The 72,089-nt window shown below is 38.8% G+C and overlaps 1 protein-coding gene and 1 long non-coding RNA gene across 2 annotated transcripts; both read left to right on the top strand.

Moving 5' to 3' along the window:
• Positions 1 to 30,981: 30,981 nt before the first annotated feature.
• On the top strand, positions 30,982 to 42,388 carry LOC132643979 (uncharacterized). Its single transcript, XM_060360509.1, has 9 exons — positions 30,982 to 31,069; positions 31,399 to 31,415; positions 31,523 to 31,587; positions 37,211 to 37,312; positions 37,899 to 38,013; positions 40,094 to 40,209; positions 40,816 to 41,004; positions 41,521 to 41,663; positions 41,824 to 42,388. The coding sequence occupies exons 1-9, from the start codon at positions 30,982 to 30,984 to the stop codon at positions 42,003 to 42,005; spliced, it is 1,017 nt and encodes a 338-aa protein (XP_060216492.1). The 3' UTR covers positions 42,006 to 42,388.
• Positions 42,389 to 50,753: 8,365 nt separating this feature from the next.
• On the top strand, positions 50,754 to 52,828 carry LOC132599666 (uncharacterized). Its single transcript, XR_009566931.1, has 2 exons — positions 50,754 to 52,273; positions 52,586 to 52,828. It is a non-coding gene; the product is annotated as an uncharacterized LOC132599666 (long non-coding RNA).
• Positions 52,829 to 72,089: the final 19,261 nt, after the last annotated feature.

The following is a 72,089-nucleotide window of genomic DNA, read 5'->3' as shown; positions in this document are numbered from 1 at the left end:
TGCTCGCCGATGCCTTCGTAAAGGCACATGCCGGTGCCATAAAGGTGCAGGCCCGCAAAGCCGATATATTTCGGATAACTCAAAGGGACGATGAGCTACTACGGGAGTTCGTCACCCGGTTCCAGAGGGAACGGATGGAACTACCCTCGGTGCCAGAAGAATGGGCCGCACAAGCCTTCACAAAAGGGCTCAACATGCTAAGTTCAGTTGCCTCGGCCAAGTTGAAGGAAAATTTGCTGGAATACGAGGCCGTGACATGGGCCGATGTCCACAATCGGTATGAATCGAAGATTCGGGTAGAGGATGATCAGTTCGAGCTCTCCCCGGTAAAGTTAAAAGTGCATAGAGGTTTCGAGAAGTCGAGGAAGGGTTATGAGATGAAGTCTGAACCATCAAAAGAAAGGTTTCGGCCATACTCCCACCCGGGGAGATCAAACTCCAGGTCGGACGGGTCAAAGGAGAGCCCAAACCACCTCTCCGGTCGAGGTAGCAAGCAGGTCGAGCGCCCGTCAAACAGCCGGGGACTCTCGTTCAGGAGCGACGCCGGAAGTTCTGTCAACCATAGGGGTCCGCCGAAGATTTCGGAGTATAACTTCAACGTCAATACCTCGGGCCTTGTATCGGCTATCGGCCGAGTACCGGATGTGCGTTGGCCGAAACCACTGAGGTCAGACCCGGGATAGCGGGATCCTAGCATGGTGTGTGAGTATCACGGAACCCATGGTCACAAAACTGAGGATTGTCGCCAGTTGAGAGAAGAGGTAGCCCGGTTATTAAAAAACGGCCACCTTCAAGATCTGTTGAGCGAGCGAGCCAAAAGTCACTACAAAGAGCGGGAAGCTCATCGAAGGGTCGAACCGGTCGAACACCAGCATACGATCAACATGATAGTTGGGGGTATTGACGTCCCTCGGGAACCGGTAATGAAATGGACCAAGGTCTCAATTGTTCATGAAAAACGCATCCGAGACCATTCGACCAGGGGCTCTACTTTCTTCGATGACGAAGACGCGGAAGGCATCGTTCAGCCGCACAACGATGCACTGGTAATTTCTGTACTTGTCTTTAAAACTAAGGTTAAACGAATTTTGGTTGACCCAGGTAGCTCGGCCAACATCATCCGATGGGGAGTGGTCGAACAGCTAGGGTTGCTCGATAGGATTGTGCCGGTAGTTCGGGTACTCAGCGAGTTCAATATGGCTAGCGAAACCACGAAGGGAGAGATCTCATTGCCCGTAAACGTGGATGACCCCATTCAGCATATAATGTTCTATGTGATCGAAGGGGACATGAAATATAATGCGTTATTGGGCAGACCTTGGATACATAGCATGAAGGCAGTTCTCTCAACACTGTATCAGTTGCTGAAATTCCCCACTCCGGAGGGGGTGAAAACCGTCCGGGGCGAGCAGCCCGCAGCAAAAGAAATGTTCGCAGTAGACGAGAAGCCGACTCTGGGAGAGAAGGGTACAACCGGAGGGCAGGTCCCCCAATAGCAATTAAAGTGCACTGAACCGGATCCAGTACATGGAGAGGATGACTTCGGTACGCCCAGATCCTTCGTCATGCCAGACGACTCGGACGCGACCAAGTCAACCATGGAGGAGCTGGAGCAGATCATTTTGTTCGAGTTCTTACCAGACAGGAAGGTATACCTGGGCACGGGGCTTACCCCGGAGCTCAGGCGTAAATTAATTGAATTTCTTCAAGCTAACGCCGATTGCTTTGCATGGTCGCATATAGACATGACAGGTATATCACCCGAAATAGCGTCCCACAAACTCAGCTTGGACGAAAAATTTCAACCGGTGAAGGAAAAATGAAGGCCCAAGTTAGAGCAAAAACACGCCTTCGTGAAAGACGAGGTAACAAAGCTTTTGAATATAGGCTCCATCTGGGAGGTGAAATACCCGGACTGGCTTGCTAACGTGGTGGTGGTGCCCAAAAAAGGTAATAAACTTCGAATGTGTGTCGATTATAAGGACTTAAACAAGGCATGCCCGAAGGATTAATTTCCATTGCCTCACATCGACAGAATGATCGATGCGACGGCCGGGCATGAAATGTTAAGTTTTCTCGATGCTTACTCCGGGTACAACCAAATCTGGATGCACCCGGAGGATCAAGAGAAAACATCCTTCATCACCCGTTATGGGACTTACTGTTATAACGTCATGCCTTTCGGACTAAAAAATGCCGGTGCAACTTACCAACGCCTAGTTAATGGGATGTTCGAAGAACAAATAGGGAAAACAATGGAGGTTTATGTTGACGATATGGTTGTTAAGTCCCTGGAAACAGAGGACCATTTAAAGCATTTGCAGGAAACCTTCGATGTACTCCGCAGATACAATATGAAACTGAACCCGGAGAAGTGTTCCTTCGGCGTAAGGTCCGGTAAATTTTTGGGGTTCATGGTGTCAAACCGGGGAATTGAAATCAACCCGGACAAGATCAAGGCCATCGAGGACATCGAGGTCGTGAACAACATAAAGGGGGTACAGAAGCTCACCGGGCGGATAGCGGCGCTGAGTCGCTTCATTTCGAGGTCCTCGGACAAGAGTCACCGTTTCTTCTCTTTGCTCAGAAAGAAGAACGACTTCGATTGGACACCGGAGTGCCAAGAAGCCCTAAGGGAGTTGAAGAAGTATCTGTCCAGCCCCCCGTTACTGCACACACCGAAGGCCGATGAGCCGCTTTTTCTCTACCTAGCAGTCTCCGAAATGGCGGTAAGCGGCGTTTTGGTCCGAGAAGAATCAGGTACGCAATTCCCTATCTATTATGTAAGTAGAACTTTGGAGGATGCGGAGACCCGTTATCCCCATTTGGAAAAGCTAGCATTAGCATTGGTAAACGCTTCCAGAAAGCTCAAACCTTATTTTCAATGCCACCCCATATATGTAATAACCACTTACCCTTTAAAAAACATCATGCATAAACCCGAGTTATCTGGTAGATTAACAAAATGGGCTGTAGAAATTAGCGGTTACGATATCGAGTACAAACCTCGAACAGCCATCAAATCCCAAATCTTGGCCGATTTTGTGGCAGACTTTACCCCGGCCATGGTCCCCGAGGTCGAGAAGGAACTTTTGCTGACCTCGGGAAAGATCATGGGCGTTTGGTCTCTACATACGGACGGGGCCTCGAATCTTAGAGGTTCCGGACTCGGGATTGTCCTTAGGACCCCGGCCGGGGAGGTTATCCGACAGTCCGTTAGAACTGCTAGACTGACTAACAATGAAGCCGAGTATGAGGCTATGATTGCAGGTTTGGAATTAGCTCGGAGCTTGGGAGCCGAAACAATCGAAGCAAAGTGCGACTCACTTTTGGTCGTAAACCAGGTGAACGGAGTATTCGAGGTAAAGGACGAACGGATGCAGCGATACCTCGAAAAAACCCAAGTGGTACTTCATCAATTCAAAGAATGGATTATGGAGCATGTACCGAGGGAACAGAACAGCGAAGCCGATGGATTAGCAAACTTGGGATCCTCGGTCGAGGGGGAGGAAATCGACCTCGGGGCAACGGTGCACTTATCGAACACGGCCATAGAAACCGAGCAAGCTGAAATATACACAATAGGCTTGACCTGGGATTGGCGCAACAAGTACATCGACTACTTGCGTGATGGTAAGCTCCCAAATGACCCGAAGGAGTCACGATCGCTACGGACCAAGGCTGCCCGCTTTTGCTTGGTGGACGGTCAACTGTATCGACGCTCTTTCCTCAGTCCTCTGGCTAAGTGTTTGGGTCCCGGTGAAACGGAATACGTGATAAGAGAGGTACACGAGGGAACCTGCGGCAACCACTCCGGTGCGGAAGCTCTGGTTCGAAAAATCATCAGGGCCGGTTATTACTGGAATCGGATGAACGAAGACGCTAAAATCTTTGTCCGAAAATATGACGGATGTCAGAAGCACGCTCCGATGATCCACCAGCCTGGGGAGTTACTGCATTCGGTGATCTCACCCTGGCCTTTCATGAAGTGGGGAATGGGCATTGTGGGTCCGTTACCTCAGGCACCAGGTAAGGCCCGTTTCATTCTGTTTATGACTGACTATATTTCTAAATGGGTTGAAGCACAGGCCTTCGAGAAGATAAGGAAGAAGGAAGTCATCGACTTCATATGGGATCACATCATCTGCCGCTTCGGCGTCCCCTCCAAGATTACTTGTGACAACGGTCCTCAGTTCGTGGGTGGCAAGGTCAACAATTTCCTCGAGGGGTTGAAGATCAAGAAAATCGTGTCAACCCCGTATCACCCGTGTGCAAACGGACAGGCAGAATCCACGAACAAAACGATAATCCAAAATCTGAGGAAAAGACTTGAAGCATCGAAGCATCACTGGAGGGAGATATTGCCGGAGGTGCTGTGGGCCTACAGAACCACATCCAAATCGAGCACGGGAGAAACCCCATTCTCATTGGTTTACGGAGCCGAAGCCCTTGTCCCCGTGGAAGTCAGCGAACCAACCCTCCGTTTCAGGTATACCACTGAGGGATCAAACGGGGAGGCCATGGCCGTGAAGCTCGACCTCGCAAATCAGCTACGCGAGAGCGCGTCGGTCGGCATGGCGGCCCAAAAGCAGAGGATGGAAAGATACTACAACCGAAGAGCCAACTTTCGGTATTTCCAAGTTGGGGATTTAGTGCTTCAAAAAGTTACCTTGCACACCAAGAACCCCAACGAGGGAAAGCTGGGGCCGAACTGGGAAGGCCCGTACAAGATAACCGGTATAACAGGCAAAGGATCGTACCAATTGGAGTCCATGGACGGGCAGCGTCTGCGTAATAACTGGAACGTGACCCATCTGAAGAGATACTACTGCTGAGGTATGGTCTCCCCACATTCTCTTATTAACTTTTCTATCTTGCAGGAAGTCAAAAGCGGGATAAAAGTTAGGGTCTCCGGCCTGAAAACACGTGTTGCACTCTTTTCCTTAGTCCGGTTTTATCCCAAAATGGGTTTTCCGACAAGGTTTTTAATGAGGCAACAAGTACAACGTGTTAATGAAGGGCAGGAATCCGGGTACCCGGTGTCACATCCTCCGATTGGGGACATAATAGCACTCACCCGACCTCGGACATCGAATAGGTGCTAGGGGAGTACTATGCCACACCGAAGATGACCACGATTAAAGCAGACGGAGAAGCTCAACATTTGCTACGGCAAAGTTAAGGCCCGGCCACCGGCCATAGCCTCAAATGTAAGGACCAAACGATCATAATGAATCGTGTCCCATTCAGCATTTTGCTACGGCAAAGTTAAGGCCCGGCCACCGGCCATAGCCTCCAATGTAAGGACCAAACGATCATAATGAATCGTGTCCCATTTAGCATTTTGCTACGGCAAAGTTAAGGCCCGGCTACCGGCCATAGCCTCCAATGTAAGGACCAAACGATCATAACGAATCGTGTCCCATTTTACATTTGCTACGGCTAAGGAAGAAAGAGTTAAAATTCTCATATGTACAAACATTTTGCAAGTACAAAGTTATCAAAGTTGGGATAACAGCTTCCTGTCAGATATACTTTGCCCAGTTGATAAAAACCGTATTTCGGTACTGCCTCGTTCGCATACCCTACGCCGGGTACCATGGTCGAAATTCGACAAAGGCAACGAGATCACAATGATACAAGCCAAAATCTGATAAGCCACCGGCCCCAAAATATCGGATAAGACCTACGGGCACGATGAATTAACGACTACGAGTTGACTTGTCCTAGAACGGATCAACAACTATAGCAAAAGCAGCGAGTAAACATTCAAACGAAGAAGCAAGAAAGATGCATTTTTCATTTATACAACGGATGTCTCTTACATCAAAAGAAAAACAAAGTCCTACAAAAGCAAAAAACAAAAACAAAAAGCAAGGCATAAGCCCCATACTATCTGGCATGACTGGAGGAGGATGAGTGCTTGGACACAGTTCGCTCGGAGTCGTCTGACTCGGACCCGAGAGAACGATTGGCTTCTTCCTCCATCCTCTTGGCCTCGAGTATCAGGGCCGGAAGATCCGAGAAACCGTGATCAGCTTGCTCAAGGGTGATCCGCCGAGACTTCCACTTCTTATACTCGGCAACAATAGCAGTATGAGCCTCGGCCGCCTCAACACTTCTCCAGGTCTCTTCCAAGTCGGCCTCAGCCTTGGCCAATTTCGCTTCCAGATCAGCCCGGTCTTCCTCAAGGACACTTATCCTACCAGTGGCTGCCTCCAGCTCGACCTTAAGGCCGTTGTTGGCGATAACCGCCTCTTCGAGCTCGGCCCTTAGGCCTTCGCATATCCGAGACCGCTCCTCGGCCTTTTCCTCGAACACCCTCCTACGCTCGTTGGACAAGGTGGCCTCGGACTCCAGCTGCCGGTTCCTCTCGGCCAAGCCCATTGCATCAGCCCTCACCGAGTCTAGCTCTCCCCGGAGACGGGAAACCGTGGTCTCGAGCTCATCTAGCCTCGAGGAAAACTGGGCTTTATCCCGGTTAAGGCCAATTTTTTCAGACTCAAGGCTCCGGTTATAGTCGGTCATAGCGACCAGTTCACTCTTCAAACGACGGTTCTCGTCCTTAGCCGCATCAAGCTCGGGACAGAGGTTGGCCAGCACGGCCGCCCGATTCAACTCTTCCTCCTTCTCCTGAAGAAGATGCTGGTACTTCTCTGTTTCTCGGCCCTGGGCATCCAGTTGGCCTCGAAGATCGTCTATCTCATGTTGGGCACGGATGAAAGCTTCATTAACCAGCACCACACTCTGCAGGTAGAACAAGTTAGAAGACTTAGGCGAAGTAAGGGTAAAATCCCCAGATAAATTATACAGAGATGGCTAAGAACCTTACCCGGTTGCCCGCGTGCATACCCTCGTTAAACTGCCAGGTGACCCCGGTCATTTTGCGCCTGTCCGAATCAGAGACGAGGGGTCGCAAATAGCTCGCTACACCCACCAGACGCGACAAGAAGCTGCAATCCTCGGGGACGGTGATTACTGCCGATCGGGTTCTCCTTGGTTCCACGCTCGGGGCCAGGAAAATATTCACCAAGTTGTCCCTGGAACCAGAGTCGTTAGTCCGGTTGGCCGACCTCGTGGCCCGAGGAATAAGGAGATAACCAAAGCCCGCAGCTTCACCGGTGGCGGGGGGAGTTCTGGAGAACATATCATCGAAATCATCTACCCGCAGAGCCGGGGAAGATGAACTTGGAGCAGCCTCAATATTTTCGGCAAAGGCCGGGGGCTCCGCAATTTTAGCAGGCTCATACTCGGGAGACGCGCGAGCACCTATGGGGGCCTCGCTCTCCGGTACTGGGGCGGGCCTTTTGTCGGCTTCAGCAGCAGTCGCTTCCCCGAACCTTTTCCTTTGTAGGGGAGTGTCTTCCGAAGAAGTTTCACCTGAAATGTCGACAAAGTCAATCGACCGAAGAGGAGCCGGTGAAAGTATTTCTTCCGCACCTGAATGTGGAGCAGGAACCAGCAGACCTTCGCTGATAGAAGGAAGGGGTGGAACGGAGACCGCCTCCTCCGGTATTGGAGCCACGGAGGGAACAGAGCCGACACTCCGGATAATGATGTCGGGCTCCGTCTCTTCCCTTGAGGACCGAGCGACGCTTCTTGATTTCTTCCTTTTCGGCGTCCGCCCCTTCTCGGAGGGCCGTTTTCTTTTTGCAGCATCGGCAAGAACACGGGAAGAACCCGCTGTGTCAAATTCGGATGCCGGTACTGAGGGAACGGTCCCCGACTCCGGTCTGGGGGCTACCGAGCCCTTGGGCAAACCTGAAAAAAATAAGATGTTAGAAAAGGTCGAAGGACGAAACGAATAAAGGAGGATGCAGCTGAATGGAGGTAGAGGGCTACCGTGGTTCTGGGCGACCCATCAGCCACGCGACCGGTGGGCCCATGTCCGGTCGTCATAAGGATGCTGGTCGAGGAGAACAGTGACCCAGTCGCTCAGATTTCGAATGACCGGAGGAACGTACCCGTTGGCTGACGGAAGTAGAGAAAAAACAGTGAGAAGGCCGAATAAAAATTTAACAAGGCAACGCTAAGGCAATTATTCGAGACTTAGGACTTACGCTTGTTGTTCCATTTCTCCGGGAAGGGCATGTGATCGGTCGGGATGATGTCCTCGGTCTTCACCCGGACATACCGCTCCAACCACCCCCGGTCCCTGTCCTCGTCCATTTTCGAGAAGAAGGGATTCCGGCTGCGTTTGGCCAATTTCATTACGCCACCCCGGAACAGCCTCGGGGAGTATAGGCGTATCAGGTGGGCCAAGGTGAGCTCCTTATCAGCGTTGTTGGCCAACAACCGGAGGCACGCTACGACCCTCCAAACATTTGGGCCGATCTGGGCCAATGTGACGTCGTAGGTCCGGCACATGTCGAGGATGATCGGATCCACCGGGGGATCGAGTTTGAGAGTGAAGGGGTATGTATAAACATACAAAAACCCTTCACAATGGTCGGTAACGGATTCACTTATCCCGGGGGCGAAAACCCGAACCGGACGGGTGTCCCACCAGCAATCGGCCCGGACTATGTCGAGCCTCTCCTCGGTGATAGATGAGGGATACCGCCTCACGTCAAAACCCCTGTTTGAAACAGAGGAAGGCTTCTCGACCTCAAGGTCCTTGTTAAAGTTGAATTTGGCCAGTATGATATCCGAGGCCGTGGGCTCGAATTTAACCGGGCTCGCAGGCTCGGCCCCCGGGGACGATACCGGTGGAGCGTCATGAGAAGTGGATTCAGACATTGAGATGACGAGAAAGAGGGAAGGCCCGAGAGAGGGATTTAATAAAGATGAAGAGACTAGTGACGACTATAAGAAGAGGAAACAGAATTGGCTCTTTCGCACAATTGTGTGCACCAAAGAACCAGCTACAGATCGAATGGGAAGATTGATTGGGTGAAATGGAGATGAAAAAGTGCAGAGAATGGTGTGAAGTTGAAGAGGAGCAAAATGCGTGAAAGTGGAGAAATGAGGGGGTGGAGGGCCTTATATAGGCGAAGAAAAGGAGCGGTTACCGAGGACCGCCAATCAAGGGGCGCCATGTGTCCCGTCATTAATTTAGAATGACTCGAAATGACGTGAAAAAAGCGGTTGGCAGAGGCGAACCATCCGGAGCGGGACACGTGGCCGACGAAAGCGGAGACATTGCGCAGCCGTTCCCGCCAAAATGAGAAGATAACGACGAGCTGCAGGAATCACCGGTTTTCGGGGATAATCCACTTCCCGTTACTCCGGTAGACCGCAGATCCGGGAAGTGTGGGGCTATCTGTACATGGTAAAAACCGGATGTAAGCCAAACTGGTGGGACCGAAACCCGAGGCAAGAATAAGAATGCACCGGGTACTATTAGCCCTTGACCGGGGTAGTGTTTGGGCCGGAGTGGGGCATCGACTGATCCGCCTTCGGCATTGTCGGAATGCCCAAGCCCGGGGACCCGAGTATCCAAGAACGACGACTCGAGCATTCGTGGCCGTTGGTCCGAGTAGCCGTTGTTTCGTGTGGCCGTTGCGTACGGACCCCGCGCCAGTGGCGTGCTGCCATAGTCAACTACCTACCATGAGTGTGTCAGACGGCGCCGTCAGTCCAATCCCACCAAATCCGTGCAGGGCTGTCCTTGTCATGATTATTTTATTAGTCCTCATTTGTGTGAGATCTAGGAGCATGGCACTATATATAGAGCATGTTCTCCTCCCTTGAAGGGGGTTGGCTCTTTCTACCTTCTAAGAACACTTGTAGTAGAAGAATTTATATATACAATCTCTCTCATTATTTGATTCGGCCAAGGCCACTCGTTATTGTTGTTAGTGAATTCAATCCATCAAATATCATATATTACACACGGACACTTGTGTTACTAGCCAACTATCATCTTTAGCCGTTTTATTAAGGTGCTCTCAAATATTTACTTTCTTTATCCAACACACATCAAGAACGAAGCACATATCCTATACCCATTTACAAATTTAATTGATTATCCGAAACCGGGGTAAACAGAACTCTTCTTTCATAAAGGCTATAGAATTCATCTCAGAATTAGTCTAACACTAAGCTGCCTATTAGTCTATAAAAACAATACCAAGGAACTAAAGAAGCATTCGGAGTAGCCAGCTTCACAAATTTGAGCACACCTTCGCATCTACCATTTACAAAGTATGCCTTGAATATGTTGAGTGGCTAATGATGCCAGGTGGTTCTACATCTAAGCATTGCATCCACATTTGCTCTATGTCTTCTAAGAAAAATAGCTACCTGCAAGGAAAAGTGAAGTCTAAAGGTTCCTTAAGTCGGGCTCTAAAAGGCAGTAAAAAGTACTGCCACTATTTATTTTAATACGTGAAGCGCCAATAAGGAAAAGATGAAAATATTTCTCTTGGTAACGATAATCAACGGATTACGCTTTAATTTCAAAGCCATATCCGTGTTTCATGATTTTGTCTACAGTCCCCTTGTAAAATTAATGGATCAGAGATGACCTTCTCTTTGAAGAGGGGAAAATTGTCCGCCGAAGTATATACATATAGTGATTTGAAGGGAATGAGGGGTTTAGAAAATCATCCAGTAAAGTATCCAATATATTTTATCTACAGTTTATGAAACATCTGCATTAACCAAATAAATTATACCTTCACAGATATGTCGGCAAATATTGTAAAAGAGAAGAAACTAAAAAGATAGTGCATTGCGAAGATAAAATATCAGATAAGTTAACATCAATGGGTAGAGTGCAATATGTAAAATCTGATAAATTATAGGTAGATCTATTTGTCTAAGAAAGGGAACTGAGGTTAATAATTTGAAGAAAAATGAGTTACACGAGTGCACATAATGCTTTCTGGAGACTACAAATCCAACTTGTAACTAAGACGGAGAATGGTAAGTGAATGATTTTAGAATGAAAACTGCAACATACAAGAAACAGGTGTAGTTTGCTAAAAGGAAAAATGAAAAGCATGATATAATAACCCTTGTAGTATAACATAATTAGAATAAGAAATGGTTTTATCAGATTTTACCTTATTAGTGGTGGATTAGATATAATTGTTGGCTTGTTGTCCTCAATGTATAGCAAAAATTTTGCATCTTGTGACCAAGTGAACCAGGTAGTTTCTTGCTGCAAGTATAATACTTGCAGAAACCTTAAATGATGAATTTCTAGATCAAGAATATCTTTTAAAAATGAATTTCATGTGCAAGGTTAAGTTAGCATCGGAGTGATTCCTAGCTTAGCTTTTTATTATGAACATAGTCAGCTTGAGCTTTAATTCCAGAAGGGATGTGGACTTTTGTAGGTGCAAAATTTCCCTTGAATTTGGATTTCATAAGCAAAGAAAATTAATAAGGAAGATAACGCACAAATTAAAGTGAAGGGGAACTGAACACAGTTTTCAGTTGAGACAAAAGTACATGATCATCATGTTGAGGTTCAGCTCGGCAATCATCTAAAAAGACAAGTGTTCATATACATGGTTTTAGTAGCAGATTCACACTACCTCTAAATTCATACCCAAATTGACAACCTTATATCCCAGCTTATTAAGACCCGTTGAGATCAGGGCATCAGCTGTCATCCACCAAAAGAATGTTCAACAAAACCAAAAATAAATACACTTAGAGCAGTACTCAAAACGTTTCCAACTACTCCATTTGAAATAAAATTTTGGTATTATTAATAAATTTGCCGAAACTTAAAGAGATTAATCGACTGTGCTAACTGATTGCAAGAATACGTCAAGATCCACAATTTTAATAGTAAGGCTATTGTGGTAATATGTAAAAAGTATTGCATAGTATGTACATACACGCATAGAGAAGACATATCAGAAATAAGAACCAATAATAATTACTCTTGCCTCAAAACTCGGGAAGAAAATTACCAAAAGCTTTTCACGATTTGACAAACTTAAAATAGTAGAGCTCGATGCAGAAATAGTTATTTAGTTTAGGCAGAAAAAATAATAATTTAGAGATCAAGAAAATAACCTTCTTCTGAGTCAACAATTAGCAAATATGAAACAACAAAATATGAGATCCAGTATCTCTACCTGAGAATCAGCGAAGATAGACACATAAAAGCTCAAACTCTATCACTTAGCCTTGCAGGGGCCAAAGTGCATTTGCAGTATCTGGAGAAATTAAATTCATCAAGTGGAGAATTGATGTTCTCATAAATAGCAACTCAATAGCAAACCAAAAATTTTCTACCAATCTTCACTCGATGCTGTCAATGTATTCTCAATATCAAAGTTGTGACATTGATATACTTATGATTCCTTCCTTCATGACTGCAAAATATATTGGTTAAGTTTTTCAAATATTGGACAGGACGTGACCGACCAATGAAATGTGATAGACCTACTATACGTGTCAAGCTCACGACTAAAAGAATACCTCAACCATAGGATACTCTCTTAATACAGGTTTTGATAGTGTTATGATAAACTACATGCAACTTTACTAAGTTATCATTGTGCAAGTACACTACTTTAAAATTACACAGAAGCGCAAGCACTTTTCAACAGCACAAAAGCAAAGTGAACCAGAACCATATGCAAAATCTATATCCCACTCGTCTGCGTAACAAGGATTTCAGTTACAAATTAATGAGATGTAGTAATTTTCGTGATTCCTTCCTTAACTATTTCAAATTCTCCTGGCTGGCAGATGTTCAAGACTGCATTGTTATTTCTATTTGAACATATTGAATATAGAATATCGAATTCGTACAATAGACAGAGCCCCGCCATAAAAGTTGTGTTGAAGAGTGATTGACTTTTAAATACTTCAATAGTAGAGTTGACGAAGGGTACCTCTGAAATACGACTATATCTTATGGGCATTTTGGTACTTTAGTTTCAATCCTTTTACTTCTCTTCTTGTAAATATGTGTTCTATTGATTAGGTAGAACTGGATTTGGCCGGTTCTTCTTCATCATAGGTCTCTATTTTTCTTTTCCCTTCTCAGTGTCGTTTCTTCTCTCTTCACTTATGGCGATGCTTCTGTTCTTGTCTTGTTTTTTCTTTATTTTGTTCTATTGATCTCTCCGTTTCACGTTTTCCTTCTTCTGCTCATCTACATTTCAATGTTTACCTTTCTCTAACCACCTTCTTCCGCATTTATTAGTTTCATTCTCATGTTCCGATTGGATGTTGCAGGTGAGCTTTAGTTTCATACTTTTCTATTGATTCTGGGAGGTTTTTTCTTTTGCTCTGATTGATTGGATATTTCTTTCAATTTTTCTTGTTGTTTGGTAGTTTACAGGGAAAAAATCATAAGGACTAAATGGTCTTTCACCAAGTTATTCTTTCTCATAAACTACGTTACTTTGAGCTTACACAAATTGCAAGTACTACTCAACATCATAAAACAAAAAGAACAAGGGACACATGCAAAAAATATAGTTCTTTAGACATTGAAAAGATAAAATTGTCTATTTGGAATATAAAAAGGAGAAATATCATACTGAGCTTATATTTCCTTTTTGATTCATATATATATATATATATATATATATATATATTAATAAATAAATCTGCATCAACTTGTTCCTAACCAAGCTCAAAAGAAAAATGTGTCACACTTTTAACTTCCCAAAATATCCAAAGTTCCAAACAATCTTTCTTCTAGCTTTTCCTAGGCGACGATCATGCAACCTCCAATACTAATAAAACTCAATGAGTTCACTCACTTATATTGTTTCTCATCTAAAATTTGCATTAATAAGTCAATCTCAAACCGTAAGATAAAAAAGAGTGTAATACGTACTCTTGTAGTTCAATATCTTGCTTCTATTGTTAGGCATTTGTTTAGCAAGTGTTACATTAAACTTATATATGAAAATCTAAAGTTTAATTGATTCCTAAAGTATACACATCTACACCGTATAACATGAAATATAAAGTAACAACCATTTTTTAATATAACTAAGCATATGCCATTAGAACAAAGGAGTGCCTAAATTACCTCTTACAGTGCAGGCAGTGTACTTTTTTTCCTATCTTGAACAACTTCCACTTTCAAAAATCTAGGAAATCAAATTTTTTATGACTATTATGTTCCAACTAAATGAATCACAAATATTTAGCATAAAAAACTAAAAATCAACAACAACAACAACAACGTGCATCTTTTGAAGCCAAAGACACAGAAGGATCTAAGCACTGTTAATTTCATCTAGCAAGAAATTAAATTATTATTTTAACAACAAAACCGGCTACATAAATAAATAAGTAAATTTCCATTTTTCATTAATGCCTTTCTATGAGCTGAGTTTACAAGAAACGAAAATAATTTCCATCAAACAACATCTAGAAGGATCAATTGAAACATGGAGGTTCAGATTTGCTTTCTAATGGGGCAAAAGTTAAGCTAAGCTGCAAATCATGTAGTAGCTGCTCGAATAGCGAAATCTACTAATTTAGGGAGTGTCCACCACGATAAATTAATACATGCATGGTTGAAAAAACACAGAAAACCCAAGGTGTTAGCTGATTAAAAGTAGTTGGTAAGCATCAAGTGTGAAAAACATTTTTAGGTGCTGAAGCTTATTTTATAAATAAGCAGTTATATATTTACGTAAAGTGTTGAAACTGATAATAAACAATCTATGTGTTTGGTGAAAAGATGTTGATAAACACTTTTTCTGTGAAAAAGATTGAAATGACCTTGAATCTATTTATTAAAAAGCAGAAATTTAAAAGTATTTTCGAATAAAAAAGGACGAATGATCAAAATAGAATAGAGAAATAATTAAAACTTATGTTTTAGGAAGAGTGTCTAAGAGATTATAAAAGATATTAGGGATAAATCGCAAAGGTTTGGTCAAACCAAAATTACTTATAAGCTGTACATTATATGTTAGAGATGCCCAACTTGTGACTTTTGGCTGCTCTTAGCTTAGGCCAAATACATAGACAACCCGTTTAAGTTGTCACGATTTTTTATTTGGACACTTAAACTGAGATTGTGACCTATTAGACACTCAAACAATAATTAAAATGTTCTTATTGAAATAAAGTTGTGACATGACATTTATTGTGTTACTCACGCACATATGAGAGCGTAAACTAAGTTGGATTTGTTGACTTAACTTTTTGTACTGTTAATTCAAAGGTCAAACAGAAACCCAACTTATACACAAACCAATCTGTTCATTCTCATGATAAATTTTCACCCTTTATACAATATTTATAGCTTAGAAGCACCTTTGGTTTGATCAAACCTTTTACGATTTTATTCATAATCTCTTAGACACTCTTCCTGAAACATAAATTTTAGTTATTTCTTTATTCTATTTCTACCATTTGTCTTTTTTTATTTAAAAATACTTTTAAATTTTTGTTTCTTAGTAAATAGATTCAAGGACATTTCAATCTTTTTCACAGAAAAAGTTCTTATCAACACATTTTGATCATTATGTCTAATAGGTCACAATCTCAGTTCAAATGTCTAAATGGAAAATCGTGACTTAAAGGGGCTGTCTATGTATTAGACCTTTAGCTTATAAGCACTTGACTTATAAGTCATTTTAATATTACTAAATGCGTAGATAAATCAAAAAGTGATTAGAAGACAGTTTGACCAGCTTATAAGCTTAGCCAAACACCCTCTATCATTTTTAGAGAAATCGAGAAGTGACATATTTAAACTGAGACATAGAAAATCTGATAGAGTGAAAGAAAACACGATAAGAATTCAACTGTTCCAAGGCAAAGTATTTTTTTTAAAATTATCATGTTTTGATTACTTTATCATTATCCAATAACAAATACAATATAGTCGCACAAGTGGTGTTTGAGGAGAGTGGGGTGTACGCGGACCTTATCCCTATCTTTTTAAGGTAGATGATAGACACTTGACTCAAGAAAATTATTTTTCAGAGCAGGTCTGAAAGAAATACGAGAAAAAAAAACTATGATGAAAATATTGAAGAAAGAAAAGTATTGATAGTAAAAATATTAAAGGTAATAAAAGTAAAAGAAACAACAATAGTAATAAAATTGAAGAATAAGATAATGCTAACATCACAATGATAATACTGGTAAGGGAACAAATAGGTGCTCCAAACTAGAACTTTGCTTTACCATTGGAAGAGAAAAAATGCTCGACAACCTACTAACCGTCTACCCTAACCCTTGACCTCCAAGCTCTCCTATCTAGGATTATGTCCTCGATGAGCTGAAGCTGTGCTATGTATTGTTTAATCACCTCTCTCCAATTCTTCCTTGGTCTATCTCTACTTCTCATTAAACCCATCATCGCCAACCTCTCGCACTTCCACCCTGGGACATCTATGCTCCTCTTCACATGCCTGAACCATCTCAGTCTTGGTTCCCGCATCTTATCCACCATGGAGGCTACTTCCACCTTTTCCCCTATATCTTCATTCCTAATCTTGTCTCCCCTAGTATTCCTACACATCCATCTAAGCATCATCATTTCTATTACCTTCATCTTTTGAACGTGAGAGTTTTTGGATTGGCCAACACTCCAGTCCGTAAAACATAGTTGGTCTAACAACCATCTATAGAACTCACCTTTAAGCTTCGGTGACACATTCTTATTACATAAGAAACCGTATGTGAGCTTCCATTTCATCCACCCCGCTCTAATACAATGTGAGACATCCTTGTTTATCTCCCCATTTCTTTGAATTTTAGACCTAAGATAATTGAAGCCTTCTCTCTTAGGACGAATTGTATGTGAATCCTCACTTTACCGTCCGCCTCTTATGATGCGACGTTGAACTTGAACTCCATGTACTCTGTTTTTTTAAGCTGCTTAACCTGAAGCCTATAGACTCTAGGGTCTGTCTCTAAACCTCCAGTCTGTCGTTAACTCCACCGCGTGTCTCGTTGATTGATATTATGTCGTCTGCAAATAACATACACCACGGTACTTCTTCTTGAATATGTCGTGTCAATTCAGCCATTAGTAAGGCAAATAAAAATGAGTTGAGAGTTGATTCTTGGTTTAACCCCATCTCAACTGGAAAGTGTTCTGAGTCTCCTCTCACTATCCTCACTCGAATCTTGAATTCATCGTACTGTACTTAATCACTCTAATGTATGCCACAAGTATACGTACAGACTCCATGCATCTCCATAACATTTCCTTGGGACCTTATTGTATGCATTTTCTAGATTGATGAACACCATATGTAAGTTTATTTTCCTCTTCCTATACGGCTTCAACATTCTCCTGAAGATGAATGACTTCCATTGTCGATCGTTCTAGCATGAATCCAAACTGGTTCTAAAAAAAAGACACATTCTTTTTCATCCTCATCTCGACCACTCTCTCTCCCAAACTTTTATAGTGTAGTTTAGTAGTTTGATACCCCCATAATTGTTAAAATTTTGAATATCGTCCCTGTTCTTGTAAACAAGATCATTATACTCCACCTCTATTATTTAGGCATTCTAGTCATCCTGAAAATGACATTAAACAACCCAGTTAGCCACACCAAATCCACTTTGCTTGTGCTTTTCCAGAATACCGCAGGAATCTCGTCTAGCTCGGTCTCTCTTCCCCCTATAATCTCATGAATTTCCTCTTAACCTTTTCATGCTATATATACATGAAATACCCAAAATCTCGATGGCTCTGGTAGTGCTCTAAATCACCTAACATAATATTGATGTCTCCCCCTTTATTTAAGAGAATGTGGAAGTACGCTGCCATCTTAGTTTAATATGTGCGTCTTCGACTAGTACATTATCATCCTCGTCTTTAATGCACCTTGCTTGGTCTAGGTTGTAGGCCCTCCTTTCTCTCACCTTGGCGAGCCTGTAAAACTTTTTTTCCTCACATTTGTCGTCTAGTTATTCATACAAGTGTCAAATTCTGCTGCTTTAGCCATCCTCGCTTCCTTTCGTAGTCTTATAACTCTCCATGTTCGTTTTCTTTTCCTCTTCGTTTTTACTCTCCACTAACTTCATGTAAGCAACCTTTTTGGCTTCCACTTTCCCCTGGACCTCCCATTCCACTATTAGTCCCCTTTATGTCCCCCAAAGTTACCCTTTCAAGACCTATAATACCTCTCTAGCTACTTTTCTAATTCTTAGTTGTACTAGTACACATACTAGTTGTGTCCCCGCTAGTCTCCCAAGCCTCCATAGACACCAACGTCTCCCCCAACTCATGAATTTTTTCCGTAGTCAAGCCCTCCCACTTAGTGCCCAAACATGGAATCGATCAATAATCGTCTCTATGTTTGGCCTTAATATTCAGGTGTCATATTGTTATATCCCATACTTTCATACATTAAGTTTCATTGTGAGTTAGTCGATGTAAGATCAGAGAGCTAGGCTAATCTTAAGTTTATAAGTGGTTAGGATCATGTTTCGTATGTGTTAGAAGGATTAAAGGATGAACGAGTAGAAGAAAATACGTTTCATCGAAATTGGTCGGATTGGTAGGTCTTATGGTCCAATGTACGAACCGCATGTGGGCTTTACGGACCGTAAATGTGTAGGGTTCAACCGTATCTCATTAGGCAGAATGTTGATAATTTTTTGAGGATATATGGTCAGAAATATAGACCGTAAAATTGAAATATGGTCTATGTCACCAACCATAGATTTGAGGCGGTGGAGGTTCTATTTAAATGTTTGGGATGATGCTTTCATTTCTCATCCTAATTTTTTAGACTTACCAAATCCCTAAGCTCCCAAAATACTCCCAAAGAGTTCCCCACCATCCAAGAAAAGATCAACAAGGTCTTGATATGGTGTTCCCTTCTGGATAGCTTGTGGTGCTAAGTTGAGCTTGTGTTTCTCCTAGTTGCTCAAGTTGGGAGTTTACTTTGAGTTGAAGTAAAGTAAAGCTAGAGCTTGTTCTTGATATTTGAGGTAAGAATCGTCCTCTTTCTTATGTGTATGAATTAGATTGAGCCTTGGATATGTCTAGATGTTACAAGTTGATAGTTGGAAGTTGTTGTTGATTTGTTAGGTGTTATGTTGCGTGTGAAGGGGATATTCTTTTCATGATTTAGATGCTGAAAGTATTAGCATGTTATACATGATTTAGTTTGATGATTTGAATATGCTTAGATGATGCAAGTAATAGGTGGAAGTAGAAGAGGTTGTAATTGAAGTGTTGGTGGTGTTGTATGGTATGTTGTGTTATTCTTACTATATGAAGGGGCTGGAGATGTTGTTATATGTATGTCTATGTTTTGATTGATGGTGTTATTAGAGATTGAACGGAGTTAGAAGAAGTTAGAGGCAATAGAGTCTTATATAAAGTGATTCGCCGTTCGTCGGCTAGTTATTGTGTTTCTCTTTATTAATAGTAATACAAATTTCTTATTATAGCTTTATTGGGAAAGAGACAAATTCCATCATCACGGGTAAAAGGTCGGCTTAGAGGTATGTCACTTTGAGCATGAATCACTTGAATACGTTATCATCGACAAGCTTAAGAAAGCAATTGTCCCATGTACTCTATTCTCGTATTGACGTTCGTTCAGTCTCATGTTAAGCAGCGTATAGAGGTGTTGAGATATCCCTGGTTGATATGTTATCATTAGGGTCAGTGATGCGTATTTGGCCCTTCAAATACACTTGTATCTTAGATGTGATAAATGAACCTTTACATAGGAAACTCCCCAATTGTGTTTGCATGAGTCTCATCGAGTGCTTAAGGAATAAACAGTAGCAAGTTATTTGTGACCTCTCTTATGTGCCATAGTACCTAAAGCGTTGAACCTGTCAATTGATTATCTAGCGTCTCTTGAGGTCGATTACATTAGTTGAACCTTTATATATGATGACTTGTGTATGTTGATTAGTTGTTTTCTCTACAAGTCAAGGGCTCCTTGAGAACACGTTGTAGAAGAGTCCTATTTGTATACTTGATAGCCATCCAATCCGCTCAACTGATTCTATTTACTATAATTAGATCTTTAATTGATTGTGTAACACTTGACTTGGTTTTTTAAAATAAAGGAATCCTCTAGTTGCATCAATTGTAAGTGAATGGTGGGTGCAAACGATCGACTCATGATACGAATAGGTAAGCAAGGCAGTAATAAGAAATCAGTTGTTTGATTTATAAACAGGTGATAGTTACAAGTGCATTCGCGTTTTGATGATTGTCAAACTGATTCAAAAACCAGATAGAGACCTGGTCTGCGATCTGCTCTCTGTGCATCTTGCACAGTCGGCAGAGACAGCTGTAAAGCCGAGCCACTTGCTGTTGACACCCAATTTTGTCCCGCCTCTCCTCCGAAATACCTATTTACGCTTCTAATATTTTTGGAAAATTAAAAAAATATTTATATTTTACTATAATTATTAGCCTCTTATCAATACCGGCGTTTCATTATTCTATTACAATTACTAGCTATTATTATTATTATTATTAGTTCAAATACGAGCCCAATTCACCCCCAATACTTTCGGATTAACCCAAAACAATTTTCACAGCCCACTACCCATTTTAATTCACCCCAACCCAATTTTCAGACCAGTCCACATTTTATTCCCAACCCACATCTTCAAACCACCAGCCCATTATTTTGACCCGACCCGGCCCACTACCATTAAAACCCTAAAACTCTTCTTAACAAAAAGAGAGAGAGAGCAGCCGCAACTCTCTCATCTCTCTTCCCTTCTCCTTTTCTCCCTCCATTCCCTCTCCCACGTTACCCGCTCCTCTCCACTCACCACTGTCCCCCATTTCCCCCTGTTCCCCACGCCTCTGCCATCCCCACGTTCCTCTGTCCACGCTCTTCACAAGAAATCCTAACTCGCCACTATAAATACCAGTCTTTGCATCCATTAAAGGGGAGGACTGAGGCCTTGGAATGGTAGAAACCCCCTAAGAATCAAAGCTTTCGAGTCGCAAGAAATCCCCTCATAGACGACATTAGTTCTTTTAGCCGTATTTGACACCATTTTTTGTTCTGCTTTGCCCTTGGCATCTGTTCGGATTCGAGGGTATACAAATTCGGTATTCGTAGTGTTTCAAAGTAGATTTGAAGTGTTCGAGTAGATATCGAATCCTTCGCCTCATTTCGCTGCACCCGAAGAAGGTAAACCCCTTTCCTTAGCCATTTCTGTTTGTTTAAATTGTTGTTTATACTATTTATGCTATTGTGTTTAATCCCGTATTAGTAGTAAGCCTGATTAGGACAATTATGGTTTGGTTAGTTTAAACCAGGATTGTATACGTTAAAATTAGTTGGGTTTTAGTCGTATTTGTATCATTTGCAAAGTTTAATCATGTTTAAGAGTATTTAATTCCTGCTTATTTGTTAGCTGGGGTCCTGTTTAGCCGAGATTCAGTATGTCGAGTAATATGTTCAATCGATGTTATGCCTATTTCAGCGAGTAATATGTTCAATCGATGTTATGCCTATTTCAGCTTCTGTTTAGCATGTTCTTAGTTTAAATCATGTTTAGCTTATTGCCTTAGCTTAATTATTAGATTAGTCTTGTTGTGTTTTCTAGTTTAATCTGAGTTTTTTGCTTCATAATTGTTGCTATGTGTGCAAATCAGTTCATTTTCTTGGTACTGTTTGGTTTAGCTTAAACCTATCCATGCCTAATTAGCTAGTCTGCGAGTCTGTTCAGGTTTCCTCCCTATTTGGCGTGATTGGTAGCTTGGTTGAACATATGTAGTCACTTATCCATGACTGTTCAGTTTGTTTGTGTTTAAATGTTGCTTAGCTTGATTAAATTGTAGTCAAATATAGTTTATTCAAGTCAGTACAAATCAGTAGAATGAATATGGGTTTAATGTGAAGGCATAACATAGCTTGCTCATCGATTTTGTTTGTTAGTAAAACTCAGAACCATCGTCAATTATGGGATATTTGTTGAATAGGCTTTGGCCAAGTCTGTGAAACTTGACTGACTTAAAAGGGATAGCCATATTTTTGTTGTATATTCATAGAAGCTTAGGTATTGGAGGCTGTGATATATGTGCATTAGCTATAAATTATGGATTTGAATATCGGGACTTAAATATAGTCTAAAAATGGATAAAACCTGGTCCAAAAAATGATATTTGCATTAGTGAGTATACTGTTAAAACCAGCTGGTATGCCTTGCGTACAGGGGTTTATTTTCTTAAATAACTCTGCTGTACTTGTTTAACTAAGGTTGCGCATGTTATGTATACCCGAAACTGTTTGGTATATTATTTCTCTTTTCCTGCACATGCTGTTGCTGTATTTTGGGAATTCAGCTTGGTGAGAAATATGGGTTCAGCTGTTGTTTAATGGCAGCAGTCCTCTCGTTGGATCTGAATTTTCTTTAAGTGGGAGCTTCAGCCTATTTATAAGTTGTTGTTTTTCATGGTGTCTTCAATCTGTCGTATGGATCTGAAATCTGTCGAATTCTGTTTTCATAAGTGCTTTCGTAGCAGCCCTCTCGTTTGGTCCGAAGTCTGTTGAGTTCATCATATGATAATCCTATGCTAAATAAATATAATATATACTGCCGAGGAACGTTCGGCCCGATCCATAAATATAATATATACTGCCGAGGAACGTTCGGCCCGATCCATAAATATAATATATACTGCCGAGGAACGTTCGGCCCGATCCATAAATATATTATATTGCTGCGGAACGTGCAACCCGATCCATACATATATTATATTGCTGCGGAACGTGCAGCCCGATCCATATATATTATATTATTGCCGACATCATATATCAGAAGAAATACAGAGGGTAAGTAGCTTATCCAGAATATCAGAATGCTTACTTTTTGAAACACAAATGATGCATATCAAAGTCATGCATAGGGCACAGGAACATGGTCGCCACTCCTGTCTCTGGCGCCATAACACATCATACTCCAGAAGATTTCATATCTCCGAACATCTCCGTCACATAACACATCATAGCATATACACGGTACCCGGGACATATCATACTCCGGGGAACCGGACACATCATACTTCGTAACATATACAAGGTACCCGGGGACCGGACATATATACACGGTACCCCGGAACTGGACACATCATACTCCGGAATATATATATGGAACCCGGCCCTCAAGCAAGGGACTCAGCGAACCATACGCACGATACATACCGGCCCGTGACTTGGTGAAGGAGGCAATGACACATGCACGAGCAGAGTAGTGAGAAACTATATGCATATAAATCAATTTTGAGACTCGATGGACAAGTACGCTTACCGACACTTGAAGGCTCAGAAACAGGTTTCGGATCAATCCAATGTAGTATAAGAAAGTTATGAGCGTTTGAAGTACAGAACCTTCTATGAACGTTTCAGAAGCCGTTTTTGAAAAATCAAAGCAACAACCATATCAAGTACCTTTCGGATATCGTTATGGATCAAATCAAATATAACTTTTGGAACCATATGTACGTGAAAGTTACAGACATTTTTACCACAGAACTTTTACGAACATTTCAAAGAAAATCCGAGATCTTTTACGAAAGTTAGGGACATTAAAACTTACAGAACTCTTTTAGAAACACAATTCTTTATGCTTATCTCGTTATTCAATCATATAATAAGCTCGATCATATCAGACATACTTATATCAGAAGTGAATCAGAATCATAGACAACCTTGGAAACATATCAAACAGAGCTTCGGAATCATGGATACATATCAAAACCATATGAAGTAGCTTATTTATTTATTAATCATACAATAGACTCAACCATACGAAACATGCTCATGACAAAAGAGAATAAGCATCATAACCGAGCTCGGAATCAAAGAGTAGAGTTACCCCAAGGCGCGTGTCAGGTCATACCTTACTTAGCTCTAGGACATGCCAAAAGAAAGAAGGGGTAAGCCTTACATACCTGTTCGACCGCTTATAAGCTACGCTTATTCGTCCAAGCTTGTAAGTCTACATTTAAAAGGAATTTATGCTAATATTATCCTTTTCATTGCACATTTGTACCATATTTCAAATCATACTATTTTATTTTCTGCCGAAAATCGGGCAGCATCTCCCCTGTTTATATGCCTAGCCCGAATTCTCAATTCAGCAACCAACAACAACAACAACAATACCAACATTAATCATAATATTTCCAACACCAACGTATGCCATAAAACAACCCACACATTATTTTCTAAATTCCTCAACCAACCAAATTTGTGATATAACTATTTAATAATTTTATTTCCGTAAGGGAGTCGAAATTAATACTAACAACATCAATAACGACATCCTCCACATTCTACAAGTTGCATACATTTATTTTCATTCAAAATTCTCTTCAAATCTCATTCCATAATTCACAACGCCAACAAACGAATTTATCACACTATTTTCTCCGTTCTAGTTCGGTAGAACTCTAAATAAACTTATTAGCAATGAAAAGGAACCTTAATCTTACCTCAAGTGTGCAGCCACCACGTCCACCCCCTTCTTTTTGGTTGAGTTTTAGCTCAAATTGGAGGCAACGCAACGTAGAACACTTTTCTCTTCACGGGCTTCGGGATTCGGGGCTCAGATTTTGGTCAAAATTGATCTTTTCTTCCTAAGCTCTCTTCTCTATTTTTCTCCAGAATTTTCTGGGTGTTGTGTCCTGAAAAATTAGGAGAAAAGGCTGATATATCACTTAAATAAACATGGGTCATGGGTCTAACCCGGTTGGGCCCGGATTGGGCCTAACCCACTGACCTTTCTGCCATAAAACGTCCATATCTCCTTATCCTGACGTCGACTGTGGACCCACGACCTATGGTTGGAAATATAATTCAATTATGGACAACTTCTATGTCTTGTTAGGTTTCCAAATTCCAAACTTATAATACCGTTTTTGCCCCTCGAAGTCAGATCACTCGAAAACGTTACTTAAAAATATATATTTGGAGGACTTCCACTTTGATTTGGCTCAAGGGTCCTTCTTGAGTTGTGTTTGACTTCACATATTTGATTCATATAACTTGTCACGTGTTCCTAAAAAATCTCAATGTGTGGGCCCCACCTCCGCTTACGAATAATCTGACGTACAAAAAATACGAAATATAATACTATCAACGTGAGTTTATATTATGTAGTAACAACGTGATTGTCAATGTTTGAGGAAGCACGTGTCACACTCAGGCTCTGAAAATGCGGGGTATAACAGCTTTAGGTCAAATATTAAATGAGTGGTCTCTATCATCCCACATGCTTCCCACTATATATACAACATGTTGCAACATATTGTGTATCACTTGAAAACCCTAATCAAACTTGTGCAAAGATGCCGCCGCAAGAATTCAAGTGATCGCAAGAACAAAGTTACTTTCAAGCTGAAGAACCAGATCCTGATATGATATTAGTCTATGTTCTTTAGGTTGTTGTAAATCTGTGTTCCTTTGTGCTTAAATTATAAACCTACTCTTCTCTTTAAAGGAAGTTGTTTATAGGTAAATCGAAAACCTCAAAGGGTGCTTGTTGAAAGTGTGTTTCCTCAAGATGTTGAGTGGTACATTAGGCTAGGATTAGTCTAAGTGTATTAGTTTCCTTGGCTAGAGTTAGTCAAGTGGAGGTGCTTGCAATCGGAGTATTGCAAAGGTTGAGGGATTACGGGAGATAGTTCCTAGGTTGTTACTATTGTAAAGGTTGAGAGATTATGAGAGTTAGTTCCTAGCTTACAATAGGTTGTAATCTGAAGTTGCTTGGTGTAGTGGAGTCGAAATCCTACTGGGGTAGGTCGTGGTTTTTAATCCTTGAGCAAGGAGTTTTCCACGGTAAAATCTTGCCTTCTGTACTTACTACATTGCATCAGGGGTATGGTACACAACCAGGTCCCTCATATATTGTTTGGTGGATGCACATCCTACACCAATTGGTATCAGAGCAGGTGCTTTCTAAAGGTTAACACCTAGAAAGAATCTGTAAAATGGCAGCCTCACCAAATATGGAAGGACAGTCTTTCACCAGGCCACCTAGATTTAATGGACAATACTATGGGTGGTGGAAGACTAGGATGGACGATTTCATCATGGTTGAAGACTCAGAGCTATGGGACATCGTTTGTGATGGCCTTCATATTCCCATGAATCGAGGTGAAGATGGTGTAAAAAATCACCAAAAAACCAGAAAAGAATACTCCGAGGCAGACAGGAAAGCTGTTGAGAAGAACTTTAAAGCAAAGAAGATCCTTGTCTGTGGAATATGAGCAGATGAGTACAACCGAATCTCATCATGCACAACTGACAAGGAGATCTGGGAAGCTCTTCAAATTGCCCATGAAGGAACAATGCGGGTGAAGAACTCCAAGATCGATATGCTTACCACAGAGTATGAGCTGTTTAAAATGAAGAAAGGTGAATCCATTCATGATGTGCATACCAGGTTCACCTCTATAATCAATGAGCTCAACTCCCTAAGAGAATTCATCACCACTACTAAACTGGTAAGGAAGTTTCTTGGTGTTTTACCTGACTCATGGGACAGCAAGGTGAATTCCATCTATGAAGCTAAGGATCTTAGCAAGTTGACGGTTTATGAACTCATTGGAAATCTCAAGACCTATGAGATGAAGATGACTCCGAAGAAGGTAGAGAAGAATGAAGTAAAGAAGGAGAGAGATCTGGTTCTTAAAGCTACAAGAGGAGATTTAAGTGATGAGGAATCTGAAATGGCCTATCTCACCCACAATTTCATAAGATGATCAGGAGAAATGGAGGAATTTCCAAGATAAGAAGCTGCAGCAGGAACTTCAAAGGAAATGATTACTCCTGTTATACATGTGGGAAACCTGGTCACTTTATGAAAGACGGTCCTCAAAACAAGCAGGACACCTATGAAAGATTTGGGTGGAGGAACCAGGTTCCTGACAGAAGATTTAGAAGAAAAGAAGCCGCAGATGAAATGGTAAAGCAAGCACTGACCGCATGGGGAGATTCCTCCAACAAATCAGAAGATGACGGGGAACAAGGAATCACATCAATGATGGCCATTGAAGATAAAGAAACAAGGTATGATTTGATCTTTTCACTCATGGCTGAATCATATACAAATGATGATGATGATAACAATGAGTACAAAGAAGTAAACTTTCTTGAGGTTAAGGAACCCAAGAACTTATTCTCAGAATAAACTCATAGTATTATCAAGCATGCTAATCGATGCTTATCACGATCTGATTGCTGAAAAGAGTGAGTTGAATGATGCGATTGATGTACCGAGAAATTACGGCACATCTGATGTTTTTTTACAAGAAGTTTTACTTATTTTTAAGCGAGTCTGTGTCGTTTTGATGTGTTTTTATTGTTTTTCAGGTAATTGAGGACTATAAGGCAAGAATGAAGAATTTTCACTGAAGTTGGTAAATTTGGCAAAGGACGGGCCGCACTTCCATCCCGTCCCTTGCTGGCAAATTCCAGAGAGCATTGTAAATTAAAGGCCAAGGATGGGCAAAAAGGATGGACCGTACTTTAAAGTACGACCCGCACCTTGAGCCCGTACTTTGAGATTTTGTGAAGCTACAGCTAGCCCGTACTTGGAATGTACATGACGTACTTTGAAGTACGTCCTGCATTTTACCCCCCGACAATATTTTGTAATAATTAGTTTTTCTGATTTCTAGACCTTATAAATAGTTCTCATAGGCTTTTGTGGAAGGGACACCGTTCAGTTTTTATTATTTCCTTGCCTTAGCATTGAATACTCATAGTTCTTGGAGATTTTTTGACAACAAACAATTACAATTACTTTCTTCCAATTTTCATCAATCAAAAGTAAGCATTATGATTTCTATATCTTTTTATTGTTCTTCTTCTAAGAGTAGCTAATTTCTTTACTAAGGTTGTGAACCCAAAGATGGGTGTTTTGTGATTGGGAATTGTGATTGATATATGCATAATGGATTGTTAGGGTTTACTTGTTCTTCATTATTCATTAATAGTTAGTGGTTGCAAACATTAGCTAACGCCTTAAACCTTCATTTATTTGGGGAAAAAATTAGGGTTTGTTAAGAACTAGTAACAAGAACTCAAAGCTTTAAACTTTGTTTAATAAATTCACTTAGGAATAAGAAGAATTTACTTGGCATAATTAACGTTCTTCATATCAACTTTCTTATATTTGGGAAATCATAGAAAGAAATAATCTTTATATATTGGGAGATAGTAGAGATTACATAGAGGTTAAGTGCACTCATATAACGATCCATTAGAAGTATATCAAGATCAATACCCATGATCATACACTTTATCTGATGGGGACACAACCTAGGTTTCTTTTACCATATATTACAATCCAAAGCAATTAGTTAGCAATTAGTCATAAACAACCAACTTTCTACAAAAATCATCGAAGTAAGACATTAGACCTAAATTAAGCATTCTACAATTTTAGTAACATTTTCACACCATATTCCCTGTGGGATTCGACCCCCACCGTGTTGGGTTACTTTATTTGACATCGTCTGCTTTAGCTAATCAAAGGTGTAATTTGAGCGTATCAGCGATCAATGAGATGGAGCGTGAAAAGGACAACCTGTGCTTGTCTATTGGAGAAATGAAGGAACAAATCTGTGAGACAAACCAACTAAACATTACTTTAGAGAGTCAAGTAAGAAAAGGTATGGAAGTTCCCTCAAAAGGAAAAAGTGAAGCTAGTGAGTCATACTTGCACTAAGAAAATGAGCTGAAGAAAGCAAAAATGTGCATCACTGCAAAAATTGAGAGGAATGGGCAGTTGAAAGAAGATCTAAAAAGGGTCAAGGTTGATCTTGATAAAGCTTTAAAATGGACCTGGTCCTCTGATGTAATCACCTCCATGTACAAAAGCAAGGGAGGCAGCGGAGAAGGACTTGGTTCTGTCAAGGAGAAGATGCCCTACAATTCCTATACCTAATATGTCTCCAGAACTGAGAATTGGCTATGCACTTATTGCGGGCAAGCTGGCCATTACAAGGAGGAGTGTAAGGCAAGGAGAGAGGAGCTATATCAACAAAAGAGTTAGAACTAAAGGAGCCGGTCCTCAGAAAGAAAGTGGTCAAATGAAAATGGAAGGGAGTCGGTCCCCAAAAGAAGGGAACTCAGAAAAGAAAAAAAGTGATGCCCCTATAGGTTAAGAGGAGTCTAATCCATCCCTTCTACAACTACAAAGGACCCAAGCTGCTGTGGGTTCCCAAGGCAAATCAGTAACATGTCTCAGAGGATGGGAGAGAGAGAAGGAAAATGCATTCAACATGTTTGATGAACAACATCAGCTTCAGGGATCTGGTCTCTGTGACCCAAGTTAGTAATTTCTTCAGTACTCATATATGATTGTTAAACTGCAAAAGTAATAAGCTTTTTCTCTCTCGTCAAACTTCTAAATAATGTCTCATCATCTTGTTGCCCCTCTCATAAACCAAGCAGCTCCATTCCTTTTTTTACGCCTATAAAAAAATGGCCACATCAGTCCTTATAATACCCATCTTTGTTTCTTCATACCTTTAAACCATTAGTATTCTCCTCTACACTCTTTCTTACACAAGTTGTCTGAACAATGATACATTTGCTCTCAGTGTCAAACCCTTGCTAAGTGGCATCAACTTTCTGTCAAAACAGGGCAAATGGATTTCAAGGTATCACCCCCAAAATACCCAACCTCTTCAGATCAAAACACAACTGTATCAAACCCAAAATCTCACTCATCAGGTGCCTCAAAATAAAAGTTATTTTTAAATGTTAACACTGACGGAGACATCCTACTGTGCTCTGTGCGAAATCAGTCCTCTAAGGGCTTGGAACAGAAAGTGAGTGAGAAAAGAAAAGTAAAAACAAAAGGTGGAAGAACGTACTTTGATAGGAAACATATTGCACAGAAGCCTCCGAGATCGAAAGTGCTAACCAAAAAGGTGAGAACAGAGTCATCAACAAGTGAAACAAATGAATCTGATGAAGCAAGCTACTCATTTACAATAGAAAGACAAGGGAGTAAGAAAGTGGAGGAAAATGAGGAATCTCCTCTACTGAGAAAAAGTTCCAAAAGGGTAATGGAGAGTGGAAGGGAAAGTCCTTTCGACACTATGGGTGTAAGCAATCAAGGTAAGAGTTTAGGGAATGAGAACAGGAAAGAGATAAAGGAAGAAGAGCGCTATACTCGACTCTCCTCACAACGAAGGAGGAATTTAACTACAATTCAAACACCCGATCCCTCCAAAAAACAAAAAAGTGATTGTGATACAAAGGGAAGGAAGGAAAGTCTGAAAGAGGAAAGAGTCTTATTTGGAAGAGTGTGTGATACCAACCTATGTGAGGAACCAGGAATGAAAAAATTGAAGGAAATGGTGGAATTTCAAAACTGGATACATCTCTTTACTCCACCAGCACCCAGTGTATATGAGGCTGAAGTAATTGAGCTGTATGAAAATTTGTGCAGGATCAATGATAGTACTCTGGCCCTAACTGTGAATGGAAAATAGGTTGTGTTGACGGAGTTAATACTTTAGAGCGCTTTAGGGGTTAAAACCGTGGGAGTAAGAGCGGTAACAGGAAAAGGATCTACCGGGTTCAAAAATATGATAGTTAAGGAGGAAAAATTTGCAACCAAAGAAAGTATCTCCAAAAGAGAGCTCAAACCTATCTATTAACTAGCTTTTGAATTTGTTAACAAGGTGCTTCTGCCAAGAACTAAAGAATGCTCTATTGTGACGTTGGCAGATCTGGTCCTTGTAGAAGCTCTAACAACATTTGAACCAATCAACCTTCCAGCCATCATGCTTGAACAAATGATCAAGGTTGAAAAAACAGTGCAAGGCAAGTCTGGTTTCCCTTATGGGTTCTTCCTATCTCGGAGACTTGTGCACTTTGGGGTTAGAACGGGAAAGGCCACTATGGGGACAAAGGAGTACTTATTTTCTAGGCTACCCAGGAAGATTGCGAGTATGTGCCTAAAGAAGTTAGTGTTGACAGTTCATCCACCATCTTAATCTTAATTGAAGCCCAAGAGGCAGCGAATGCATAAATCAACTAGCTCAAAATAGAAAATACTCTCTTGAAGGCTAAATTAGCTGAACAAACAAGGAACTATGATTCACACGATGCAATGGAAAGGCTGCAGTCTGAAAGGGATCAACTGAGGATCACAGTAGATGCGCTCACAGATCAGATAATGAAAAATCAAAGTGCCAACGGTGAGAAAATCGATAAGCTTCTTCTTTAACACGACTGAGTGATCATCCCTAGTTCATGTTTCTTCACCCTTTCCTCTTTGAGTGATCATCCCTGGCTTGTAGCCCCATTGTAGTTTAACTTATCATCTTTTTGCATTGAATTGATTATTATCTGCGTGTGCTTATAATTGATTATATTGTCTACAATCTATCAATATACATACTTGCTTACTTTTTCGATGATGCCAAAAAGGGGAAGAACTAAAAGATTGATATCTTCCAAAATTGAAGGATCCTTTAGTGGGTGACCTGGTCTTCTAGAAATGTATTTTTTTTCTAACATATTGCAGGTGCCTTGAAAATGATGGTTTGCTTCACAGGGGGAACATCGTCTATAGGTTTGTCATCATCAAAAAGGGGGAAATTGATAGTTCCAAGTGCATTCACGTTTTGATGATTGTCAAAATGATTCAGGAACTAGATAGAGACCTGGTTTGCGATCTGCTCTCTGTGCACTTGCACGGTCGACAGAGACAGCTGTAAAGCTGAGCCAGTTGTTGTACTCAAGTACAACAGTTGAGCTGGCCTATGCTTTAGGTCAAATATTAAATGAGTGGTCTCTATCCATCCCACATGCTTCCCACTATATATACAACATGTTGTAACATATTGTGTATCACTTGAAAAACCTAATCAAACTTGTGCAAAGCTGCCGCCACAAGAATTCAAGTGATCGCAAGAACAAAGTTACTTTCAAGCTGAAGAACCAGATCCTAATATATGTTTAATCTATGTTATTTAGGTTGTTGTAAATCTTTGTTCTTTTGTTATTAAATTGTAAACATACTCTTCTCTTTAAATGAAGTTGTTTGTAGGTAAATCAAAAGCCTCAAAGGGTGCTTGTTGGAAGTGTGTTTCCTTAAGATGTTGAGTGGTACATTAGGCTAGGATTAGTCTAAGTGTATTAGTTTCCTTGGCTAGAGTTAGTCAAGTGGAGGTGCTTGTAATCGGAGTATTGCAAAGGTTGAGGGACTACGGGAGATAGTTCATAGGTTGCTACTATTGTAAGGGTTGAGGGATTATGGGAGTTAGTTCCTAGCTTACAATAAGTTGTAATCAGAAGTTTCTCGGTGTAGTGGAGTCGAAATCTTACTGGGGTTGGTCGTGGTTTTTAATCCCTTGAGCAAGGAGTTTTGCATGGTAAAATCTTGCCTTTTATACTTACTGCATTGCATCAGTGAACTGGTACACAACCAGGTCCCTCATATATTGTTTGGTGGACGCACATCCTACAACAACATGTATAAGAGTTATCATCACTTGTAATAAGAGATATAGTTGAGCTAATATAAGAGTGCGACTCGGTGGCCCTATGTGGCTTATTTGTTGGTCGTTAAGGTTTATTTGCTGGCCATCAAGGTCTAGTTGCTGACCACGAGGTCCATCTGCTGGCCACCGAGGCCTACTTGCTGGCCACCATGGCCTATTTGTTGCCCCCGAAGTGCTTAGTTATGGGATAAGGATTGACGACATTTGTGTACATCTTGCAAGCCCATTGAGGCAGAACATGCTGAAAAGGTAATAGTAGTTTTATAAGATGTAACTTGTAGATGAGGGCCAGGTTTCTATATAGTTGTTCTTACATTCCCATTTGCTTTCATTAGAAGTTTCTGCACTTACATTTGTCATGATATCTGCCTTACATACTCGGTACATTCTTTCGTACTGACGTCCCTTTGCCGGGGGCGCTGTGTTTCATGCCCCAGGTGCATGATCTCAGGTTAGCTGGCCTTCTCAGTAAACAGATCTAGCTTTTCAGCAGTGATTTGGTGGACTCCACTTCATTCTGGAGTAGCCGAGTCTAGTAGCATATGTGATATAGTTGTACAGGTTTCATGGTTAGGTCGGGATAGGATGCAGTTGTCAGACTCGTAGAGGCTTGTAGACATACATTACTTATTCTGGTCATGTACTCACAGTTGCACAGTTAAGGCCTCAAGGCCACTTATATATGTACTTGTGTTAGCAGGTCGGAGACGAGTATTTTGTTCTTCTCTGTTTCCCTATTTATCAAATATATGTGTTACAGATTGGTTCGCTCGATCAAGTAAGCCATCGGGTGTCGGCCACGTCTTTCCGAGTTCGGGGCGTGACACATATTCAGCCCAAGAGTAATCACGAATTACAGTCGTAGAGCCGATTGCCTTCGTGTTCAGACTTTGTTCTTAATATTTCTTCAAGACTGACTGTGAAGACGATTATACATCAACTCCACATTTGGTCTTCACGCTTCAGCTACTTCCCTCCAATCATGGAGCACTTGGCTAACCAATTAGAATCATGAACTAGGGAAACACGTCATCTTCTTAGAACAACTCACAGGCTTCTTCAAATCAAGGTCCAAACGGCCCAATAATTAATGCAAATCATGGGACGTCTCTTTTCTTCAATCTTCTTATTCTTCTTCATTTCTTTGTTCCAGATTTAATCTCTTTTCCTTCTCATTTATCCAATTCGTCATCAACAGCCACCCTTATGCTTGAATACCTAAAATGATTAAGTTACTTTTTCTCTATTAAATCGTACTTAAAGAAGCTTAAAACTCAAAGAAAAAGAATGAACAAGGCATTTTGCCAACTTATCACGTACCATGAGGAAAATAATCCTTTGACATTATATGACTCATGATGCCTATTTTAAACTTCATGAGAGAACTCTAAAACTTGAACCTTTAAAAGTTCAAGCTCCATGAACAAATTTCCGAAGTTTGAAATGTAATTAAGAAATGCGAGTTCAAATTCCATGAAGATATGCTGGAGTTTAAACTACATTTGTGATTCTACAAAATTTTCAAAATGTGTAGAAGTTCAGTTGTCGAAGCTCTGAACTTCAGTGCCATGTGTTGAAGTTGTTCTGTGTTTTAGCTAGGAGTATGTTTGTCAAAAAAATATTACTTCCGTCTTAGAAAACAATTGTTTCAAATGCTTTCTAAACTTTGATTGCCCGCGAAAAATCTAGTCATACCATTTTATCCTCTCCGATAGACCAGGCTAAGGCCTCATTTGTTTGCACTTAAATAACGTCTAATATCAATCATTCAAGTCTCAGTAATTGAGTGTATTTAGGCCTGAATCTTAATCATTAAGTGTGTTTGTTTTAAAATTTTACAACTACTTAATATGTCTGAATAGACCTGAATAATCTATAACAAAGTCTTAAACGTCTATTCAAGGATTTCTATAAAGATGGTAGTTTACCACTACTCCATCTATTTTCACCACAAACCGTCGCCGCCTCCCTCATTATAAACTGCCACCATCCACTAACACATCCTCAACCACAACCACCGCTGTTGCCAATCACCACAATATTAGACACCATTTACAATCATAACCACCGATCACCATTACAATCGCCAATCACTGCAGTCACCGCCATCATCCACCATATATTCACCATCATCAGTCACTATCAATATTAACCATCAGTGTCATCCACTACAATTGTTAGTAACCACCACCATCAACATGATCACTATTGCCAACCCCCATCACAACTAACTGCTACCTAGAAAAATCACTATCTGCCAATACCATATTCAATTTGCACTCACAAACAGTGCACATCAATCACCACCACTAATAATCATATAATTCTTTTTTTTTTTAAAAAAAAAATCTTGTTGATATAATATTAGATTCATTTAATATTTTATTTAAATTTTATACTCCCTCCGTTTCAATTTATATGAACTCATTTGACTGGGCACGAAGTTTAAAAAAGAAGAGAAAACTTGTGGTCATAAATGAGTCACCTATATTTTATATGGAGAAAATAGTCAAATGCCCCGTCAACGTATACTCGGATTAATTATGACGCACTCAACCTTTGCGGGCGACCTATTACCCCCCTGACCTTATTTTTTATGTATTTTTGTGCCCTTTTTCGGCTGACGTGGCAAAAAAAAAATTAGATAACCAGTTGCACAAGAGAGAGTGTTGCACACTCTTCGCCACATCGGCGCCACGTTGAAACTTTCTAAATTTTAATTTTATATTATTTTCCTTTCTTTTTTTCAATTGATTTTTCTTTTATTAATTATATTTACACTAATTAACCTCTAATTAACCATTAAACCCTTCATTAATTTTATCTTCTTCATCACTAAATCCTTCTCTTCTTCTTCATTTCAAGAAATCAATCAATCCATTTTCTTCCTCCATTAACACACACACACATTCAATTTCATCATCAATCATAAATATCTTTTCAAGAAATCAACCAACCCATATTCTTCCTCCATTAACACACACACATTTAATTTCATCATCAATCATACATATCTTTTCAAGAAATCAACCAACCAATTTTCTTCCTCCATTAACACACACACACATTCAACTCATTTTCTTCCTCTATTAACTCCATTAACACACACACATTCAACCCATTTTCTTCCTCCATTAACACACACACATTCAAGGCTGATCCTCACTGTTGTGTGAAAGACTAAGTAGGCATTTGGCCATAGATTCCAAATATTTTTTCACAATGACTCTTTGGAAGCGAGGCTCAGATCTGTGTAAAATGGGGCAAAGAGAAGACAATAATGCCATAGCCGCAAAACTAACTGGTTGCATGATCCGGTTTTGCCCTGCCAAGATACAAGTTGAGCTTTCTCGATCACCCGAATTTTAGCCCCAGAATTAGCAATATCATCACTGCCTCTTTGAAAAGATGGAATCTTTTCCATAAGAATTTGCGGACAGTTTTCACAAGTAAATTGAAACGGAGGGAGTACTGCTGCTGCTGCTATCAACATCATGTCAATGGCAACAAGTTTTTTCTTTGAGCTAAAATGAACCAATGGAATATAATTAATAAAAGAAAAATCAAATGAAAAAAGAAAGGAAAAGTGGCACTGAAGTGGGGCCTATGTGGCAGAGAGTGTGCAACACTCTCCTTTGTGCAATTGGTTATCTAATTTTTTTTTGTGTCACGTCAGCCGAAAAAGGGTATAAAATTCAAAAAAAATAAGGTCGGGAGTAATAGGTCGCCCGCAAAAGTAAGGTGCGTCATAATTAATCCGAGTATACATTGAGGGAGCATTTGACTATTTTCTCATTTTTTGTGGCTATAAATAACATCTTAATATTCTAAGTGTGAATTTAAAATCAAACGCCTTAGGATAATAATAATAATAATAAAAAAATCTAAATAACAACAAATGAGGCGTACGCTTGGCATCGGTTGTGTTTGTGATTAAGAAAAGCGCAGGGGCTATTTTTTTTTTTTCTAAAATAAAATTAAACATGATCCTCGGATCCTCTAGTGAAAATACAGAAAAACAAAAACCCAGTTGCATAACTCGCCTGTAGTTATTCCAGCTCCATATCAATACTTGTAGTGCACACAATTATAATTATCAAAATAAAAATAGGAATGTGGGTGCAGCTGCTATGTGGTCTTGTGGTTTACAGAGTGGTTAAGCGCTTCTTTTACGATGACGACGACCAAATCTCTGATTTCAATGCCCTCTTTTCGTAGCACAAAGGTATCTACTGCTTCTGTTCCCGTCTCACCCTTTTGCTATTAGTTGCTCCTTCTGTCCACACGTATTGACTTCACACACATTTTAAGATGATGATTTTACTGTATGACGTCTAATTATTACTAATAGCCTGTTTGGCCAAGCCTTTGGAGGACAGAAGTGCTTATTTTTTGGGAGAAAATAGGTAGTTTTTCTCCAAAAATACTTTGTTGAAAAACACTTTGAGAAGCACTTTTAAAAAATTTGGCCAAACATTAATTGCTCTTTTTTTTTAAAAATTAATTGGTCAAACACGTACTGTGTCTCACCAAAAGTACTTTTGAAAAATACTTTTCAAAATAAGCTGATTTTAGAACCTTAAACTAAACAAGCTATAAGTCATCTAATGGTTGAAATCAATCAAACATAATTCAAACATTGTGCAACCACTAACAATTCCAACCCAATAATTAATAGTAAGGATAAAACAGGTATGAAATGGTAAATTAGCTTTTGATTTTTCAAACTGGATACGAAAAAATGAATATCTATTTTTAGCATTCAAGACAAGTAAAAATGGACGGAGGGAGTATTACACACGTATCATTTCTGATAATCCTCATTTTGACTAGACTTGAGAAGCTTTATGGTGGTAAGGCTTATGTTGGGCTTCAAATTCCTGATGCTGACACTGCTACTCGACAAACTATTGATATACTTCTCATCACACAACGGTGAGTATATTTAAATGCTCATTATTCATAGTATATGATGCTTACTGATATAATAGGCCTTGGTGTAACTGGTAAAGTTACCTCCATGTGACCAGGGGGTCACAGGACAGCCTCTTGCAGAAATACAGGGTAAGACTGGTTACAATAGACGGGAGCTTAGTGCAGCGGGCTGCCCTTTTTATGCTTCTTAGCGATATACATTATTGCAACATATTTCAACTTTATGTAGTTCCTAATGCTTTGCATTTTGACTATGATTTGAACACTTTTAAAGTTAAATTTTTCTTATCCGATTTTGTAAAAAAATTTCTTACTTTTATTGTGTCTGTTCAAGTTTGTTTTATAGAGAAGAGAAGGTACCACAAGGATAGTTCTCTTTATTATTCAAGAGTTCTACTTCTCTTAATTAGCCTGAAGAAAACCTGAATCACGATTTTTTTAATTTACCCCTCCCTAGGAGCTGCCACCTTTTTGGTTCCTTGGTGACTCGAACCCACAACCTTAGGGGTTGGAGGTGAAGGATACTTACCTTCTGAGGAACCGCCTCTTGTCAACCTGAATCACGAATTTGCTTCTGGTTCTGCAGGGAAGCAGTGGTGATCTGTGTAAAGGATATCTCGGGATTTGTTGCCACTGATAAGGATGGGAACTGGGTTTGCGCTGGAGGCCATAAACACAAGACCCAACATCTCTCCGATCCTGTAAGCTGAAAATCTTTGTTTTGTTATTTGTTTTATGTTACGGAGTCAAACTAGTTGATGTATGTATGCTTTGGTAGATCGGCCGAAATCCTTGCCCTAGTGCCACAAGTTTAGTGAATCGTTTTTTCTTCTACACTTGCACTTGCTACTCATGCAGCCCGTAGAATTTCTAGAGGTAAAATTGCTAAATGTCAGTACAAAAGTAAATCTATTTAGTTACTTGTACACACTATTATTGCCTCCTTTTTGTCAATACTTTGTGATTGATCTTAGGCAGAGATATCTATGGTGGCTAATGAGGAATTTTTATCTATTATGAGAAAGTGATTTACTTGTGTTTCAACTTTGGTTTTCCTTGCAGAACTTCATACCAACGATGTATCTTACAAAAATTGACCAATTATCATAAACCTGACTATGGATCTTCTCCCCAACTTCTCTTTTTCTAATCTTTCATTGTCACTTGTAAATGTTGTCAACTTTAGTTATGTCTAAGTTTTATATGTTAGCTGATCCATTTAGCAGTTTTTTTGTGGTCTAAATGTTGTCACTTGTAAATTATCGTTCATTTTTCACTGGTGCATGCTGCTTATTCTTGCCATATCCAGAAGTTTTTGAAAGGAATGTGTTTATTTTCTCCTTGTAAAAGTGTGTGTCGACTACTTAAAGCTTTTAACCTGCTGTGGTTTTGGAGTAGGTTGTATGTGGATGTTGCTAGGATGTTGATTAGTGAAAGCTTCGTTTGTCTGGGAAAAAAAAAGATTAGTTATGCTGCAAAGTAAAGCTTCAGCAAACTTTCAGTTTTAGGAAATAAAAATGAGTCAGCACCCTTTTTTACCCAACCCGTTTTTTACCCATATTAAATATGGGAGGGTTGTAAACCCACCCGTTTTATTCAACCCATTTTCAACCCGCCCAAATCCGAACCAACCAGCCCATTTGCCACCACTAATCGTGATTGTCCCTAGAAGAAATGCTATCTTTGTTGCAGCTTATGCACAAGTACTTTAACAGAGAGCACTGGCTAGATACATCCCATGATTTTCTACATGGAGAATTTCAAATCAACCACTCTCTGAAAAGATAGTGTTCTCTGTCCAAGTTTATGAAATAGAATTCTTTCACAGTAATAAAACGCCCTGCCAAGTATATCCCCTCTTGTGAAACAATTCTGCTGCTAAGGATATCTTAATGAACCCAACTGCAGAGTAGTGTTATTGTTTCTCGATTGGATGTTTACAGTATCAATTATTTTTAACCATCTAATGCTGAAACTGGTATGGAATGATTTCTGAAAGCCAATTTGTGAAATCTGAACAATCTCCCTACGTTTTTTTTAATCCAAATTACCTCCTATAACCGATCAGCTAAAGAAAAGCAGGTTGCTCTCTAGAATCCAGAATTTTGCTTACGATTGGTCCTATTGATTATATTAACTCACTATAAGAGTTTTCCATAGTATTTTCTTCTGAAGACTAAATAGGAGTACCCATGTGATGCCTTATTTGATGAATGGGCTTGAACAATCGGGCAAAGAAAGGATCTTTGCGGAAGCGGCTTTGTGGGCATTGCTGTTCATATCATGAAGCATATACCCAAAGGGTTTGTCCATGTGAGGAGATGCAACAGGGAGATTTGTTGTTGTCATTTGTTGCTGGTTGTTTGATTATTTCGTGAGTAAGCTCATTGGTCATGCAACAATAATTATGAGTCCATGTGCTTACAAAGTTTTGAGATTCTATTATGGTCTGCATTAAAATGCCTTCTAGGATATTTGGTGGGGATAAAATTCAATTCAGATACCTTCTTTTGCTTCATTCTTGCATGGTCGGTGAGGATTCATATTTGTGGTCACTTGCTTCGGATTGAGGCGTAGTTGTTCTTCCCTCTTTTGCATTCTTGCATCATTTCTGTGCTGTGTATGCACTGATCAACAATATCTTCTTGTCGAGTAGCTTATTAAGTGCATATGGTTCCTTAACCTTGGGAAAGGGCAGCATATGGGGTTTTTGTTTCTTCTATCTATCTCATTCTTTATATGTGTCTTCTTCTCTTGGTATTATAGATTTCTGTATTTCAGGTTGCAGATGCAAAGGGGTTAGTACCCATTCTCGAATCTTACCTCGAACAAAGGGGGGTTGCTCTTCCAGAAGGATATTTGTCTGCCAAAGTTATATGTCCAAACCCCAATTTCAGGCAAGCATCTGATTCTCTGGTGGTTATATATCACAGTAAATGTTGAAATTAAGATAGTATTTGCGTTGCACAATATTCTCTCGAGTTACTTCTTCTAGACTTTGGTTGGTCAACAGATAACACATGAACCGTGGTGCTGGCTCAATGATTGTACACGTCTCCAATAAGTACCTTTGAGAAGCATTATTTTGAAGAGAAGACATTCTTTTTAATCTGACAATATAGATAAGCATAATTGTCTTCAGCAGCAGTTATTTCAGAGCTTGCTGTTTTGTTCTTCTTCGTAGTTTTAACTCCTAAAGTCATTGCTGGAACTGAATGTAGCTTGCCCAGAGCTCGGTTAATTGGGTTGTTCATTAATGCTTAAGGCATAAAATAACCATGCAAACTACACAGACACAATGGGTTTTGAGTTACTTTTGGTCGATTAAGTTGATTAAAGTAAGTTCTTAATTCTTGAGTATCTAGAAGTGACAGAGGGTGATATCCCATCAGGTTTCTGTAATTCTGTCATAGACCATTGTTGTCGATGTGTCACTTTTTTGTCTTGTGATTATGGTACTTGCCTTTTGTGGATTGGTCTAAAGCTTGCTTCTCCTTTTGCAGTACCATTCACTCGGTCTCTTTTCCTCCTGAGGTCGTAACATATGACCAATGGATGCAACTAACACCACAATATAAGAACATGCTTTCTTGTTGGATTAAAGGTGCATTTCGTGGCGGGAAGAAGGAATTTCAGGAATCAATATATGAGAAGCTTAACTTCATTCTCAGCACAGCTCCGACGTCAGATAGGTCTGTTGCATTACTTATAATTTTGTCTGTCTTCATGACTGCATCCCATGATGCTTTCAGGAACTAGAGGGAAATATTTGGTCCAAGTCCAACTGTTTGTCCAGATGCGATGTATTTCAATTCGTTCTTTTATTAGATTATTTGCAGCGTGTGATACTGGGTAAGAACAACATCTAGTTAGATGAAGCTGGCTGTGTAATCCTCATGGTCATAGACTCATAGGTAGTGTATTAGGTGATGAAAACCACTATTTTAGATTTGTGGTGACAGTGCAGAAAGCATTTGGTAGTATCACTCGAAGATAAGTTGAGAATATCAGCTTTCTCTGAGAAAATATCCAAGATGTGCTTCTGTGTGATTGAGAGAGTAGGCAAGTGAACTTCAAAGAAATGAAAGCAGTCCGCAAAAGCACAGCAGCTTGATGTGGAAATAATATTTCTTGTACTCTGTTGAATGAAAATTGTACTTGGTATACTTTAGTCAAGGTTTTACTAAAATTCTTCTGAACACATGCAGGCTAGAGCTTAAAGGTAATAAGTGTCTCCTTGGAGAGTTTCTGGAATTCAAAGGAAACAGAGAGGATATTCAAGCAATGAGAAATATCAGGAGATCAAAAGTTAGTAGACTAGAGATCCAGAAAACGAGCATGTTCGGTCTGGGTAAGGAAAATGAAATACTTTGTAGTAAGGAAATTGTGTTGGCCTGATTGCATTAGAAGAATTCCTTAAAATCTACGTTGGTTAGACATGTTCTGCATGACAGATCGATGATCTTATACTTGAAATTCTAAAGAAAGCATTGTTGCTTTGTGCGATGCAGTTCATTCAAAGCTCAAAGTCCTATACTGCCCTCGGGATTATCGTGCTGAAGGAGTATCAACTTCTGAATGGAAGGAATTCACTGTTCGATCTGGCACAGAATTGAAATTTCAAATCCAAGGTTCAGCTAAGCCGAGCAAATACAAGTTGTCCTCCGTCATTTCCCTGTCACTGAGTGCTTGAGGGGGATGCTGGAGTGGGAGATACTCATGATTCTAAAGATGGAGCAATTGCTTTCGATAACGGTATAAACTGTAGTTTATTTTTCCTTCCCAAGTTTTATGCTGATGTGCCTCCTAAGTCGACTGTGCATGCTCAAACAAGGAGGGCGACTTGCATATTCTTTCATGAGAGATCAATGTATATAGCACCCAACACCAAGGGGTCGTTTGGTACGGAAACAAGTTATGCAAGGATTAGTTATACTAGAATTAGTTGTACGTGGATTAGTTATGCAGATATTATTTTTTATCATGCGTTTGGTTCACTGTACTAAAAATGGATATACAATGTTTAACTTAAACTTGTGTTTTGTTTTAAATGTACAAAAAAATAGTTTACAATTATACTCGTGGCTTTTGTACGCTTTTCTATTTCATTTAACTGGAAAATCAAAGTTTCAAGCCTTTTTTTTTTTTTTTTTTTTTTCTTTTTCATTTTTCATGTCCATTTGTTTAACATTAGGAGACTTTTAATTTTGGAATGTCACAATTAAAAAAGTTATTTACTTTGGTTGCAAGACTATCGCTTATAAACTTTTTTTTTTATCAGAATGATATAGGCTATAAGACTTACGGAAGAAACTGATCACAAATTGAAAACTAATATGTTGAAATGCATGATCCTCAATCAGTGGGTAAAACAAGAACCATTAAACATTCTAAGGACCCGTTTGGCTGCAAGAATTTCACTTTTTTCGGAAAACGTTTTTACTTTATTTGAAAATCAATGTTTGGCCATGGAAATTCCAAATACAATTTGGAATTTGAAAAACACCAAAAAACCTGTTTTCACTTTTTCACTTCCAGTACATTCAAACATCAAATATTCTTTGCAAAAACTATTACCAAACATAATTTCATCTTCAACTCCAACTTCAAAATTCCAAATAAAGTGAAAAATATTTGGTTTTCCTGGCTAAACGCCTACTAAGAAAACCTAGTAGATCATGATAATCCATGAGTAAAATAAAAAGAAAAGAAAAACAGTATATAATAGTAGGGCTGGGCATAAATACCGAAAATCGAAAAACCGAACCGAACCGAACCGAACTGAAACTTCAACAAACCGAACCGAACCGAACTAGTTTGGTTCGATGTTTGGTGTCCACCGTCAAAAAACCGAAACCGCAATAGCCGAACCGAAAAACCGAATGCGCACCGAAATTTAATACATTACCCAAAAAAATTAAAATAGTCCAGACCCATTAAGTTTAAAGCCAGAAAAAACCCAATTGTAACAAGTCCTCTTTTGCATTTGTATCCCTAATTTTCCACTTCAGTTAAGAAAATCAAATATCCTTGACAAAGGAAGGTAACTAGGATGTGTTTTTAGGATTAATGTATGTCCTTTATGTGTTTTCTTAATTATTCTTACGGTATGTATATAACACCTAGTAATCCTATATCATGATTATAGTTTTCTGTTCTTGTGTATCCTGTTTGTTTGATTTTGATTTCAATTTATCAGTTTTATGTTTTATTGCTTTAAGAATACGAATTAGTGTCAATGGAATCGCTTCTAATATCATATCAAAAAAATCGAATTGAAAAAATCGAAACAGAACCGAACCGAACTTTAAAAAACCGAAACCGAACTAGTTTGGTTCGGTATTCGGTGTCCACCTTCAAAAAATTAAACCCGAAATAGCCAAACCGAAGTTTGATAAAACCGAACCGAAAAACCGAACGCCCACCCCTATATAATAGTACTATCCAACATTACCTGTTTATCAAATCTCTCATTTCTATAACGGAACATAACTAAAATCATCAAAAGGTGGTACAGGTTCCAGCGAGAGAATTGAGAATATGAAACCATCTCCATCAAATCAACTTCATGTTACCTGCTAGAATCGCCATTCAAGATGTTCAGGCTCCTCAGCCTCAGAAGAAACAGTTTCATCATAATCGAAGGAGGTTTAATGCTAGGATGTTATCCAGTGGAAGGATTCTTGGCAATCCTGGAAATTGGAATATTGTTAAAGACAATAGAGATCTCAATGGTCCTAAGTAGGATAATGCAGCTTCAGAGGTGTTAGAGGTGAATACAAAAGAGAATAAGGATTCAATGGTGGCAGTTCAAAACAAGTTTGATGTGTTACAAGATCAGAGTCTAGAAAATGATAATGATGGAAACAATGGTGAGTTCAATGGTGAAGATTATGAATTTAACAATGCTGTTGTCCCTCAGGATCAGGAGTTGATTAGTTCTGATGAGCAAAATAAACAAGATGTTGTGATCAACACTTCTCATGGTCAACAGTTGATTGCTCTACAAAATGATCCAGTGGTTGGACAGCTGACAAGAAAGAGCATGAAGTGCGGATAGTTGAATCAGACTCATCTCCTGATCATGCAGTAAGTATGGAGAAAACTGCAAGTTTTGTAGTGCCTAACCTTTACAAGTCATCGGACATGGTGGAGGATCAAGTTACTTTAAATCAGAGTGATCCAAAGCAGATTGAGAAGCTGGAGCAACTTGGAGAGATGTATGAGGTGGAGGATGTTGACATAAGCTCAGTAAAGGTTCATGGTAGTAAAGAAATTGACAACACATAAGCCTCTCCTACAAATATGTCATCATCTAAAGGGAAGTCAGAAGTCCCTAAGAGGGTGGATGACAGCATGAATGAAGAGAAGTCTGAAGCTAATTGTCATATGAAAGAAACAGTTTTTAACATAGATTGTAAGTCAAGGGAAGATTTTGGCATAAGTGCAGACAGTCACCAGATGGATGCAACTGAAATGTCTCAGGAAAATGAGAAGGAGGAATTTGTGGTTGAATTGGATGATACCTGTCCAAACAACTTGCAGATTGTTAGATCTTACCCTCCTGAGAGAAGTTCTTATTCCCAGGAAGGAAATATGGCCCTGGCTATTGTCCCTGAAATTAAGGAAGTTCAGCCACTGAATGTAGGTAAAAAACTATCTCCTAACAAAACTTTGCATGATGTTGTTTCTCATAATCTGCAAGATGAGAAGGAAAATAAGGTCCTGGACAATCTAATGAAAGAAGATGCTGATAGTACCCCTAAAGAAATGATTCTTCAAAAGGTCTGTAAAGAAGCAGGAATTTCTCCCAAAAACACAAGGTAAAGGGGCAAAAAATGGGAAGAAACAAGGTGTCTCAGAAGTTCAACAAGCAGTAAGGATCATGCCAAAAAGGGGTAACTTAAAGAAGTCTTCTAAATGATTGTTAAATCTCTTTTTTGGAATATCAAATCAGTGAATTCTCAACAAGCTTTCCATAGAGTTCAAATGTTACATAGACATCATAAATTTTGCTTGGTGGCTCTGATGGAACCTTTTCAACATCAGAGATAGATTCAGAAGTATAAAAGGAAACTTGGTATGCCTTATGCCAATTTCAATTGTAATGGTAAAATCTAGTTCTTTGTTCAAGACAAAGTGGATGTAGAAGTACTTCTAGATACTGAACAATCTATTACTGTTAAATTGTTCTTCCAAGATCTGAATAAAGCAATGGTGGTTTCAATGGTTTATGCTAAATGTAATGAAGGGGATAGATTGCAGTTGTGGGATGATATATATGGTGTGGCTAGTAATATGGCATTCCCTTGGCTGACTGGTGGTGATTTCAATGTCATTTTAAATGAAGAGGAAAAATAAGGAGGTTTGCCAATTTCCCCACAAGAGTATGAAGATTTTGCATTCTGCATGAATTCTTGTGAACTGCATAAGATTCCTTTTAAAGGGAGTCCTTTCACATGGTGGAATGGTAGGGCTGCTAATGATTGTATTTTTAAGAGGCTGGATAGAATGTTGCATAATGAGCTATTTCAAGATTGGTTTAGCAATTTAGAGGTGGAACATTTGTCTAGAACAGGATCTGATCATGCTCTATTACTTTTAACTTGTGGGTGGGGGGGGGGGGGGATCAGGTGCAGAACTATTTTAAGCCATTCAGGTTTCTTAAATTCTGGGTGGAACATAAATCCTTTCTAGACCTTGTTAGACAGCAGTGGGAAGAAGAATTATCTGAAGATGTATTCCTATCATTTAAACTCAAGCTGAAGAAGGTGAAAATTGCTTTAAGTAAGTGGAGCAAGGAGACTTTTGGAAATATCTTCAAGCAACTGGTTATCAGAAAGGATATAGTCAAAATTAAAGAACAACTGTTTGAGGAGGATCCTTCAGAAGAGAATAGAATGGTGATGCAAAGGGCTCAAGCAGAACTTAAACTATACTTGCATTATGAAGAAGAATTTTGGAGACAAAAAGCTGGAATGGACTGTTTCTCAGAAGGTGATAAAAATACAAGGTTTTTTCATAGTTTGGTCAAAGGTAGGAGGAATAGAATCCAAGTCAAGAGAATTCAAAATGCTGATGGTGTGTGGTTAGAGGAAGCTGACAAAGTTGCTGATAAGGCTGTTTCATTCTATCATAGGCAGTTTTCTCAAGAAGATCAGATTGCAGACTCTCCTATTCTTAATCATGTTCCTGAAATGATTAAGGAGGAGGATAATGTATTGCTTGCAGACCAACCTACTATGGAAGAAGTGAAGAAAACTGTTTTTGAATTATCAGGTGACAGTGCTTGTGGACCAGATGGTTTTTCTGGGATATTTTATCAGAAGTGTTGGGAAGTGATCAAAGTTGATGTGCTTAATGTAGTTAAAGTCTTCTTTGAGGGTCATACCCTTCCTAAGTCATTACTCACTCCAACTTAGTACTGCTGCCAAAGAAAAATGTGGTGGAAACATTTTCTGATATGAGGCCTAAAAGCCTTAGCAACTTCATTAATAAGGTCATCTTTAGAGTGGTGCATGACAAGCTTGATAGGCTGTTACCAGCTGTGATATCTTCTAACCAATCAGGATTTTTCAAGGGCAGAAATATTATTGAGAATGTATTGTTAACACAGGAAATTGTTACAGACATAAGGAAGAGAGGGAAGCCTGCCAATGTTGTTATTAAGTTGGATATGGAAAAAACATATGACAGAGTTTCATGGCTATATCTCTGTAAGGTAATGAAGAAAATGGGATTTTCTGAGGTCTTCATTGATTTAATAGGGAGATTATTGGCAAATAACTGGTATTCTGTGCTGTTGAATGGCCATGCTCATGGTTTCTTTCATTCAACAAGAGGAGTCAAGAAGGGAGACCCCCTCTCTCCTGCTTTATTCATCATTTCTACAGAAGTACTCTCAAGAGCATTGAACTCTTTATTTGATTAGTCAGCTTTTACAGGCTATGGGATGCCTAAGTGGAGTTCTGCATTAAACCACCTTGCTTATGCAGATGATACCATCTTTTTCTCATCTGCAGAGAGTAATTCCTTGTAGCTGATCATGGACACTCTTCAAGAGTATGAAAGAATATCTGGACAGTTGATAAATAAGAGGAAACATTCTTTCTATATGTTCAACAAGGTATCAAATCAGCTGATTCAACAGGTGGAAGCAATAACAGGATTTGTGAGAGGTCCATTCCCTTTTACATATCTTGGTTGTCCAATTACTCATGCAAGGAAGAAAAAAGTTGATTATACTGATTTGTTGAAGAAAGTCAAGGACAAGTTGCAAACTTGGAAAGGGAAAATGCTGTCTTATGGTGGAAAAGCAGTATTAATTACTAGTGTTCTCCAAAGCATTCCAATCCATATACTATCTGCTATCAGGCCACCAAAATATGTTATAAAAGAGCTGCATAAGATCTTTGCAAAGTTCTTTTGGAATAACAAGGAAGAAGGGAGAAGCAGACACTGGTCATCATGGCTTAATATGTGCTTACCTAACATGAAAGAGGGTTGGGGTTCAGGTCCATCTTTAACATGTCAAAAGCTTTATATGCTAAACTTTGGTGGGAGTTTAGAACTTCTAGCTCTCTCTGGGCTAACTATATGTGGAATAAGTATTGCAAGAAGCAGATCCCTCAGTTAGTACAATGGAAAGGAGGGTCTCAGGTTTGGAAGATGATGCTGGAGGCAAGAGACAGTACTGGGCAAGAAATATGGTGGGAACCTAAGATTGGGAGTTCTAATGTGTGGTTTGATAACTGGACTAAACTAGGTGCTCTTAACTTTGTGGTTCCTCATAGCTGGCCAGTTAATGATCAGGTTGAAGATGTGGCTGAATTAATGTCAAATGGCACCTGGAATGTCTAAAAACTCTTGTAGTTATTCCCTGAAGATATTGTGCAACATATAATGCAGGAAATTGACATTAAGCATGCATCTAATGAATGGGATGCACCATGGTGGATGATGACTAGTTCAAGAAAGTTTACTGTAGCCAGTGCATGGGAGTTGCAGAGACAAAGAGCCAATATAATAGTGCCTTTTCATAACATGTGGATCAAGGGTGTGCCATTTAAGATTTCCTTCTTTTTATGGAGACTTTGGAAGTTTAAAGTTCCAGTAGATGAGGAGGTGGCAAACATTGGCATTGATATAGTTTCTAAATGTTGCTGCTATAATTCTGCTCAGCCTGAATCCATTAATCATTTATTTCTCTGTGGAGATTTTGCTGCCAAAGTTTGGAGTGTCTTTAATGCAGCAGTTGGATTGACCATGAATTGTGTTCAAGTTAAACATGCTATCAGAAGCTGGTGGGAGGCAAAATGTCATTATAAGCTGAAACTTGTTTTTAAAGCTGTTCCTGCTTTTATTGTTTGGAAAATATGGAAATGGAGAAACAATCAATTACATGAAGGCACCATGACTTTTAATAGGGTGATATATGATATCAATCTCAACATACACTTGTTATGCAAGGTGTTATTCCCTGGACTGAATGTTCCAAAAAGGTGGCATCACATTGTGCAGTTTTTTGAAGAGCATAAACCTACAGTTGTTTATAAAGTGATAGGGTGGATAAGAACTGCAGCTAGATGGTTTAAGTGTAATATTGATGGAGCTGCTAAAGGTAATCCAGGGCCAAGTTCTGCTACTTGCTGCATCAGGAATGAGGAGGGAGATTTGGTCTATGCTGCTGCTAAGAAGTTACAGGATGGATCAAATTTGGTAGCAGAAGCTGAGGCTATTAGAATGGGGTTGAGATATTGCTTAGATAAGCAACTATTCCCACTGATTATAGAGACTGACTTAATGGCAATGAAGATGATCCTTGCTGCAGAATGGAAAATCCCATGGGGTATTTCAATGGTGGTGGAGGACATTCAAAGAATGAGAAGAGATCAGATGGTGACTGTGGTGCACATACACAGAGAAGGGAATGGACTTGCTGATTTTTTAACTAACATGGTTTTTGATTTTACAGGTACAATTCACTTCAATAGTTTCCATGAGTTACCAAGTCAAGCTAGGAGGATATTGAACATAGAAAAGGATGGAATTCCAAATTTGAGAATAAGAACAATAAAAGATAGAGCTCCACACTGAAGATCAGGCATACAAAAGAGCCATTTCCAATATACAGACTGAACTAGTACTAGTATGGACTGATGCAACATCTATGTTAGGGTGGTATTAGTGTGTTTATTATGCTCATTCCTCAATATGGATGTTACAACGTTCCATGATATGCTTCATGCTGGTTTGGTAATGGTACAAGTTTGAGAGTGGCCTGAATCATATACAACAGAAGATGCCCACAAATGAATACAACTACATTCAAGACAGCCTGAAGAATGATTCACATGATTTGAAACATTCCACCTGTGAGACTTTAAAGGTGTGATAGATGTTATCAAGTCAAGGCCCTTGGATTATTAGTTGTTACTAATCTGTTACATTCTCCATCTGTATTTCCATTTCCAATTGCTGTTTTTCATATTCTTTGCTGTTTTTCCATCTTTGATCAATCACTTTTGGATTGACCCCCCCCCCCCCCCCCCCCCCCCCCCTTTTTTTTTTTCTTCTTGTTTGTTGTTTCTTTTCTTTGATCAATCACTTTTGGATTGATATGTACATAATTTTCTTTTTCAATAAAAATTCACCTTTCTGGTGGTTTTTACTTAAAAAAAAAAGTCTTGATCCCTCAAAAAAATAAAAAATAGAATCGTCATTCAAGGATTGCAATTATTAGTTTCTGCATGATTCTATGTTATTTTGATCCCAACATTACCTCCAGAAAAACAACCTTGATGATTCATCTGCATCCCCATATTAATGCTTCCACATCCAAAACACTTCGGATAATATATTAGGCATCAAGAACCATCTAGAATATTTATATATTACAAAAAGTAAAGAATGCTGGCAAATGTAAATTCAGTCTCGGAAACACAACTAGTCTGCCATTTTAGCAACTCACTTTTACTGTACTCATGTGGCACAACATAAAAAGTAAAAGAAAACTCATTTCAATATCCAACTTAATACCAGATGTCTTTCACTGTGTGGTACATCGATGGTCTGCAAATATTACGTGAAGTGAATTACTTACGTGAGTATATTTACATTAATTTTGTAAGGAAAAAGAGATTGCAAGAGATAATTGCTTGTGCTCAAATGTGAAATCGGAATAGGAATTTCTAAAGTTTTGGTTCTAAATTTACAGTGTAGAAGCACAGAAATACAGAAGCTAAAGTCTTAAGGGTAGTTTGGTCCATTCAGCTTAATCAACAGATTGACTGCAATCCGGAAGTTAGTTACTTTAAGGTGGTTAAGTTCAGTTAGTTTGTTAAGTATAACATTAGCTATTAATTGTGATGTTAGTAGACTCTAATTCAACTATATAAGACGTTGATCATTGTATTGTAATCACAAGTTTGATATATCAAATATGAAATAATTCTCTCTATTCTTTCTCTAAATCTGTATTCTTCTTCTTCTTCTTCTTCTTCTTCTTCTTCTTCTTCTCTTCTCATTTAGGGTTCATCCCTTTCTTCTTCCATTACTACATGGTATCAGAGCGGGCTTCATTTACTCGTAATAACAGTTCATTGAACTACAACAATCATTAGAATCGATCAATAATTAGTAAATCTGGAGAGATTCAATTCTGTCAATAACGGTGATTGAAGAAATTGTGACTAACAATGGTGAACAACAATGGCAACAATTCATCTCAGAGTTCTGGAAGTTTTGAGGGTGTTGGTGTCGACTACAATCATTCTTTGTTCTTGAATCCATAAGATGTAAGTGGAATTCAGATAATTACTTTTCAACTTACCGGAATTGAAAATTTTGCACTGTGGTTTAGATCAATGAAGATTGCACTTCTTGGAAGAAACAAGATGGGACTTGTTGATGGTTCGTGCAGTATGGATAAATATCCAGAGAATTTATGGAATCACTGGGAAGGAATAAATGCAATTGTCCTTTCTTGGGTGATGAACTTAATTGCTAAAGGATTACTGGGAGGTGTGATGTATGCTACCACTGCTCAAGCTGTGTGGGATGAGATGTATGAGAGATTCAATAAGTTAGATGGATTAAGAACATTCAATATTCACAGGGAAATTACATCTTTTACGTAAGGTACTAGTTCTGTGTCTACATATTTCTCAAAACTCAAAGATTTGTGGGAAGAATTTGAGTCTTTAACTCCTACACCTCGTTGTAAATGTGAGAAATCAAAAGAGCTTGCAATTCATCTTCAGAAATTAAAGTTGTTTCAATTCTTGATGGGGTTAAATGAGTCCTATAGTCAGGCGAGGTCTTAGATTCTCTTAATGTGTCCTATGCCCTCATTAAATCAGGCATATGCTATGATCTTGAGTGATGAAGGTCCAAAGTCTATTAGTGCAAATGCTAGTTCTGGTGCTAGTCATTTAGGTCTGTTGGCTGCAAGTCCTGCAGTTATGAGTAACATGGATGTTGCAATGTATTCTAGAAATGCTGGTGGTCCTCAAAGGTTAAGAAAGAAGTATAACAATCTATTATGTGAGGTGTGTATGATTAAAGGGCATTCAAAAGAGAACTACTATAAAATTGTGGGGTATCCTCCAGAGTTTAAGAACAAGAAAAGGCCTTATAGTGCAACTACTGATGATGCAAGTCACTACAATAATCAGTACAGACAATTTTCTAATTTGGTGTCCGGTTCAAATGTTGCATCCTGAAATGCAAATTCTGATGGGGTTGACCAGTTAAACACAGGAAACAATGCAGAGAGAAAATAGGTGTTACAAAATATGATTTAGGGGTTCAACATGAATAATGAGCCAAGTTATGGTCAGAATACTCAAGCAGGACAATATTCATTTGCAAGAGAGCAATATGAGAAAATTATGAATATTCTCAAAGACAAGGGACCTTAAATAGCTTTCTCAGCTCAGGCAACATGAGATCAGTCAGCAGGTATTAGTGCTGCTTTGTTTGCTTCTAAATCACTGTATGAGTGAATTATTGATACTGGAGCAACAAACCATATGGTAGGAGACAAAGGCCTTTAGACAAAAGCTCATATGTTCAAATTAATACTCCTAAACAAGTGCACTTACCTAATGGAGATGTGGCAATAGTTACTCTTATTGGTTACTATCAAGCAGAAGCACAATTAGTAATGTGTTTCATTTACCCCAATTTAAGTTCAATCTTATGTCTGTATCCAAGGTGACTAAAGAACTAGGTTGCTCAGTCAATTTCTTCCCTGGTTTTTGTGAATTTCAGGATCTTTACATCGGGAACGTAAAGGAGATTGGTAACGAAGGGGATGGTATCTACATCTTGGTGAATCACGCTTTTAGATACAATAGAGGAGTGGCAATGATAGCAAATGAAGAGAACAACCTATCAACAAAATATATTCAAGTTTGGCATAGAAGATTAGGTCATGCGTCATCTACTACTTTGAATTAGATGTTTTCAGTTAGTTCGGATGTTATTTCTGAGAATATTTATAAGTGTTCGGTGTGTCCTTGTGCAAAGCAAACTAGACAAACGTTTCCTGTTGGTAGCATTAAAACTAATTCTGTGTTTGAGTTGATTCATATGGACATATGAGGTCCTCATAAAGTAGCTACTTTTGATGGCAACAAGTACTTTCTAACTGTGGTGGATGATTTCACTAGAATGACATGGATATTTCTGCTTAAACTGAAACCTGATGTGGGTACTGTATTAGCAGGTTTTCATATATGTTAAGACTCAATTTGACAAAGTAGTTAAGTGTGTAAGGTCAGATAATGGAACTGAATTTGTTAATTCATCTTGTGGACAACTATTTCAACAATTGGAAATTGTTCATCAAAACCAGTTGTGCATATACTCCTCAGCAAAATAGTGTTGCTGAGAGAAAACATAGACACATACTTGAGGTTACTAGAGCTTTAAGACTGCATGGTCAAATTCCCATAAGGTTTTGGGGATTATGTGTGCAAAGCAGTATATCTGGTAAATAGAATGCCACTTGTACCTCTTAAGAACAAGTCTCCATTTGAGATAGTCTATCACATGAGACCAAACTTACAACACTTAAGAGTTATTGGCTGTTTGTGTTATGCTAAGAATCTTCAAGAACAAGATAACATGTCGTCCAGATCAAGAGTTGCAGTACAGATGGGATATTTAACCACTCAAAAAAGGTATATATTATATGATCTAACAAGCAAAACACTAATTGTAAGTAGAGATGTCATATTCAAAGAAGATACATTTTCCATTTCAAAGTCAAACTACTTCTACACCAACTCCTATCTTCACAGACATAGGTGTAGACAACTACTTACTCAATTTACCTATAAATCATGCACCTATAGAAAGTACACAGACATGAAAACCTACATCAACTACCCAATCTGAAGAATCTATCAGTCCTGTCTAACATTCCTCTCATCAGAACCAAAGTTTAGCACAGGAAATTATCAATCACCAAGTACCAGTTCCTGCACCTCAACTAGAAATACAAATTCTTGCACCTCAACTAGAAATACAAATATCATCTCAAAATGTTAATGGTCAAACTGAAGAAGTCACCTATTTGGATGAAGGATTTTGTTTCTTCAAACATACATCAGGATGTGAAGTATCCTATATCCAAATACATTTCAGATGGCCAGCTTAGTCCAAAGTATCAAGCTTACATTGTTGCAACATCAAACGTGGTTGCATCTACCTCTTATAATGAAGCTGTAAGAGATCCAAGGTAGGCTAAGGCTATCAAATTTGAGATTGAAGCTTTAGAAAGCAATCACACTTGGGATGTAGTAACTATACCAAGTGGCAAAATTCCTATAAGATGCAAGTGGATTTATAAAGTTAAGTACAAGGCATTAGGAGAGGTTGAAAGGTTTAAGGTAAGACTTGTAGCCAAAGGTTATAGTCAAAAGGAAGGAATAGACTATCAAGAGACTTTTTCACCAGTTGTTAAGATGAAAACAGTCAGGACAGTATTGGAAACTTCTACAGTAAATCAGTGGCATATACACCAAATGGATATGTATAATTCATTCTTACAAGGGGATTTGTTTGATGAAATTTATATGGAGCTTCCACAAGGTTTTAAGAGTCAGGGGAGAACAAAGCATGTAGACTCATAAAATATTTATATGATCATTCACTATTTATTAAGAAATCAGCAAAGGGTGTTGCTATTGTACCTGTGTATGTTGATGATATGCTCATCACAGGAAGCAGTCTTAAACTGATCAATGACACCAAAACTGCACTACAACAGAAGTTTAAAATGAAGGATCTTGGTGAACTAAAGTATTTTCTTGGTATAGAATTTGCTAGATCTAAAAAAGGTATACTCATGCATCAAATGAAGTATGCATTGGAAGTTATCTCTGAGACTGGTCTTTCAGCAGCTAAACCAGTAATTACTCCTATATATACAAATGTGAAGCTAACTATAAGAGAGTATGATGAACATCTGGAAATTCTACTCAGGATCAAGGTTCTTATCAGAGATTAATTGGAATACTATTGTATCTAACCATGAAAAGACCTGACATTTCATTCAGTGTGCAGAATCTGAGTCGATTTCTGCAATGACCTAAGTAATCAGGTTGCACTCAAAATTGTAAGTTATCTAAAGAATCAACCTGGGAAAAGGATTCTTCTGTCTAGTTATAGTAAGCAAATTGTATCAGCTTATTTTGATGCTGATTGGGCTTCCTGTCCATTTCAAGGAAGTCTGTAACATGCTACATAATCAAACTAGGGGATTCATTGATTTCTTGGAAATCAAAGAAGCAAACAATTGTGTCAAGAAGTTCTGCTGAAGCAAAATACAGAAGCATTGTAGCAACAGTTTCTGAACTCATATGGATTCTAGGATTAATCAAGGAAGTTGGTATTGAAGTAACCAGTCCAGTAGAGATTTTTAGTGACAGTAAATCTGCTATACAAATTGCAGTAAATCATGTGTATCGTGAAAGAACCAAACATATAAAGATAGATTGTCATTTCATAAAGGAAAAAATCACACAAGGATTGGTGTCAACAAAGTACATTTCTACTCAAGATCAACCTACTGATGTTCTAACCAAAGGACTTGCAAAAGTACAACATGAATACCTATGCTCCAGGCTTGGTCAGTTCAACATCTTTGCAATGCCCAAGACCTAGCTTGAGGGGAGTGTAAAAGCACGGAAATACAGAAGCTAAAGTCTCAAGGGTAGTTTGGTCCATTCAACTTAATCAACAGATTAACTGTAATCCGAAAGATAGTTAAGGTGGTTAGTTCAGTTAGTTTGTTAAGTATAGCATTAGCTGTTAATGGTATGAAGTTAGTAGACTCTAATTCTACTATATAAGTAGTTGATCATTGTATTATAAGCACAAGTTTGATATATTAAATTTGAAATAATTCTCTCTATATTCTTTCTCTAAATCTGTATTCTTCTTCTTCTTCTTCTTCTCTTCTCATTTAGGGTTCATCCTTTTCTTCTTCAATTACTTCATATAGTAATGCTATAGTTATAACAAACGCCTTAAATTTGAAATTACAGACATATACACTTCATTTTGTACTTTTTAATTTTTATTTAAAGTCAGGGGCGATTTTAGGTAGTATATTTGCGTCATGTGAACACATGGTCTCTCTGTAAAATTAGTTATTTTATGTATATATTTTTTAAAATTGGTATAATATTAACTGTTGGAACACATGCTACAAGAAGGCTAAAGGTGCACTTGGTTGAAGGTTGAGTTATTTACCTAGAGGACTAGGATTCAATTCCCACTTAATACATTTTTTTTTTTTTTTTTTTAGTGGTGAACCCATGTTCTAGAAATCTTAAATTTGTCTTTATTTAAAGTCATGGAAGGATTAAATGTTATGCCAAAAAGTTATGGGAGAACATTATAGAACAGCAATTATAATGACAACTATTGTCAATGAAATCATTTTCATGATTCACTAAGTACAATTTTAATTTTGTTTCCAAATTAATTTGAGGGAAATAAAATCTTAAACAAGATTTTCAGTACCATAGCTGTCTAACCAAAGCAGGATACTATTTGACTTCGTAGAATGTGAACTGTTTATAAGAAACAAGGTGAAATTGTGGTGTGGGTTCAATTATGGAAAGGTTATGACAAGCCATGATTTATGGGGTCAAACTTCTTCTTTTTTATTTTGTTGGTATAACTATCTTGTATTCGAACTTTACTTTCAGGTTTATTTAGATTTGTGTTGTGAAATGTTCATTCAAAGGGAAAGCTTCTCCTATTAGGGGTTATCTTCATTTTTGGAGCTCGAACTCGAAATTTTTGGTTAAGGGTAGAGATATCTCATTTATCTCGCGGCACCTCTTGATGGTGAACTCTCAATTCTAACTTGGAGTCCGTTGCGTTTTGCCCCCTTAATGTATCTCCTCTTTTGTGATTCGCACCCTATTCTATTTTTTTTTTATGATTCGCACCCTAACCTCTTTAGTTTTATGCAAAACAATGAAAACACACTTTTTAAAAAAAATTCACAAGGGCAAAATTGCAAATACAAATAATAAAGAAAGAAATGGCACAAAATAAAGCTGAGCTAAATTAGAAATTCGTTTGATCACCATTTTTAGCGTACAAGCATTCAAATCAAACATGAATTTTGTGCCAAACGACTTTCTTATTGCTCAGCTTTATTTTGTGCCATTTTTTCTTTATTAATTGTATTTCGAATTTTGCCCTTGTGAAAATTTAAAAAAAAAGAGTGTTTTCACTTTTTTGCAAAAAACTAAGAGGTTAGGGAGGGATTCATAAAAAATAAAAAAAAAATAGGACAGGATGCGAATTACAAAATAGGATATATGTTAGGGGTGCAAAACGCAACGGACTCTCAAACTTGCTATTGAATATGTGCATCTATTTCGAATGAATATCCTTATTACCACTTTGAGTCAGTTGTGGAGCCACCTTTGTTTTACTAGAAAATTATACTGGATAGATAAATATTTTTTAATGTATATATTATGTATTGAATCTCCTAAATTTTTATATGTATTAGTTCTTTATATTTTAATTTTTCTGAGTTTTTCTACATCTCACGTAAAAATAGTCATTGGAAATGTTTTGATTGAACAAAAAGATATTCCCGATTCAATTTGTACGCTACCATTTAATTTTTTGGTAGTTAAATAGTTTTTCCTAACGCTTTCTTTTCAAACATTTTTAAGAATAAAAATTATGGTTCATATTTTTTTATTTAATTTTTTAATTGTGCAAAGTTTACTTAAAAGATAGTTAAAAATCAATGTTTTAATTCACATCTTGAAATATATACTTTGATCTTTGTTTTCCAAACTCCGTGATCCTAATTTTTGGGAAGAAAGGGATGTGGGGAATAATCGACGGTAAAAATGTACCGTTACCCGTACTTGGTGTTACACAAATCTAGTGAATTAATATATATTCTTATTTTAATTTTTAATATAACAAGGGTGAAAATCATTTTTCTAATTTCTTTAAAGATCAAACACCTTTCCCAACTTTGAATAATATATATTCTCCCCCTTTTATCTCAATTAAATTTTCAAATGCCTATTTTACCTTCTAAATTATCAACATTCGTCTCTTTTTATATTTTTACGGTATGATACTTTAAAAATAAAAATAAATTATACATGACTTATCTACAAAACAAATATTTGAGTAAACTAACTATATTTGAGTGACCATATGAAATATTATCTCAAGTAATTTATCAAGAACCCAATAATTAATTTAAAACGCATAAACTAAAAATTCTACCTTCATCTCTGCTTTCCCAAGCTGGGTCCGGAATCAAAATGCCCCCAAAAAAATCACTTTGAACCAAAATACCCCAATAAAAAAAAAGTTACCAAAGTACCTTTAGCGCAGTAAAATACTGCGCTATAGCACTTCACGGAGACGGAGCCGTTAAGTGCTATAGCGCATTATTTTACTGCGTTATAGAAACAGTACCACATTTTTTTTTTCTATAATGCAGTAAAATACTGCGTTATAGAAAAGAGTACCAAAAAAAAAATTGGCCAACTTTATTTTTTGTAACACTTAGTGTTTTTTTTTCATACTTTGACCAATAATTAGTCGTGTGTCAAGACTCCGAAACGTCAATATTTTATATAGAACATAATATTTTTTTCTGCGTACAATAATGTAGGCCCAATACATCAAGGATATGTAGACGTTCGGATCGTCATTTTAGGGGTTGAAAAGGTGTCCGAAGTAAGTTTTGTTTGAAAAAACTTAGTGTTTTTTCCATACTTTGACCAACGATTAGTCGTGTGTCAAGACTCCGAAACGTCAATATTTTATATAGAACATGATATTTGTTTCTGCGTACATAATGTAGGCCCAATACATCAAGGATACGTAGACGTTCGGATAGTCATTTTAGGGGTTGAAAAGGTGCCCGAAGTAAGTTTTGTTTGGAAACTTTAGGGTGTTTTATTTTTTAAGATTTTTTTTTTAAGCGTGTTATTTTTTAATCAAGACATAACTTTATTTTGAATATAAATATAATTCTAAAAAATATAGGGAGAAAAACTAGTTGTAAAGTCGTCAAACTTTAGATGGTCATAACTTTGCGCTCGTACGTCCGTTTTACGCGTTTTTGTTTTTTGAACTTGCGTATTTTTTCGAGATCTATGCGGACAAACTGCCGGCCGAGACGATTTAAAAAAAAACACCTTTTATCCCATTCAATTTCAATTTTCCCCCAAATTGGCGTGAAATTTTCAGTTTTATTTACTTATAAGATGATGATACGCAATAGATTACAACGTAAAAATTCCGGGGTAATGTAGCTGTGAATGTCAATTTCACTTCTGCGGTTTCAATTTTTGAAAATAAAGCTGACTAATTTTCTCGACATATAAAGTTGACTAAAATAACCTTACAGTCAAACACTAAGTTTTTTCAAACAAAACTTACTTCTCACACCTTTTCAACCCATAAAATGACGATCCGAATATATACGTATCCTTGATGTATTGAGCCTACATTATTGTACGCAGAAAAACATATCAGGTTCTTTATAAAATATTGACGTTTCGGAGTCTTGACATACGACTAATAGTTGGCCATTTTTTTTTTGTACTGTTTCTATAACGCAGTATTTTACTGCGTTATAGATTTTTTTTTCTGGTACTCTTTTCTATATAACGCAGTATTTTACTGCGCTATAGTTTCTTTTTTCTATAACGCAGTAAAATACTGCGCTATAGCACTTAACGGCTCCGTCTCCGTGAAGTGCTATAACGCAGTATTTTACTGCGCTAAAGGTACTTTGGTAACTTTTTTTTGTTGGGGTATTTTGGTTGAAAGTGTTTTTTTGGGAGCATTTTGGTTCCGGACTCGTCCCAAGTATACTTAAAGAAACGCTAAAGAGAAATTAAATTGGAAGTAATTGATGATCAGTGTGTGTACAGGACGTATTAGTCTACAAGTTTGAGATCCAAAGACCTTAGCTAGCAATTTTCTTCATTGCCGATTTCTTTGGAACTTGAGGTGGGTTCTGTCCAATTGGACATGTCACACAGTAGGTACACTGACTTGGTGTGACTTTACATGCTCATTTATGAGTGCTTCTAAGTTGTATCCTTGAGAAGATTATGACATTGACAGAAAGATTGTCACTAAAGAATGTGTTAGAAAAAACACGATCGAATAAAGAATACTTGTAACATTAGTCATGTTTTTCTGTTAACAATATTTGTTTTCTTTCCTTCGCGACATTGTTGTGCGATTAATACAACGGATAAATAAATAGATATAACAAGTATTTAAATTTCTATCAGATAGTGGAGAAATTTTTCTTAGGAAAGTAAGATTTATATTTCGACAAAAAGCAGGATATGAAGAATGGGGGATTTTTTCTGCAGGCAAACTAACGTTAGAGTAGATCGATTCAAAAAGAAGACCAAATGTAATTAAAATGAGAAAAATGACTTACCTAGTAAAAGTAGGAAAAACAAATTTCACAAGTGGCATTTGTCTATATTGATAGTGTTAATTGTGTCCTCCCATCTTCTAATAATCTTAACCCCCAACTCAGTAGCTTTCAACCCCACCACCCCACATCGCAACCCCTACCCCATTTCCGATAGTATTTGTCTATATTATATACAAATACTTTTAGAATAAAGTTGTTTGCTTACATACCAAACATAAAAAAAATAAAAAACCCACTTATTTTCCTAAAAAATATTTTCCAAGATATTTTCCTTCGTACAAACACACCCATAGATTTGCACACAAAATGATGACATTAATGATATAGACTTGGTCACAATATATGTATAATTTTTAACAGAACGTGTCTACGGATTAATGAAGATGGTGAAAGTTATGGTAGATTACGGCCAAATTCCAACAAAAATAAAACAATGCTAGTCGATTTTTTGTCTGTCTGCATAAGCTTTGGTTGCCTCTGTTATTCTGCATGTATATTGACTAGAGCTATCAGGTACTCAATAAAACAGTTAAAGCGCGTGTAAGCTAACTAGGTTACCACCGTAAGTTGGCCAAAAGGCCATTTTGAAAAATTATTTTACCAAAAAGCCATAAGTGTTCAGAAATTGGTGTTTTGACCACCATTTATGATGTTAGCACGTTAGAAAATTGCTGTGTCAAATCTCAGCCCCAAAGTTTTGAAAACTACACTTTGGCCCCCTCAGCCCCAACATTTTAATTACCTGGAATAGAAATAAAAAATAAAATATTTCCCTCCAAAAGCTCCCATTTTCAGCCTTTTTCTGACCATTTTTTCGGCAAAACTTTTGGCTTTTCACGGATAATCGGTCCCCAATGATGGCAAGCTTCCATACTTCAGCCATTATAAGAAAAATCTGGTAGAAATCGTTGAGAAGGAACTTTCCTCATTGTTGTAAAAGCTCACTTTTCCAGCGAAAATTCCGGCCTCATTTCGACATTCCATCACTTCTTCATTCAAATACCTTAGTTCACAACTGGTAAGAGCTTTATCCTTGCTCTTTTTGGTTCTGCATCTGGTACAGCTCTCCGGTCAGTAATAGACCACAGTCATCAACGAGTCATCGACCAGGCATAGACCAAAGTCATAGTGTCACGACCCAACCCGCCATGACTGGCACCCATCTAAATCCTAGTGGGCGAACCAACATACAAAACACCTATCCATTCAATCCGGTTTTATATTAATCAAGCTAAACAATTATTACTCATTTAACAACAAAAGAACAAGTAAATCATGCCATAAATACTGTAGTAAGTGCAGAAGTTCTAACTATTACAATCCCCAAAATCCGAAAGTCATCGTACAGAACTCTAAGCCAAAAACATGTCTAAGAATCTGAAGTCTAACAAGTAAGTAATCCATAATGTCTAGAGTACGAAAAGAGATCATAGCAAGAAGACCTTCGGGCGGCTTGGCATGGGAAGAAGCTCACCCCAAAATCCGTCAGTAAATATCCTCCATGCTAGATGTGAGGACGATCAACGGTCTCTATATCAAAATCTGCACTCAAAGATTGCAGTAAGGTAGCATCAGTACAAACACTATGTACCGGTAAGCATCATAGGCCGATTAAGATTAGTATCATGCATATTTCATAAAATCAATAGAATGAAACAAGCCAGTCAACAGTCAGGAACATCAATAAATCACAGCAAGTCAACTAAGAACAATCACAATCAATCACCAAGATGTCAAGCATCACAATCACGTAAGTCAACAACGGAAACCGGTTTACCACAATAACCGCACGCACTGTACATACATGCTAGCTGATGTCTTAGCTCAATAGGCATGACCTACAGGGGACCCATGGTGTCCATGTACCAAGAATCAACTCATCATTTCATGTCACAATATCTTTGAGAAGATTATATTAGCTTCTCATCACAACACATCCACTGTAGATTTAATCACACTGGAATAATGGCACGGAGCCTACACAATCAATCAATCACATTCACGTAGGAATTTAAATCACACAATACCATGCATGAAAACTAGACATGTTTCCTCCTAAGGAGATCACCAAACATATAATCAACTAACCAACGTCTAATTTAAGTAAACCGTAACCGACCTCAAAGTAGAGCTGGAATGCACAGGTTACTCTGCTACAACCTTTCCTTTCCTCAAAGCTTCAATACATTCACGGTCTAAAAATAGAAGGCTCAATGAGTCACATTGCTCAATTTACAAACACCAAAGCAAGAATGCCCTTCCCTTTCCCCATTTCGAGGATGGATGATTTTCTAGGTGATAAACAACCTATCAAGGCCCCTAGTATTCATTTACCATCAATTTATGCAACATTCTATCAAACATTCCCATTACAAACAGTTTTCTATGGCAAAGGCACCATTTTTATAGAACTCCAAGTCTCAAATCACTTAGTTTATGATTCTAAATGTTCACTTTATGACAAATAGCAACTAATCAATCCATTTAAATGATAAATATGCGATAATAACCCCAACCCATCAAGTTGAGAAGGTTTATTGACATTCTAGGGTTTCTACTTCACTTTCACCATTAAAGACCCATGAAGATAATTACCATAATGAAGGAGAAGGGAATGATAGAATGAAATTCAATGAACTTACCTCACAAGGTTATTTTGCCTTAGCTTGAAAACTTTCTTAACGCTCTTGTTGGGAAGTGTGTTGGTTTTTTGTGAGAAGAGAAAATAAAACTAAGTATATAAAATTCGGGTTACTACTTTACGTCGACCGCTACGGCGGTCGTCATGCCGCTGTAGTGGTCCCGCTATAGCGGTCAAGTGACCGCTATATGAAAATTGCTTGACCGCTATGGCGGTCTTCCCATTGCTATAGCGCTACCGCCATAGTAGTCCACCGTTCGCCACAGCGGCCACCAAGGACATGGATGGCCGCTGGCAGCGGTCAAGTCGCCACTATAGCGGTACCGCCGCAGCAGTACAACCACCGCTGCAGCGGTCCATTTTGGGCAGTGAGCTCGACTTTTGACCAGTTTTCCCCCTATCACCGCACATTTCATCCAAGGCCTCAAAAACATAACATAAAACATACACACATACAAAAAAATGCCCCACGAATCCACCCGCGGCCTCGAAATTCCCAACGGAATCCTAATTTCCCCTAAAGACCGGAAGGGTCGTTACACCAGCTACCAATTAAAACACCGTTCGTCCCCAAACGGACAAGGGTGAGAAAACTAGGGAGGAGTTACCTGACTCGGCGAAAAGCTGAGGGTATTTCTACGCATATCAGACTTTGTCTCCTAAGTAGCTTCTTTCACTGGTCGATTCTTCCATTGAACTTTCACAGAAGCTATTTCCTTGGACCTCAACTTGCGAACATCCCTATCTAAGATAGCAACGAGCTCTTCCTTATACGACAGATTTTCATCTAACAAAACCGAATCCCAACGGATGATATAGGAACCATTGCCGTGGTACCTCTTCAACATCGACACATGAAACACTGGATGAACGCCTGATAATCCCAGAGGTAAAGCCAACTTGTAAGCCACTTCTCCAACACGTTTGAGAATCTCAAACGGACCAATGAACCTCGGGCTAAGCTTTCCCTTTTTCCCAAACCTCATCACACCCTTCATGGGTGAGACCTTCAATAGCACTAGCTCTCCTTCCTCAAACTCAAGATCTCGGACCTTGCGGTCCGCATACTCCTTCTGTCTATTCTACGCTGCCAAAAGCTTGGCTTGAATCACCTTCACCTTCTCTAGGGACTCTCTCAGAAGGTCAGTGCCCCCACAGTCTCACCTCGAATGCATCAAACTATCCATAGGAGACCTACACCTCCTTCCATACAATGCCTCAAATGAGGCCATATCAATACTCGAGTGATGGCTATTATTGTAGGAAAATTCGGCTAAGGGCAAGAACTGATCCCAATGCCTACTGAAATCTATCACACACACACGAAGCATATCCTCAAGAACCTGAATAGTCCACTCAGACTGCCTGTCAGTCTGAGGATGGAAGGTTGTGCTAAGATCCAACCTCGTACCCAACTCCTCATGCAAACACTCCCAAAACCTAGATGTGAACGTGGTGCCCCTGTTAGACACGATGGAGATAGGAACCCCGTGGAGTCTAAGCACCTCCTGAATGTAAACCTTAGCCAACTTCTCTGCATCATAAGTTATCTTCACCGGAATAAAGTGGGCAGAATTAGTCAACTTGTCAACAATAACCTAGATAGAGTCAAACTTCCCTAGTGTCTTCAGAAGACCCATCACGAAGTCCATGGCTATTCTTTCCCACTTCCACTCAGGAATGGGCATCCTCTGCAATGGACCCCCCGGTTTCTGATGTTCATACTTCACCTGTTGGCAATTTAGACACTGAGCAACAAACTCTACAATATCCCGCTCCATTCTAGTCCACCAGTAAGGTTGCTTCAAATCACGATACATCTTAGTGAAACCAGGATGGATAGAATACCTCGAACTATGAGCCTCTATCAGAATGGTCTTAAACAAGTCGCCCACACGTGGCACACACACTCACCCTTTGATTCGCAGCACACCTTCCTTGGCCTCACCACGCAACACCTTATCTCGTATTTTACATAACTTAGCATCTTCAAACTGCTTAGCCTTAATTTGCTCTAAAAATGATGACCGAGCCTCAACACAAGCCAACACCTTGCCTGTGTTAGAGATATCCAGTCTCATAAAACTGTTAGCCAGAGTCTGCACCTCTCTAGCCAACGGACGCTCAGAGGAGATCAAACGAGCCAGACTTCCCATACTAGCCAACTTCCTGCTTAATGCGTCAGCTACTACATTAGCCTAACCAGGGTGATACAAAATGGTGATGTCATAGTCCTTCAGCAGTTCCATCCATCTTCGCTGTCTAGAGTTCAGATCTTTCTGAGTGAACATATGCTGCAAACTGAGATGGTCTATGTACACCTCACAAAGGACACCATACAAGTAGTGCCTCCAGATTTTCAACGCAAACACTATCGCTGCCAATTCTAGATCATAAGTAGGATAGTTCTTTTCATGCACCTTCAACTGCTGTGAAGCATAAGCAATCACCTTATTTTCTTGCATCAAAACAGCACCCAAACCAGAACGTGAAGAATCACAGTAAACAATAAAATGCTTACCCTCCGCGGGAAATGCTAGAATCGGTGTTGTGGTCAACAGTGTTTTGAGCTTTTGAAATCTCTCCTCACACTCGTCGGACCACTGAAATGGCACCTCTTTCTGGGTCAAACGGGTCATATAAGCAGCAATAGAGGCAAACCCTTTCACAAACCGACGATAGTAGCTAGCCAGACCCACAAAACTACGGATCTCGGTCACTGATGTGGGCCTAGCCCATTCCTTGACTGCCTGAATTTTCTGAGGATCCACCATAATCCCCAAGAACGACACAGAAGACAACCAGAATTCACACTTGGAGAATTTAGCATAAAACTCCTTCTCTCGCAATATTTCAAGAGCAATTCTCAAATGTTTCTCATGCTCTTCCTTACTCCTAGAGCACACCAGGATATCATCGATGAACACTATTACGAATGAGTCTAAATAGGACTTAAACACACTGTTCGTCAAATCCATGAACGCAGCTAGGGCGTTCGTAAGCCCAAAACCATAACCAAGAACTCATAATGCCCAAAGCTGGTTCGAAAAGCAATTTTAGGAACATCCTGTGCCCCAATCTTCAACTGATGGTACCCTGACCTTAAGTCAATTTTTGAGAACACCGAAGCTCACTGTAACTGATCAAACAAGTCATCAATACGGGGAATGGGATACTTGTTTCAGACAGTTACCTTATTCAGCTGACGGTAATCAATACACATACGCATTGACCCATCCTTCTTCTCAATGAACAACACAGGAGCACCCCACGGAGAGGCACTCGGGCGAATAAACCCTTTACTCAGAAGATCTTGCAACTGCTCTTTCACTTCCCTGAGTTCTGCTGGTGCCATCCTATAAAGTGGGCAGACTTAGTCAACCTGTCAATAATAACCAGATAGAGTCAAACTTCCCTAGCATCTTCGGAAGACCCACCACGAAGTCTATGGCTATTCTTTCCCTAGCGTCTAAAAATAGAAGGCTCAATGAGTCACATTGCTCAATTTACAAACACCAAAGAAAGAATGCCCTTCCTTTTCCCCATTCCGAGGGTGGATGATTTTTTAGGTGATAAACAACCTATCAAGGCCCCTAGTATTCATTTACCATCAATTTATGCAACATTCTATCAAACATTCCCATTACAAACAGTTTTCTATGGCAAAGACACCATTTTTATAGAACCCTAGGTCTCAATCACTTAGTTTATGATTCTAAATGTTCACTTTATGACAAATTACAACTAACGTATCCATTTAAATGATAAATGCGCGATAATAACCCCAACCCATCAAGTTTAGAAGGTTTATTGACATTCTGGGGTTTCTACTTCACTTTCACCATTAAAGACCCATGAAGTTGATTATCATAATGAAGGAGAAGGGAATGATAGAATGGAATTCAATGAACTTACCTCACAAGGTTATCTTGCCCTAGCTTGAAAATTCTCTCTAGGCGCTTGTTGGGAAGTGTGTTGGTGTTTTGTGAGAAGAGAAAATAAAACTAAGTATATAAAATTCGGGTTACTGTTTTACGTCGACCGCTACGGAGGTCGTCACGCCGCTGCAGCGGTCCCGCTATAGCGGTCCTAATGGAAACCGCTTGACCTCTATGGCGGTCTTCCCACCACTATAGCGGTACCGCCACAGCAGTACACCACAGTAGCCACCAAGGACATGGATGGGTGTTGGCAGCGATCAAGCCGCCGCTATAGCGGTAACGCCGCAACGGTACACCCACCGCTGCAATGGTCCATTTTGGGCAGTGAACTCGACTTTTAACTAGTTTTCCCTCTATCACCCCATATTTCATCCAAGGCCTCAAAAACACAACATACAACATACACACATACAAAAAGACGTCCCATGAATCCACCCGCGGCCTCAGAATTCCCAACGGAGTCCTAATTTCCCCCTAACGATCGGATAGGTCATTTCACATAGTCTGTTATATATTTTATTATGGCGTCGATTGCAAAATATATTATAGTAGGTGGTGATTACATGGGTGAATGGGAGGAGACCCCAAAATGTTGGAATTGGAATTCTGTGAGCAAGGTGAAACTGCCGATTGCCGTGCATCGCAATGGTATGTTTAATGACTTGGTCACGAGCGTAATGGAAAGCGGGGAGTTAAATTGTAAGCATAGCGACTTGCGCATTAATTTTACGATTAATAATTTGCTCACTAGGGGAAAAACCCATCCTTCTTTCTTAACGAATGATAGGCATGTGGTATTGTACATGTTTGATGTTGTTGCTGATGGTTCTAGGCCTGTTTTAAGAATAAATGTTGTTAAAAGGTCTCAAGTTGGTTCTACATCAGCACCACCACCCCCACCCACAGACCCACCACTGCCACAGCCGCCAGCCGACGAAGCTTCAATACAACATGAGGGCATAGGTGATCATTTTATGAATATAGATGATCCTGACAGTGAAGACGAAGAGTGTGATAGAAATGAAGGAGGTGATGGGCAGCCACCAAGGGGTTCACAAAGCAACCACAACTTCAGTGATGGAACCGGTTTTTATTATGGGCAAACATTTGAGAACAAGGGTATTTAAAGGTTTTATTGAAGAAAGCTGCAATAAAGACTCCGTTTTGTTTTAAACCATACAAGAGTAACAACGCATATTATAAGGTGGAATGCCCCTCTCCTGATTGTGGTTGGATGTTACGGGCCAATGCGGGGTTGAACACGTTACGAGCACTCATAGGCATGGCTCGACAACTGTCCTTGCATCAGTTTTGATGAATGGCTATATTGACAACAAAGGGCCAGCAACAAAGGAAATCCAGAGGACGGTTTTCAAGGAGTTCTATTGTAAATCAAGTTATTGGCAGTGTTGGAAGGCAGGTGTAATGGCTAAGAACATGGTTAGGGAGACACCGGAGCACGGGTATGCTTGCTTACCGGCTTATTCGTACATGGTTGAAAATCTAAATCCAGGTTCCAAAATTTGCATTAGTCTTGATGATGCAGACAAGTTCAAATATTACTTTATAGCTTACGGAGCTTGTATTCGAGGATATAAACACATGCGAAAGGTTATTGCCGTTGACGGCACACATTTATACGGCAAGTATGAGGGTGTGTTATTGTCCACCGTCGCACAGGATACTGAGAATCATATCTATCTAATTGCTTTTTGCGTGATGGACAAGGAGTGTGATGAATCCTGCATCTACTTCTTCGAGCAGCTGAGTTACATAATCGCCAATGAACCAGACTTGTGCATTATCTCTGATAGGCACAAGAGCATAGCCAGTGGTGTTTCTAGAATTTTTTAGCATGCTCATCTTGGACTATGCATGAAGCATCTTGGTGATAACCTTCGAAAAAGTTTCCAATGTGGAGATTCTCTTCATGTGTACTATGATGTAGCAACGGCATATGGTTACCAGGAGATCAATGAACATTTTCAGCAATTAAGGGATAAATGTCGCGAAGCTGCTAATTGCCTCGAGTTTGATATTGGATTTGACTAGTGGAGCAGGGTATATTTTCCAGCAATTAGGTACGATATGCTGACCACAAATATTACGGAGTCGTTAAACTCAATGTTGAGGGATTAAAAAGAGCACCCTGTGACTGCCTTATTCACTTCCATTTCTAGGAGGTTTGTTGAAATTTTCAGGCAAAGACGTGCAGATATCAGCAGTTCAATCAATTTATTTGTGCCTTCGGCTTAAAAGGCGCTAAGGGAAAAGATGAATGAGGGTGACTCTTTGTTTGTCAATAATATAAACGGGGAAGCCAAGGAGTTCACCATAGTCGGCAGTGGCCTAACTACTAAAGTCAATCTACTGAACAAAACAAGTAATAGTAGAGAGTATGACTTGGTCAAATTACCGTGCGCTCATGCGATGGCAGCCTTGAGATTGAAGTACAGACCTGATTATGGTTCAAGCATCTACGAGTATTCCTCGCCCATGTATAAAGTTCAGTCTTACATTTGGTGAAACTATTAATATAGTCCCTGCAGAGTCAGAATGGGAAGTCCCAGAGAAGTACGCAAACATGTATATTCCTCCACTCCCTTATGACCCCAAACTTGGAAGGAAGAGAGTGAAGCATATTCGTGGCGTCGCAGAATCTTTCAAGTCCAAGGGAAGTAGCAAAGGGACGAGAAACTCGTGCTCGATTTGCAAGGAGGCTGGTTACAAGAAAACAACGTGTCGATATTTAAGAGAGCATCCCACTTGATTTTTTTAATTTGAATGTATTTTATTGTATTAGTTCAATATTAATCAACTTTGGTTTAGTATATCATAGACTCTATGCTTGTTTATAATAAACCAATTTGTTGGTCTATAATGGTTCATAGTTAGGAAATTAATCTTCCTTTAGCAGATCTATACTCCCCAATTAAAATCCTTATCATGCTGAACTGAGTAGCGTAATGATTACCTTTTTAGAATACTGGCGTTTCATATCTAATCACACTGATAAAATACAAATTTAAACGACAACTCCATGCCCATAGTCACGTGTCTCTTAGCCATTGGGTGACGGTTCACTTAACCGATGCAAATAGTCTTTATATCTTCCACATTCCTTATTTCCTCCATTTCAAATAAACTCAAGCCCATAGAAATTCCAGATCATTCATCTCCAAAATGCCCAGAAGACTCCGCCTTCCTAGGTACCCAAGGCTACAAACTCCATCACCAGATGTTCTTCTACTACGAAATGACTTCGAACGACTCTTTAGGGGGCTGAGAGAGGACAGGGAGATATTGACAAGTTCTCTTCGCAGGATTGAGCGATTTCTACGTGTCCTCTTGCAGGAGAAGAATATCGACCCAGATGCCCTTATAACCCCCTCCCCCTCTCCCGCAACCCCCCTACAAATCCCTAGACTAGTTTAGGTATGTAATTTTAGTTTTTATGTATATTTTTATTTTGTTTTAAGTTTTTTGCAAAGCTTTCATTGGTGAAAGTTGTAGATGCAAGCAGCTTTTGGGCTTTCATGTATGAAAGCTTTTAGATATTTTTGTTGTTATGGTTGGGGGTTGCAATGAAATGAAATATATGGTTAATGTTCATATTTCTTATGTTTTGTTTTATTTATGTCCTTTTCTGTTTGTTGCATTTGTTTTCTAACCGTCGAAATAAAGCTAAGTGTGCTGAGTCTATTAATAAACATAACTATAGTAAATAACTATGATGTATAATTATTCATTGAGATGGCCTATGATGGACCTTCAAGGTTGATTATAAATGACGGGAATAAAGGTTTTTATTGGAACTAGAAGCCTGCTAAATTTGCACAAGTCCAACAGACCAAAAAAAAAAAAAAATGAAACCCCAAATCTAAAAAAGCCAAAAATAAATAAAATAAAAAGACTTGATACTATTTAAACATTATAATAACACTTTAATACATCATATGAGAGTATCCATCCATTAGACACATGATCAAAATAGTTTTAGGACACCTATTAGTCCTTAAATCACTAATATTAGTCTAAAAAGCCAAAAATAAATAAAATAAAATAAAATAAATAAAAAGACTTGATATTATTTAAATATTATAATAACACTTTAATACATCATATGAGAGTCCCCAACAATTAGACACATGATAAAAATAGCTTAAGCACAAGTAATGACAATCATATCACTACTATCCAATTAATCTGACAATAAGTTATTGTTCTCAAAAGCACAACCTTGTTCTACAGACAACATTACTTGTGCTTAAGATCTTTTGATCATGTGTCTACTTAGTGGGGACTCTCATATGATGTATTAAAGTATTATTATAATATTTAAATAGTATCAAGTCTTTTTTTATTTATTTATTGCTTTTTTAGACTAATATTAGTGATTTAAGGACCATTAGGTGTCCTAAAACTATTTTGATCATGTGTCTAATGGATGAGGACTCTCATATGACATATTAAAGTGTTATTATAACATTTAAATGGTATCAAGTCTTTTTATTTATTTTATTTTATTTTATTTATTGTTTTTTTTAAGATTTGGGGTTTGGGGTTCGGGGTTCATTTTTTTTTTTTGGTCGGTTGGACTTGTGCAAATTTAACAGGCTTCTCGTTCCAATAAAAACCTTTATTCCCGTGGTTTATAATAAACCTTGAAGGTCTATCATAGACCTTCTCAATGAGTAATTATAGATAATAGTCATTTACTATAGTTATGTTTATTAATAGACCCAGCACACTTAGCTTTATTTCGACAGTTAGAAAACGTATTTATTACAACGGTAAATAAATAAAATATTCTTAAATTTACAACTATAACAATACACCCTTCCCTATATAAAACCGACTCAAAATTCAAACACCTACATTGTCCCTTTTGTTGATCAAACACCACAATTATCTTTTTTTTTTTTTTTTTATCAAAACACCCAAAATGTCTTAGCTATCCGAAACATCTCAACCACAAGATCCCGACATTTGTTTCTGCGGTGAATACACTGTCTTGAAGACATCACGAATCCCAAAGAACCCAGGTCGCAGATTCTTTAATTGTGCAGTTAGAACTGTAAGTTTCTAATTCAAAATATATGTGTTTTTTATATGGTTTCAGGACAAAAAACTCTAATTGATTGTTGTTTGTTTCAAAATTATGGTGGCTGCTACTATTTCAGGTTTATTGATCCACACCCCAACAAAACACCAAAA

This window comes from Lycium barbarum, chromosome 6 (genome assembly GCF_019175385.1).
Source record: "Lycium barbarum isolate Lr01 chromosome 6, ASM1917538v2, whole genome shotgun sequence".
Lineage (NCBI taxonomy): Eukaryota > Viridiplantae > Streptophyta > Magnoliopsida > Solanales > Solanaceae > Lycium > Lycium barbarum.
The sequence above is the reverse complement of the archived record's forward strand: the minus strand, read 5'-3'. Positions and strand labels throughout refer to the sequence as shown.

Excerpts from the sequence above, each read along its gene's own strand:
- LOC132643979 (XM_060360509.1), top strand. The coding sequence starts at position 30,982 with ATGGAAAGGCTGCAGTCTGAAAGGGATCAACTGAGGATCACAGTAGAT. Across the intron at positions 38,014-40,093 it reads CCCAACATCTCTCCGATCCT|GTTGCAGATGCAAAGGGGTT; the intron begins GTAAGCTGAAAA and ends TCTGTATTTCAG. Across the intron at positions 41,005-41,520 it reads ACAGCTCCGACGTCAGATAG|GCTAGAGCTTAAAGGTAATA; the intron begins GTCTGTTGCATT and ends GAACACATGCAG.